The sequence below is a fragment of the Callospermophilus lateralis genome, chromosome 7 (assembly GCF_048772815.1).
Source record: "Callospermophilus lateralis isolate mCalLat2 chromosome 7, mCalLat2.hap1, whole genome shotgun sequence".
NCBI lineage: Eukaryota > Metazoa > Chordata > Mammalia > Rodentia > Sciuridae > Callospermophilus > Callospermophilus lateralis.
Genome location: NC_135311.1, coordinates 66,527,510 through 66,599,598, shown reverse-complemented (window position 1 = coordinate 66,599,598; position 72,089 = coordinate 66,527,510). Strand labels below are relative to the sequence as shown.

General features: G+C 36.3%; 1 protein-coding gene across 1 annotated transcript; it reads left to right on the top strand.

Annotated features, from left to right (window-relative positions):
• Positions 1 to 31,263: 31,263 nt before the first annotated feature.
• Cdc7 (cell division cycle 7) lies at positions 31,264 to 53,963 on the top strand. Its single transcript, XM_076861964.1, has 12 exons — positions 31,264 to 31,340; positions 32,078 to 32,236; positions 40,628 to 40,711; positions 41,023 to 41,158; positions 42,560 to 42,653; positions 42,739 to 42,881; positions 43,697 to 43,946; positions 44,602 to 44,697; positions 45,504 to 45,682; positions 46,475 to 46,557; positions 49,043 to 49,192; positions 53,006 to 53,963. The coding sequence occupies exons 2-12, from the start codon at positions 32,122 to 32,124 to the stop codon at positions 53,395 to 53,397; spliced, it is 1,722 nt and encodes a 573-aa protein (XP_076718079.1). The 5' UTR covers positions 31,264 to 31,340; positions 32,078 to 32,121; the 3' UTR covers positions 53,398 to 53,963.
• The last annotated feature ends 18,126 nt before the right edge of the window (positions 53,964 to 72,089 follow it).

Genomic DNA, 72,089 nt, shown 5'->3' with positions numbered 1-72,089 from the left:
GGAATAAAACTAGCACCATCTCAGGAAAATCCATGTGTGCGCTCCCTCTAGTCCAGTTAGTGCTTTCTCCCATTCCAGCTTTCCATAGACACTTTCCAATTTCAGTCTTGTCCTAAGCCCATGGCACTAAGATGGTATCGAAGAGAGACTCATCTTTCCTTCCTACCTTAATTTTTCCTCTAATTCAAAGAGACTGGCTTTTTCTTGTCTTTGAAAGATTTCTTCACCCATTACATTCAGCCCTGCCTATTCTCAGAATCAATAAGTCAAATGACTATCAAAATTCCATGTCTCATATCTGTCAACTAGGGAAAAGATAAGACTTTCAGAAACAAAATATATTGTAGGTTATTGTCTGATGACTTTCTTTTAAATGTATTTGGATAATGTCTATGAAGTATAATGGATTATTTTTCTTTGACACTTTCCCATTTTTGAGCACATCCCCTCCTTCATTGCCTCAGGGAAGGTAAGTTACTGAAGAAAGAGGATTTTAAAAAGCCTCTTCCTAGCTTTTGAGTTTCAAAACTCAAGGCCTGAGGGGAACTGAACAGACTCAGGGCAGTTAAGCAAAAAGGAAAATAAGTGAAGAAAGAAAAGTAAGAACCTGGCTTAGTCCTGCAGGAGGAAGGGAAAGGAGAATTAAGGGGAAGTAATGGGAGCAGAGATGCTGAGGTCCTTAGAAGAGGCATCTGCACTGCCTTATTCCATCACTCAAGTGGATTGGGATCTGAGGGACTCTATTGAAACCTTGGATGGGTTTAGGATATCCAAGAAAACAGATCCTGCAGGTGGCAAGAAACTGATGAAGAACTTGCACCTTAGACTCACCCACATTCCCAGTGTGTTGCAGAAACCATGCAATGATTACTGTGTAGCCAAGAGAGGACAGAAGTAAGAAATTACTCTGCTATGGTTTGGACACAATACTTATCTCAAGCGTTCATATTTTGGAAGCTTGCATCCACAGTGTGCAATGTTGAGAGGTGGTGGAATCTTTAGAGGGTGGGGGGCCTTGCCTAGCGGGAGGAAATTAGCCTCCAAAACTGTAAGTTAGATAAGTTCTGTTACTTTATAGAAAATGGACTAAAACAGACCCTAACATTCTTAGTTTCCAGCATTTTGTGGTAGAACCTGACCAAGTAGCAGAATGATTGATTGTGGCATGCCCAAGAGAAGGTGTCACACATGAAAAGGCTTAAGGAGTGAGCTTAAAGGTGACAATAGCTTTAATGGATGCTGACCTGGCTGGATGGCATGGAGGAATAGTGTGCAATCCCAATCTCTCACCCTGGCACTTGTAGAACACAGTTTTATGCAATTATGGAAAAAAGGAGGCAAAACTCTAGTAACTGAAATGTGTTTCTGTTACCCAAAGGGAAGGCTTAAAACCCTTAAGTTTATGTTTAGTGGACTACTGTATTTGTAGATGAGATTTAAATCCAGGACATGCAGGATATTAGAATCATAGTGTGACCTACTTAAGAAGAACAACTGAGGAAAATATAAATCAGAGCAGCTTTGAATCCAGACTCTTCCACTCACCCAGTGAATTGAAAGAGCTCCCAGGAACCTCCATTGCTTTTAAACTCACCTTAACTCTGTTACTCAGTCCTTTCAATTCCACTTACTTGACACCTTCCCCCCTTCTCCATCCACAATGCCACTGCCTCAGCCCAGGTCCTTATCATTTCTTTTTTTGCGCTAATATTTTAACAATGTCAACAAGATAGCATTTATTTGATCTCATTATACAGCAGTTATTTTATATTTATTGTATCCTATTAACACTTGTAAATGTCATATCAATCCTGTGAGGTAGGTACTATTTTTATTCTATGTTTAAGAAAACTGGGATGCAAAGAGATTAAGTAAATCATCCATGATAACACTTCCAGAATATGGCAAAGCCAGACCTGGGCTATCTTCACAGGTCTTAACTTTAAACCATTACTCCATACCACCTCATTTCAGTGTCCTAACTCTCCATGCATTAAGTATTGTGTCCCTACTCCTGCCACACTACCACCTAAATAATATTTCTAAGCCATAAATCTGAACAGAGTAAACCTTTAATACAGTCTTCCAATGGCTTCCCCTCACTTAACAAAAATTTAAATTTGTTAGGCATATAAGAGCTGAATTTTAGTCCTGCTTGAATTTATAATATTGATAATATAATAATCAGTACATTCAGTTTTAATACCAAATATTGATATAATTTTTAATGCTAGGGTTAGGGTTATATTTTAATTGTCTTGGGCCTGGAATATAATAGGTACCCTAAACAATTGCCAAATGAAATAACCAATAAAAATATCATTTGTATCCTTATCTTTTCTGCCTGATTCATCAATCATTTCACAAATGTAAATTAGACTCCTGTTAAATAGAAGCATGTTGACATACTTTATTCCACTTTTTCTAGCAATGTTATACATAGACATGATCATTGCAATTTTAATGATAAAATTAAAGCTGAGAGTGCATAAATAATAAGATAATAAGAAATTATCTTTCAGATTTTTTATAGTTAAAGATGAAATAAATAAGTACCAAACGTTCAAATCTTGAACATAGCAGTAACTCAATAACTGGTGATTCTTCCAATTATTGAGCAATGATATACACCAGAGCTTCTTGGTATCTTCTAACTAGATGTCAGGTCCAGATATCACAGCTGCTTCTAATTTTCAATGCATGGCTTGTCTTTTTTTCCTAAGACCATTACCTCCTTTCTTTTAGTGTTCATTTCTAATCCTTAGAGCAGTCCTTTGGTTCCCACAAGATCCACACTTAAATTTCTAGAGATCGTTTCACAAAATGAGATACAGCTCCCCTCTGGGGACTTCCTGACCCCACTTAGGGGAATACATGCTTAAGTTTTTCCCAGCATTTTAAAAGAATTTCTTTCCTGGCCTTAAGGAACTAAATGCTGCCCACTTCTTGTCATTTACAGAGTTGATAGGTTGCAGCCTTGCCCCAGTATAGTCGGGCTAGCACAGATATTGAGGACTGTGAAAGACCAGATGGTTCTACTCAGATGAACCAAGCAAGATTTCCTCAATTTTATGTTCCAGCCTATCTCAACTGTCACCTGGAAATGCTCGTGCTTCACAAATGCTAATGGAGTACCAGAAACTATTTGTTTTCCTCTGTGGGGTGAGGCTCCCCTTCTAGAGATGCCAGTTCCAACTGTGCCCAGCCTGACTACACTATCTCTGTCCTGCCACTAATGACTCTTTAAGAATTTTAGTAAGAAGGAAGAAGAGGAAGAGAGGAAAGCAGAGTGAAAATAAAAGCCACGAGGGGATCCCAGACAAGCCCCTACTCACTCAGAAAAAGAGGTGTAGATCTTAAGACTTTAGTGTTGAAGAAGAGTGTTACAGGAAGTGAACTTCGGAGGCCATCAAGGTCACTAGTGAATACACTTCTTTACTTGTGGGCCATGTCAGGAAAAATGAAAAGGCCTACAGAAATAGCAGGAGCAGATCTTTGCAATTTAATGGACATTTAAAACTTCACATTTATTCAAATGCCTTGGTCTTTCTATTTATTTGGTATAGTAGAAAGAGCTCAAGGTATGCATTGTGCCAAAGAAAAATAAATAACATAACAGAAAACAAATAATTATTCGTGTATGAATTTCAAAAACCTGGGCCTAGGCTTAATCATAATATTGTATCAAACCAAGCATTAATCCTCTTATTTAATTCCTCGCAATAATCCTATTAGATACTATGGTCGATGGAGTAATGCCCCCCCACCCCTGAAAATGTCCATGCCCTAATCCCCCAAATCTGTGGATAGACTACCTTACATAGCAAAAGAGACTTTGTAGAAGTGATTAAGTTACGGTGTTTGAGAAGGGGAATTAGCCTGGACTATCCAGGCTAGGTCCAAGGTAATCACACAAAATCTTGTGTGCAGAGGAGTCAGAGAGAGAGAAAGAAAAAAAAAAATGTGATGACTGATGATGGAAGCAGAGTGTGCATGAGCTCTCTATTTGAAGATGTCATGCTACTGGTTTTGGAGATGGAGAAAGGGTCACAAGGCAAGGAACACAGATGGCCACCAGGATCTGGGAAAGGCAAAAAAAAAAAAAAAAAAAAAAAAGTCTCCTTTACAACATCCAGAAAAAACATAGCCCTGACCACACTCAGGACTTTTGACTTCCAGAACTGTTTGGTGGTAGATTTATGTTGTTTTAAACCATTAAGTTTGTGATAAATTGTTATAGCAGCAATAGAAAACTAATACAGATGGGTACTATTGTACCCACCTGCTAACCCTATTTTACATGTAAAACACTGGGGCACAAATGATGATATAACTTTCCTAAGGCCACATAGCTCGTAAGTACTAGAGGCAGGAGATAAGTATTTTGGGTCTGGTTCCAGAGTCTAGGTACTTGTCCACTACACTGTATTGCTCTTTTGCAAAAGAACCAAGAGATTTAGAGGGATGAGTAAGGAGAAATGTTATCCTGGGAATGAGGAAAAAAAGAAAGTTGGAAGTGAAGAGTTCTAGATACAAGTAGAATCTGAGAAAAGAGTCCAGAAATCTCTCCTCCGAGGCCAAGAAATGGGAAGAGAATGGGGATAAGAGAATCTCAAGCAAACAAATTTCAGGGATCTAGGAGCAAAGTGTCCTTTCTCAAGGAGAACCTAGATTGGTGACCAGCCCTTCTAAGGGCATTGTAGAGGACAGAATCAGCTATAAAGTGCCTAGCCTAGTGATCCTGAGATAAATTTTCTGAGCTTCCCTGTACTACAAGATGTCAGGGGAGCCTAGACTGTTTCTTTATGCCCCAAAGTAACACAGATGTGGGAACAAAGAGTTATTAGATGTACAGAGACCCTGTGGAAGGAAATGAAGAATGACTCACAGGGTCCTGCCTGGGCTGCTGGCCAAGGGCAGGAAGGGAGGCTGGGCCTTTCCGTGGATGCCAAGCATATGTAGAAGATAAGCAGAGACCAGATGTTAGCATGTGTGCTTCTGTAGATAAACAGGCACATCTTGACAACAGGCAAATCTTAGCACATAAAACTTAGATGCAACCATATGCAAGGCAAGTGCATCTACAGAAAAGCAATTGAGGTAGGAGGGAAAGCCATGAATGTACAGACATTAATTGACAAGTCACTTCATTTGTAAACTTTGGATTGCTTATCATTGATCAAGTACAAACTCTAATTTTAAAGACTGAGGAAACTGAGACTCAGAGCCTTTAAGAAACTTAGAGTGTGACCCCAAACAATGGTCAAATTATATGATGAGGAATTAGGTCCACATCTTCTGTTGCCACAAGACTAATGTTCTCTATTTCCTGTCTCCTTCACTTAGCATTTTTTTCGGGGGGGGGGCATTAAGTATAAAAAAGAAGAACCCCTACCCCTTCTTTCTGGATAATAATAATAATAATATAATATCTTCCTGGAGCCCCTACCCCTTCTCCTCAAGGATCTTGACAACAAAAAATAATCTGTATGATCCTGAGGGCTGTTGTCACTACTGAGTAAACATGAGCCACAACAGGTAGGACTCCGACAATACGTTGCTCCCCTCTCACCTTGGGCAGTGATTTCATGGGTCACAGAGGTAGTCCTTGTAGGCCCTGACCTGTCCTCCTCAGAAATTGTTGCCCTAAATAGGTCACCTCTGGTTTCTCTTCAAAGCCTTTCAGTAGGACTGTTGTTTTTAAAAATAACTGTTTGTGTTTGTGTGATTTTAATATAAGAGCAAGTCTTACTTATTGTAAAAAAAAAAAATTGGTAGGGGGGAAAAGGCAAAGATTTTTGAAAAAAAATTATCTTTAATCCCATCCTCTAGAAATACTACTGGTAATATTTTCCTTCAAATCTTTAAAATACATATGCACACAGAATTTTACCTTATTGGAAATTGAAAAGATTATCTAATTTAAACTTCACTCATTCTTTTGCTTAGAAAATATGTGGCAAAAGCAATCCTTAGCAAGAAGAATGAAGCAGAAGGCATCACAATACCAGACCTTAAACTATACTACAAAACTATAGTAACAAAAATAGCATGGTATTGGTGCCAAAATAAACACATATATATAGACCAATGGTACAGAATAGAAGACACAGAGACAAACCCACATAAATACAATTATCTCATACTAGACAAAGTTACCAAAAACATACATTGGAGAAAAGATAGCCTCTTCAACAAATGGTGCCAGAAAAACTGGAAGTCCATATGCAGGAAAATGAAACTGAACCCCTATCTCTCACCATGCACAAAACTCAAAGTGGATAAAGGACCTAAAAATTAGACCAGAGACCCTGTGCCTAACAGAGGAAAAAGTAGGCCCAGATCTTCATCACTTCAGATTAGGCCCCGACTTCCTTAACAAGACTCCTAAAGCACAAGAAAAAAAAAATCAAGAATCAATAAATGGGATAGACTCAAACTAAAAAGCATTTTTCTAGCAAAAGAAACAATTAATGAGGTGAAGAAAGAGCCTACATTTTGGGAGCAAATTTTTGCCACATGCACATCAAACAGAGCACTAATCTCCAGGATATATAAAGAACTCAAAAAACTTAACACCAAAAAATCAAACAACTGAATCAATAATGTGCTAAGGAGCTGAACAGACACTTCTCAGAAGAAGATATACAATCCATCAACAAATATATGAAAAAATGTTCAACATCTCTAGTAATTAGAGAAATGCAAATCAAAACTACTCTAGGATTTCATCTCATGCCAGTCAGAATGGCAGTCATCAAGAATACAGACAATAATAAGTATTGACGAGGGTGTGGGGGAAAAGGCATACTCATACGTTACTGGTGGGACTGCAAATTGGTGCAACCAATCTGGAAAGCAGTATAAATATTCATTAGAACACTTGGAATGGAACCAACAATTGACCCAACTGTCCTACTCCTCAGTCTATACGCAAAGGACTTCAAATCAGCATACTATAGAAATGCAGCCATATCAATGTTTTTAGCAGCTCAATTCACAATAACTAAACTGTGGAAGCAAACTAGATGCCCTTCAATAGATGAATAGATAAAGAAACTGTGGTATATATACACAATGGAATATTACTTAGCATAAAAGAGAATAAAATTATGGCATTTCAGGTAAATGGTTGGAGTTGGAGAATATCATCTTAAGCGAGTAAGCCAATCTCCCCAAACCAAAGAGCAAATGTTATCTCTGATAAGTAGATGTTGATCCATAATGGATGGGTGGGGGGGGGGTGCATGGGGAAAATGGAAGAACTGTGATTGGGTAAAGGGGAGGAAGGGGAAGGGAGGGGGGATGGGGGAAGGAAAGATGGTGGAATGTGATGGACATCATTATCCTAGGTACATGTATGACTACACATATGCTGCAACGCTACATTGTGTAAAACCAGAGAAAAAAGTTCTGCAATTGTGTACAATGAATCAAAATGCCTTCTGCTGTCATACATACCTAATTAGAATAAATAATTGTTTGTTTGTTTTTTAAAGGGCTGGGAATGTGGATCAGGGAAATGGTTCAACCCCAGATACCAAAAGAAAAAGAAAAAAAAAAAAACCACAGAGAGGCTAACTGCATATAACAGACTACCTGGAAATTTACCTTGAAAGAACATATGCCAGCTGAGGTCTCTGATTTTACTTAGATTGTATATTTAAGGTCAATAAAAGTAGATAATTGGAGATAAAAAAGACAATATGTGGCAAAAAATCAAAAGTATATATGACAAAAGGTAAATTTTATCTCAATTGTCTTCTGCCACCCAGTTTTCTCTCCAAAAATAATCCTGTAACAAATTGCTTATATGTCCTACCAATAATATTCTAGTTGTATACAAGATAATGAATATACATGCTCTCTAATTCTTATTTCTACTATTAAATGAAATATCTTGAAATCCACATTAGCACATGAAGATCCGCTTTTGTCAGTCATGTCCAGACAAAGAACCCCTGGAACAAACCAGTATTTAAGCAAGCTGTGTTTAGTGCTAGGTCTTATGATTCCACTAAACATGCAGTGAGACACCCATGGTTTCTCAAGGCATCAATGTTTAAAGGACAGATTTGGACCTCCTATTAAGATGATTTGGGGGAGGGTTTGAGTAAGCAAAGCTTTGCTCTGGATTGGATGCTGTCAGGAAGCAGGGATATTAAAAAGATTGGGTATCATAATACATCTTATCTATAGGAAAGAAGAATGAATCACAGCTAAAGTTATGGTTGGTAACAAATTTCAAGCAATCACCCACATTAGCCAGGATCAGAGAATGCTTGATCACTTTGGGGACTTGGATAAGATTCATGTTTTTTTTTTTAATTTTTAAATTTGTTTTAATTAGTTATATATGACAGTAGAATGCACTTATACACTTTAATATATCATACAAAAATGGGGTATAATTTCTCATTTTTATAATTGTACATGTTGTAGGATCACATCGTCATATAGTCACACATATACATAAGGTAATAATGTCTGTTTCTTTCTACTTATCCTTCCTATCCCCATATCCCTTCCCCTCACTCTCCTCTACTCAAAGTAACTCAATTCTTTCCCAGTGCCTCCCCTTTTGTGAATTAGCACCCACATATCAGAGAAAACATTCAGCCTTTGGTTTTTGATCTGACATAAATCCCAAGTGGTCTTGTTTTTGCCTTGATCCATCCCAGTCACTGAATGGCTTTGCCTGACATTCCTGTTTTGTGAAATTGTTTGACAGTGGAATGATAGGCCCTAGCCAATAGTAACAGGCCAGCTCTCAGATGTCAGGGGCTGCTTCTTATTCCCCCCCCCCACACTTTTTGTATAGCTTGTGTAATAACCCATTTGATGTTTAATTCTTTAACTCTTCATCTTCTGTTTGCACATATAAGCTGTATCCACATTTTCTTCATTATAAATAACATAAACTTAGGCCTTAAACTCTCTTAAACAATGAAGGGGATTTCCTGGCTTTATAACTCATATGTCAAGAAAATGAAGAAGACTGGGGATATAGCTCAGGGATAGAGTGCTTGCCTAGCATGTGTAAGATGCTGGGTTCCGTTCCTAACACTATTAAAAAGCTAGAAGGGAGGTGGAAAGAATATGAAAAGACAAGTCACAAACTGGGAAAAAATATTTGCAAATAAAATATCCGACAAAGACCTGGTAAGTCCAAAATATGTTAAAAAAATACTCTCAAAACTCAAAAAAAAAAAAAAAAGAAGCCAATATTTCAAAGTAAGAAGAAAAATATTTGAGAAGACACTTTATGAAAGAAGCTATATAGTTGTTACAAAAAAGCATAAATATATGATTGGCACCATTTGTATTAGGGAAATGTCCAATGATATATTACTATATATCCATCAGAATGGCCAACATGAAGAAGACTGACAATACCAAGTATTGATGAGAATGTGGAGGAGTTAGAACTCCCATATATTGCTGGTGTACTATAAAATTGTCCAACCACTTTGGAAAAGCTTAGTCATTTCTTAAAAAGTTAAATATACACTGTTATATTATTCAATTGTTCTAAGTATTTACTCAAGATAAAAAGAATATGTCCATTACTTATACACAATGATTATAACAGTTTATTTGTAATTGTCAAAAACCAGAAGCAATCCAAATGTCTGCTACAGGTAAATGGATAAACAAATTGTGTCACACCTATACACTGGAATACTCCTCAATACAAAGAAGTGAATTTTGATACTCATGATGTGAATAAAATTCAGAACAATTATGCTGAGTGAAGGAAGCCAGACCAAAGGGGAAAAAAGCACATTTATCTCACTAACTGCCCACGTTGGCGAGATGAGCTGAGTTCAAAAGAGGTGGCTGCAACATTAAACTAAGAAAACGGCAAAGAAATCACACAACACACAAACATGAGTTTTTCAGGTCAAGGGTAGGATGGCTCTGCGACCTTAAGGGTCAGCTTCCACACTTGGACAGCGCTGGAGAGAGAGCATGCACCCAGAATCTCTATTGTTGTGTGTGTGGGGGGGTACACACACAAAGGAGCTTCAGTGGAATGTTCTTCACCAAATAAGGTAGGGGATAATGTTTCAAAGGTGGAGTCTTGCTTTATGATGTCTTGTGGTCAGCAGATTGATTGACATATTGGCAAGTCACACCCATCTCAGGTGCTATGTGGGATCACAGGCAGAGCAAAAGGAAAGACACACTTATGTCACACAGCCCAATCAGTGTGCAAAGCCAGACTTGTCCCCTCATATTGCTCCAATGCACATAGTTCACACTCACAGCCCACGGATGGCTGGTGACACATTTGTATAATTCTATTTGAAATTCAGGAAAGCCCATGAGGGTGCTGTCCTGGCAAGATATAGTGATGTTGGGTGCTCTGAGTGGGCCAAGGGTGACCAGCACCAGTATTTAAGAGATTTTGTCATTTGAAACTCACAATGTTAAAATTCAAAAATTTTGTAATATTATTAAGGATCATTCCATGGATTTTTCATAGAAAAAAAAATTCTAATTTCACTAAGAACATGAAGGAGGTTAAGAAATCTCCAAGACAATCGACTGCTTACATAAGTAAAACAGTTGGACAACCTGTGAAAGTCCAGATAAACTAAGTTAAGTGATCTATCGAAGAAAGGAAGTCCATCACCCTTTTCCAAATCCTTGTTACAGAAAACAAAACAAAACAAAAGGACAGTCCCCTCTGTGGCATGGCAAATAAAGAAAATGAGCTGGCTTGTGCAGGCCACTTGCCTGAAAAACTACCCTTTGATAGTTGAATGTATTTGATGATTTAAAACAACAATTAAGTGGTTTGTGGAAACCAGAAAACCATTTTATTTTGGTTCCAGGATATAGCCAAGGACGTAGATACTTATTTATTACAGTTTGCACTGAGAGATTTCATCTACTAAAGAACATTTGGTTATTCAAAATATCCTGGACTATATGATTTCAAAAAAATAGGTCTATTTTGAGAACTATAAACTGGAAGAAAAAAAATCATTATTTTTTTCTTTTAAAAAGTCACATAATGAAAACCTAACCATCTGCTTGGAAAAATGTCCAAAAGGAGCAGCTTCCAATTCAATGAGGTGAAAGCACACTAGGAAGATTGTTTCCTTTGGGGTATTTGGGATTTATATGGTTATCTGGTTATATTGTTTAAGAACTACTGGGTCATTGGCTGGGATTGTTGCAGAGTAGTAGAGTGCTTGCCTAACACATGTGAGGCACTGGGTTTGATCCTTGGCACCACATAAGAATGAAATAAAGATATTATGTTCACCTACAGCTAAAAAATAAATATTAAAAAATTAAAAAACTAAAAAATAAATATTAAGAATATTAAAAAGGTTGTAATAAAATCTTGCATAAGAATATAACTTGTTCTATGTGAAAAGTTAGGACTCATTCCTAGGAACCACAAAGATCAATCATCATTAATTTTTTATTGTGTTTTATAAAAAAAACCATTTAAATGTATACAACTATTTCCTTATGTTGAAAGATTTTGAAAATGTAAAACATCATAGTGAATAATAAGTATTAAAATTTTTGCCAACAAATATATGAGAATATGTATACAAATTCCTTAACTATTAGTAAGCCAATGTGCTATGATACCAATATCTGTTCTAAAAAAATTAAAGCCAGCTGGGCATGGTGGCACAAGCCTGTAATCCCAACCTCACAGTCACTCAGGAGACTGAGGCAGAAAGATCACAAGTTCAAGGCCAGTCCAGCAACTTAGTCAAAGTCCTGTCTCAAAATAAAAAGGGCCAAGAATGTAACTCAGTGATAAAGTACCCCTGGGTCCAATCCCTACTATCCTTCCCCAAATTAAAAATTAAAACCAACCATGGTTCTGACATCATAAAATCATGCAATTAAATCAGGAGTTCAAAGTGGATCAAGGACCTAGGAATTAAACCAGAAACCCTATGTCTAACAGAAGAAAAAGTAGGCCTTAATCTCCATCATGTTGGATTAGGCCCCAACTTCCTTAATAAGACTCCTATAGCACAAGAATTAAAATCAAGAATCAATAAATGGGATGGATTCAAAAAAAGTTTCTTCTCAGCAAAAGAAACAATCTGTGAGGTGAATAGAGCACCAAAGAATGGAAGCAAATTTTTACCCCTCACACATCAGATAGAGCACCAATCTCTACGGTATATAAATAACTCAAAAATCTTAACACCAAAAAAACAAATAACCCAATCAATAAATGGGCCAAGGGCCTGAATAGACACTTCTCAGAAGATGATATACAATCAATCAACAACTATATAAAAATGTTTAATATCTCTAGCAACTAGAAAAATGCAAATCAAAACTACTCTAAGATTTCATCCTACTCCAGTCAGAATGGCAACTATTAAGAATACAAAAAACAAGTGTTGGCAAGGATGTGGGGAAAAAGGCACATTTATACACTGCTGGTGGGATTGCAAATTGTGCAGCCAATATGGAAAGCAGTATGGAGATTCCTTGGAAAACTGGGAATGGAACCACCATTTGACCTAGCTATCTCACTCCTCAGTCTATACCCAAAGGACTTAAAAACAGCATACTACAGGGACACAGCCACATCAATGTTTATAGCAGTACAATTTACAATAGCTAAATTATAGAACCAACCTAGGTGTCTTTCAGTAGATGAATGGATTAACAAAATGTGATATATAGACACAATGGAATATTACTCAGCAATAAAAGAGAATGAAATCATTTTCAGGTAAATGTATGGCATTGGAGAAGATCATGCTAAGTGAAGTTAGCCAATCCCAAAAAACCAAATGTCGAATGTTTCCTCTGATATAAGGAGGCTGATTCATAGTTGGGTAGGGAGGGGGAGTATGGGAGAAATACATAAACTCTAGATAGGGCAGAGGGGTGTGAAGGGAAGGGAGGGGGCATGGGGTAAAAATGATAGTGGAATGAGATGGACATCTTATCCAAAGTACATGTATGAGGACATGAATGGTATGAATATACTTTGTATACAAACAGAGATATGAAAAATTATGCTCTATATGTGCAATATGAATTGTAATGCATTCTGCTGTTATATATAACAAATTAAAATTTAAAAAGAATAAATCAGGAGCTTACATTCATGTAATTGTTATGGAAACATATTACATGGTATTTTTAAAACTTGAGAATGTTGTTAATAGCTCTGATTTTTTTTTTGCCAGAATGTTCATATTGTGTATAAAAAGGTAAATATGTATTTGTATGAATGTGTAACTGGAAATATCCATACAATTGACTCATTTATATTAACTTTTTATTGTATATAGATTTCTGATATTTTTCATTTCTGTATCATTTAAATTTCCTTCATTTGAGTAAATTCACTAAATATTTCTAAAAATAAAATTCAGGAAATATAACTAATGTAAAGTGAAAGAGCAGATCAGGTGTTGCCTGGGGAATGAGAAGGGCAAGAAGAAACTTCTGTAGGTAATATGATAGGTTCATCATTTTGTTTGTGGTGATGGTTTTATGGGAAATATATATATATATATATATATATATATATATATATATATATATATATATATATATATCATATATAATTATATATGTCAAATTATATATATGTCAAATTATGTATACATGTCAAATATATATATATATAATTGATCAAATTGTGTACTCTCAATATGCGTGGTTTACACTCTGTATTCTCTGTAATTGAGTATTACACACTCAATAAATCTGTATTAAAAAAGGGAGAAGGAGGTCTGAGGATGAAATCAGAAGTAGAGTGCTTGCCTAATATGCATGTACTCTTGTGTGAACTTGCTAGGCAAGTTCAATTTCCAAAAAAAAAAACAACATATTTTTTATTTATCTGAATCTAATTTAATTTACCTCTGAGCCACTATTCTGCTGAGATGGTAGAAGTTATATTTTCCATATCCCTTCCAATCCTTTCTTTCCAAGATAATGGAAAGATCCACAGAGGTATCTTATACAGTGCCACAACAGGGAGGCCACTCCTTATTGGCAAGGAGGTTGTTGTTCAGTCCCTGGACACTGCTTATCAGAGAAGGAGTAAGGGAATGAAATCTCAGCCTCTCTTCTCCTCCTCTCATCCCTGACAGTTAAGGGACCTCCTCCTCACACAGACTCTAAACAGGAAGGAGGCCTGGATGATGAGGTTCAGAAAGTATATTTTAGCCTTCAAGACACAGAGCAGAATAGAAAAGAGTTGAGAGGGGAGAATATCCAACAGAATACTTATTGTCAAATTGCATTTCATGAAGCTACTGTTTAGAATTTTAATATTCCTTTCTTAATATACTCTTAGGAGGTGAGTATATTAACCTGCTATGAAACAGCCCACTGCCCCACCCCTGACCCATGTTTGCCAAATATGTCTGATGCTGTTCTATGGTTGCAACAAGGCCTTGTGAAGATGTCTCTGCTGCCAGATGAGGAATGGCTTTTTAAAGGAGTATCTTGCCAACTCTCAAAAGCTCAAACCACTTAGGTTGAAACAAAGTCTAAATGACCTCTTTCTCTAGGTATTCTCTCTCTCCTCTCCAAGTTCACAAGCAGAAAATAGTTCAAATTTGATTAAAAAATATAAAACATCATTTCTCTCAATTTATCATGAAAATGGTAAACATGAGTATGTGTGTGGGAGGGGTGCCACTGAATAAAAAAGAGATGGGGAGACATTCTACCTGCAAATAAGACCTATAATAAGAAAGCAACTGAGAAATAATAACGACCTCTTTCTATTGCAAAATGAGGGAGGGATTGCTACCTTGTGTTTTCAAGCTTTTGTATATATTAGAAAGTTATGTTGCTGTTTTAATGGAGTGTCAGGAATCATAGTCTAAGCAGAGACTCCCTTTGCACACCATTCATGTCTGGGATGTCTGCAAATCACTTGGGCCAAATCCTATTAAATGAGGGCTACAGAGCCTTCAGGGAGAGAACAGATCCTATAAGGCAGGGTTTCTCAAACTTCAAATGTTCATAGGAACCATAGAAGTTTAACAATGCAGATTCTGATTCAATAGGTCTGGGGTTGAACATTTCTAACTAAATCCCAGTGATACTAATGCTGCTGATTTAGTATCCCAGAACACACTTTGAAAAACAAGTCTGTAAAGTAGGGGTGCAAACTCAGGATTGAAGCCAGTAGCAAATGTGTGATGTAGGAGGATACATAGTCTTGGGGACTAGTAGGAACTGTAATGAACTGGTGCATGCCTTCAAGCACTCACACAAAAACATTGTGCAAGCCCAACAAAAACATGTCAGCAATTGAATTCTACCCACACTAATTTCAACTGCTGCACAAGGGAAAAGGTAAGCAGGCAGGCTTGGCCTAGTAGCAAAACCTAAATAACTAAAAAAAAAAAAAAAAAACAACAAAAAAAAAAACTCTAAATGATAAAAGGAGGGTTAGTTCTAGTTTGCTCAGAATTTGCTCTTGTTAGCCCTCCATGGACTCATGTAAGTATCGTGGAGGTCAGGGAGTTTTTACATTGTAGTGAGCTGCTACGCTTGAATTGTTCTTAAAAATATTTGGGCCCAGGCAGTACATCTCTGTTTTGTCTAATAGGAAAATCTAAAAATACTAAAACGTAGAGCAACATTCTCCCCTATCTGCAATGAGGTGTAACTTCAGCACCTGGAGGATTCCTCTGAAGCCACAGAGGTAGCAGTATCAGGAAGATAAAATGGTTCCCAGTGGAAGTGGAAGATATGATGTTAGGCAAGGTGTTGCCTACAGGAGAGGTAATAGAGCAGGAGCAGGAAAAACCATGGCTAATTGTCAGGATTTCTTCATAGAACCATGGGAAAATCCAGGAACACTACTAATAGGTGGGCAAAGAATTAGCCAAATACATGTCATGTTAAGATCAGTAGGGCCTTTCATGATCATGTATGTCCATCCTGCTCTATAGTCTATCTTCATTTATAATTTTTGAAATAGGTTAGACCAGCACAACCCAATAGAGATATAATTTGAGCCATATATGTAATTTTAGATATTCTAGCAGCCAAGCTATAAAGAGGTAAAATTGATTTTAATAATATATTTTAATTTAATACAGCAAAAACATTATTTCAACATATATTCAATATTAAAAAGTAATGAGATTTTTTATATCCTTTTGTTTGTACTGTCTTTGAAATATACTGTGTATTTTATTCCTATACCATATCTTCAATTCAGACTAGACTCATTTCTGGTTCTCAAGAGCCATGTATGGATAGTGGCTTCTATTTGGACAGTGCAGAGTTAGACTAGATCACACCTTGTCATGTAATTTAAGAATCTCATTTTATATACATACTCTTATTACATTGAAATGAATTTCATAAGACATAAATATCATATGCTGTGTCCTAAAGTTTATTCTAAAATTCATTACATTATAATTTGTTATTATTAATCTAACTTAATATAAAGTCATTCCAGATAATACATTTATTTGCTCATCTTCTCTACTTTTAATGCTTTAGTGGAGAAAAAAACACTATGGTCTGATCTTGACCAACCATAAATCTATATATTAATAATTTTAGTTAATAAAATGTACTAAGCAGAATTTTTGTCTCAAATATTGATGCTGTATATTTAAGTCTGAAGTTGCACTGAAGACTTAATAAACTGAAATAAAGTGCTATGTAGCTTTAAAGTATTTTGGAAACCAGTTAAACATGTTAAAATTATCTGCCTCTACTTTATGTGAGAAAATACTGACATAATAATTTAAATATGCTAAAACCAGAGTGATCATATGTTCCAGTTTCCCAGGAACAGTGCCAGTTTATGTCTGTTGTCCCAGCATAATTATAATGATTACCCTTCTCAAGATTATCCCAGTTTGAACAATTTTAGATAAAATATATGGTCATTTTAACTGTAGCAAATAATGTGAAAACCTAAACATTAATCTCTAATTACTAACATGTGTGTAACATATACTTAAGTTTTATTTCTCTGAGAAAACAAAACTCTCTTATGTTGAATTTTCCTATGTAAAAATCTTGTGCTCAAAGTAGAGAAAGAATGCAGGGCATTTCTTTTTTTGACTCTTCATTCCAAAACTATTTAATACTCAATTTATATGAATAATTCTAGAAAACTGACTCAGTATAATAGAGTCATCTTATTTTCTGTATCCTGTTCTTAAGATTATTTTGTTCCTATAAGTGCCATAAGTACTCAACATAGTAATGTCCTATAAGTACTCAACATAGTACTCTGACCAATGTTATTATTCAAAGGTTTTTGCAAAGAAAGATGCTGTATGGATATTGTTGTGGTTTACATATGAGATGTCCCCCAAAAGCTCCTGTTTTAATGCAAGACTGTTCAAAGATAAAATGATTGGATTGTGAGAGCTGTAACTTAATCAGTCCATGCTAGTTTTAATGGGGTGTGACTGGAGGAGGTGTCCTGGAAGGGGGTTCGTCTTCCCTGGTCCCCATATGCCCCTTTGGGGGCTGTTGTGAACTGGACAGCTTCCCTCTGCCAAGCTCTTCCACCATGATGTTCTGCCTCACTTTTGTCCTAGAGCAATGCATGGACTAAACCTCTGGAACCATGAGCCAAAATAAACTTTGCTATCTCTAAGGTATTGGTGTCAGGTATTTTGGTGAAAGTTATACAAAGCTGACTAACACGGATAGATTTTACTCTTTCTGCCACTGAGGTAATGTAATTATTTATTTTTAAGGAAAATATTTTAGACAATGTATTTTAAATCACAATAGTTCTCCTAGAATGATCTGGAACCAGGTAGGATATTTCTAATATGCTGGTAAACCAGACTCTCACTGGATTAGGTGGACTGAGCCTGAAGAAGATTTGTCCAAAGGGGCCAACTCAATCACTGGAACAATGTTACCCCCTCCTGTGTGACTGACTTGAGATGAGAACATAGGCTTTTCTAATTTCATGCCAAGCCCCTCACCAGTTATTTTTAAACATCAGACATTATGATATAATGAAAAGAACAAACCTTTGGAATTTGAGGGAATGAGAAGGAAGGCATAAATAGATGTAAATTATTATGATTCTAGTTCTTCACTAGGTAATAGGTTTGTGGGTGGTCATCCACTATTAAAATCAAATTAATAATCATAAAGTATAATAATAAGGTACAACAAACAAATAAATAATAAAGTATGCACGGTCAAATGATACTAGGATTTCCATGAACAAAAGATTATAACTAATTAAATTCTGTACAACTGAGATATAGATTTTTAAAAAATTCTGACACTATATACATGATAGCAAATATTACCTTAGGCAAGACACATGACCTTTCTGATCTGAATATTTGTAAGTTAAAAAAAAAAGCAAAACTGCTTTACTGCCTGTCTAAAATGATTACTAGACTATTACACTGAAAAACTTATGTGTGATAAACATAATCTTATTGGGGAAAAAAGGATTCTTTGAAGATGTAATTAAGCTAAGGATCTCAAGATGAGATCATTCTGGATTATCTGAGTAGGCCTTAAATCCAACCATCAGCATTCTTATAAAAGACACAGAAAGGAAAGACAAGCGAAGAGAAGATCAGGCAGAAGATCAGGCAGAGATGGGAGACCTACCACAAGCCAAGGAATACCTGGAGCTATGAGAAGCTGAAAAAGGCAAGGAAGGATTCCCCCAAGAGTCTTCATAGCCCTGCCAAAGCACTTTGATTTCAAACTTGTGGTCTCCAGAACTGGGAGAAACTACATTTCTGTTCTAACCTACCCAATTTGTCCTAATTTGCTCTGGCAGCCAGAGGAAACTAATATAGGAATTAATATTCATTGCATTTCTCAATGAACATTCCTCTACGAACTTCAAACATGTTGTCTCATTTAGCCCTCAAAAGAACCTACTAAGGCCATTTATGATACCTAGTGTTAGATGGGAAACTTATCCACAGTCACATCACTAATGAGTGGTAGAGCTGAGATTAAATCCAAATTAGTCTGATCATAGGGTTCATACGCTATCCACATACCATGCTACCTACAAAAAAAAGTGTGGCTCTTCACTATTAAAAACAAAAAAGCCAAGGATCTTCTTTTACCCATAAATATATAAAATAGTCTTACCATGCAAATGTTTACAAGTATTTTCTCTTTGTTTGAAGATTGACTGGGGAGGAAGTTTTAAGTAGAAACAAAATAGCAATATCCCTATTAAGTATGACAAGGAATGCTGTATTTCGATATTGTTATTTAGGTTTGTTTTTGTTCTTTTATATTTAGTAATCTTAGTCTTACATTTATCCAACAAATACCTTTTATAGTATCTATTATGTACCAGGTATTATGCTAAGTGTCAGTGATACAAAAATGAATGATATCATTCTGTCCATAACTTACTCCAAAAGGAAATTATTGTGAATATTGTCAGAATGAAAATGGAGTCCCTTATGTCAATCCTAGCAAAATAGAACCAGGAGATTACAAGGGAACAGCCTTCATACATGATTTGCCTGGTAATAAGAACTACCACAAGAGACTCTGAAAACCACAAGCCTGCACAAAGAATACTTCTGCAAGGACATCTGCCCAGCAACTGCCTGCTCAGTCCTGGGGCTAAGCCATTCTTGTTATTGATCCTTTTAGCCAAGAATAATTGTTTTGCAACAACTTGGGTAACCTTTCTCATTTTGGCTTTAAAAACCCTTGTCTTCCTTTGCCCAGGCCAGCTATGCCTATGATGTGTCAGAACACATACTTCAGTTTGTAATCCTCAGCTCGTTCTCAAATAAATCCTCCCCCCTTTTCTTTCTTATTTATTTATTCACGTTTTTCTTTGAGAGCCACTTTCTCTGTTGTTTTTAGGTTGACATTACTTACAGCATATAGGCTGTACAGGATAGGTTGTTCACTTAACCATCAAAATGCAATATTGTTAAAATTTATATGCCCTCTGCTCTTTACTGCTACTCAGATACTGAAGATTTATCATCCTCGTGTAAATCTTCACCTTTATAAATCTCCATAAGCTCAACTGTATGCATTATGCATGGGGCAGATTGGCAATATGACATACAGCATAGGGGAATGGTGGAGTCAATGCAGACTTATAGAACTTCTAAGTTTTTTCACAGCTTAGGATGACTCATATAGTTGTATGAATTTTCCAAACCCAGTCTTTTGTCTCTGAAGCAGCAGCAATCTTATGTGTTCTGCCAGCAGCCATGAAATTGTGACAGACTAATTTGTTAGTTTGCAAGTAGGGTAAAATTCAGACCCATCATAGTTTTTGACAGTGCACCATTTCAAATCCTACCAGGCATACCTTTCACTTTAGCCACTGCAGCTGCAACAAGCTCCTTATAGACCCCAACAATTTTGTGCAGAAGCAATTTGATGGTACTCTTGCTTCAACCTGTGCACTATCCTTCTAGCTATTTTCTCTAGGGGAATCTCTGGCACTCTTTGTGTGCCATAGAAACCCACTTCACATTTTGGTATTTGCAGTCTGAAATGGGAAAGGGAATTGACTAATGGAGAACATAATTTTATGGATAAATACTTGCTTCCCCTTTTAAACCCAGGTGAAAAGTTTTACAGCATATTTCAAAAGCCTGAGGAGACGCTGAAAGATTGTGTACCAATCACCTACCTATAGGAGTAGTAAACTCCTGAACACAACCTTATCTTGGCCTTTTCTCCTTTCTGACTTACATGGAATCACAGTGTTTAACGAATCACAGTGTTTAATGAATTTTACTGGCTTTGAGGGGTACCCAGGTAGAGATGTCATTGTATAAGCCTTGGCTTTAGCAATTGTTATTTCCCCATAAATTAACATTCCAAATGTCTGAAGACTTATTTGTGCATCTGCACTGGGACTAAGCTGTCTAGTGCAAAGAGTGTGGCATCCTAGGTTCTTACAGAATGCTAAAAAGAGTGATTAGTCCCCCTATTAATTTATTTCATAGGAATTCCTAATCTTTTATTGCAAAAGAACAATTACAAAACAATATCCCCAAAAAGGCATGAAAGAGAGAAGTAGGCATATCACATGAACACATTTGTTTCTATAACTGTCTACTCAAGATTTACTTTTTTTAAAAAAAAAAAGGAAAAAGACAGAAAATTTTGAAAAGCTGGCTGTTAGACCTATTTTATTATAACTTTATCATCTTGCTCACTTTGTTCAAGCAAAATGTAAAGTTTAAGGAAACTTACCCTTCATTTTTAATATTCATGGTGACCGTTCATGGGTAAACTGCGGTGGAAATGTGGTGGAAAGAACGCATTGGCCAGGGGTCTTGCTACAAGGAGTTATCTTGTAAAGTTAACTTGTTTTGACAAGTTCCAGATGTGCTTCATATGACCAAAATATTGAGATACTGGAGCCTGGCATAAATCAGAGAGATGTGATTTTTTGCTGTATAGAAGATGAATATTTAGACGTTCATTGCCTGTTTCTAGGATCTAAAAACAGAATATATTTTGTTTTTTATTTTATTTTTTTTAAGACTGATGTTGATTTGGGGTGTTATGCATTATACTTCATATGTGAGAAAGCATTAATCATTCTCATTCCTGAGCCTCTGCTTTTGATCTTTTATTTTGGTCCTCACATTCAGTTAAAATTTTAGCTATGTGATGGCTACAAAAGATGGTAGCTCTATGTTCTTAAGGGTATAACTCACCATCTTCAAGCCTAGCTAGAAGGCAAGGGATCCCCTTTAGTTCCTTATAACACACTCTGATACCACAGTTAGCCTTTTTGAGGGATGGCCACAAGAAGGTATTCCTAGGCGGTGAAAGTGTAACCCTAGTCTTATAACATTCAGAGGAGATTCCAGGTAAAGAGGTCTCATAATCTGAAACATCCTTTTTATGTGGCTAGAAAGAAGAATGTATTAGAATGTATGAGTAACAATACAGAACACACATTGTTAAGGAGGATTAGAATCGCTAACTATTCAAGGATGTTGAAGCAGTTTTGGCTTTACCTTAATGTCTTCCCAGCTACAGAAGCAGCATCAAGGAGAATTCCGGTGGATCTTGGCTTTCACTTCAAATAGAGACACTGAGTATTTGCAAGCTCTTCTTTCCTCTTCACAACAAAATTAAATATCAAAGTCAGTGTCTTCTAGTCATGCTGTTAACAAAGACTTCAGCATATGAATTTATGCCATATTTCCTCCATCTCTGGCTTGTGAAAAATCATGGGATCAGTGTATTTTTTTTTACACAAAGAAGTTGAATTAGAACTTTCTTCTCAAAAAAAAAAAAATACAAAATACAAAAAAAAAAAAAACCTACCATAAGAAAGTATGAATCACAATTATTAATTGTTGTAATTAATTCTGAAGTAAATATTTGTGTCCTTTTTTCTCCATGTTAACTGATTTAAAGTATGTTAAAAATTACACAGTAAAAAAAAATTGTGTAACATTCTTTTAATTTGTATGTTCAAGACACAAAAAAATAAAGAAAAAAAAATGTAGCATGTAAGCCATAATTGTTACACTCCAGAAGTTGGCAAATTTTTTTCAAAAAGGGACAAAGAGTAAATATTTTTTTTATTTTGCAGGTCACACATCTCTGTGAGAACTACTCAACTCTACCATTCATTGTAGGGTGAAAGTAGTCATAGACAATATGTAAACAAATGAGCAGGGCTGTTTTCCAATTAAACCTAATTTATAAACATTGAAATTTGATTTTCATATGTCACAAAATACATTTTAAATTTTTTAAATAATTAAAAAATGTAAAATCCATTCTTAACTTGCAGTACATATAAAAACAGGTGGCAGGTGGGTTTAGTCAATGGGGGATTTGGTCTGTAGTTCTCAGAGCCCTATGATGCTCCAACATCAAACCAAAGAGAGTTGGGGTTTTCACTATATTTAAAGTTTCAAAGAAAATTATGCTTGTGTCTTTACTATTTTGGAAGAGAGGCAGGGATTTATAGCTTAACTGTAAAATTCTTTAGAATAAAAATTAGGGTTTTTTTTCTTCTTCCTCCTTCTCCTCCTCCTCCTTCTCTCTCTCCTTCCTTCTTTCTTTCTTCTTTCCTTCCTTCCTTCTGCTGGGATTCAAACACAGGCTGTTGTACCAGGGAAGTGCTTTACCACTGAGCTATATCCCCAGTCCTGAATTTCTCCTTCTCCTCCTCCTCCTCCTCTTCCTCTTCCTCCTCCTCTCCTTCAGTGGATTGAACCCAGGGGTACTTAACCACTGGGCCACATTCCACTCCTTTTTTATATTTTATTCAAAGACAGGGTCTTGCTAAGTTACTAAGGCTGACTTTGACCTTTTGATTCTTCTGTTTCAGCCTCCAGAGTTGCTGGGATTATAGGCGTGTGCCACCACACCCAGCTCTCCAGCCCTGAATTCATATCTAAATCCTTAAATTGAGAAGATAAGCACTAAGCTCCAATTAATGTTGCTGTATACAACTATCTTAAAAAGTTGTCTTGAATAATAGACATTTACATCTTTTAAGTTTTTAAAATAAAAGTTAACCAATTATAACCTTATCTGAAATTTTAAAACACAGAGAAGTATCAAGAGTTTAATACAATATTAATATATCATTTTAAATGTATTTTCAAGCATATTTCTTTTCAAGGAAACACCCTGAACTGGAATTTCTAGGAATTTTTTCAAAACTTTAAATCATCTTACTTAAAGATAACAAACAATTGGAAGTTAAACCATTATGACTTCATTGTAGTGGCTGGCTTTCCCATTAATGGCTGAACTGAAATTGTTGGCTGTGGTTAAGAGTGTGAGCAGATTTTTGACAAGTTTCAGTCCCTGAAGATGAAATTTGACTTATCATAATAGTACTTGCTATTTGACTTTCTAGTTCTAATAATATTTTACTATATATTGGAGCTATGCAAATATACAAAAATCACAGATTTCTCAAGTTTACATTTAAATATTTAAAATATGAATTTGGTTCTATCAATTTCTGAATTTCATGATAATAATAGCACTTTTTCTCACTGTTTGACGTCTGTATGTTTTAGATGGAAAATATGTTATTTATTTTCTTTGCTGCAATCACCTTCAAATAGAGCATATTTATTTCATCCTATAAATATCTCTTCTCCCTTGGTAGATTTCTAGATATTTCTTACAGATGTTCCCATTCATCATGTTTTTAATTTAGAAACTGGGTTACAACTTGCCACAAGTACCACAAAAAGGGTGGATAAACAGATAAGAAAAAATAGATAGATAACTATTATAAATAACCTGGCTTCCTTTTAAAATTTTGTTTTAAACTTAATCCTGAGAGATTTATATCTCTTTAAACTATGTTACATAATAATAGGGAAAAAATAGTATTTTCTTTCCATTAATAGAGCCTGAGATTATTTGTATGTTCAAATTAATTAAGGCTGAACAATTTGCTAGTAATACTGAAAAACAGTTTCCCAATGTCTACTGGGAAAACAAGATATCCAAAGAATGAAGTTAGGCTCTTATCTAATACCACATATAAGATTTAACTCAAAATGGACCAAAGACCTAAACACAAGCTCTAAAACTACAAAACTTTGATAGGAAAATAAAGGAAAAGTTTCTCAACTTTAAATTTGGCAATGACACCAGAGGCACAGGCAACAACAGAAAAATTAGATAAACTGGACTTGGTGAAAATAACTTTTGTGCATCAAAAATATTATTAACAAAGTAAAAAACAACCTATCTAATGGAAGAAAACACTGGCAAATTATACATATGCTAAAGAATTAATATCCAGAATATAAGAGAACTCTTAAAACTCAACATTAAAAGTCATTCAAAAAATTGGCAAAGGATACAGACATTTCTCCCAAAGATATATAAATGGTCAATGAACATGTCAAAAGAGCTCTGCAAACCAATTATTAAATGTCAATCATTTTGCAAACAGCATACAGGAAGTTTCATGGCATGGCCCCTGCTAATCTCTAGCTTAACTGCTACTGGTCCTTCTCACACTGTTTGTGCCAAGGTAATACTAAAAAACCTACAGTTCCCTGACCACACTTACCTGTTTCAGTCATCCTAGAATGCCTAAGAGAGTGTTTCCTCCTTCTCCTACTTATCTAGTAAACTCCTATTAATTTTTCAAAACCCCAACTTGGACTTTAGTTTTCCCCAGATAAAGCTCCCATCTTCTGGGAACTTATTTTATTTTATTCATTCACGTATTCAACAAATTCAACCACCTTTGACAAATGTTTACTGACCACTTAATATGTGTCAAGTACTATGTTAAAGAATCTCACTATCATTGTTTTCAACATAGCTAACACACAGAATTCAACATGTGTCACAGAATCCAACATGTGTCAGGCACTTTTCCAAATGACCCACATTTATTAATTCATCGACTGAGCAATAATTCTATGGAGCAGATATTCTTATTATCACCATTACATTAATGAGGGAACTGAATCCCAGAGAGGTTAAGTAATTTTTCCATGGTCCCCTGTATAGTATACAGCTTCAGAATGCATACAAAGGACAAGCTTTGTCCCTATGCTAATAAAAGTAACTGACAACAACTTCAGAACAAGGTAGGATTTTTTAAAACAATTGGATAAACATAAGAGGTCTTGGTGCTATGTGGTACCTGGGTCCCAGCTCAAGATGGAGAATAGGTAATTGTACCTCTAATTCATAGGTTTTGTGACATAAAGACTAGAATTTATGTCTGGGGATGTATCCTGTAAATACAATTGCCTAGCATTCATGAGGCTCCAGGTTCAATTACCAGCACTGCAAAACAAACTAGAATTAAAAGTCCCAATGCATTTACTCTGCTTTGAAGGGTGGGGAGGGTACTAAGAATTGAACTCAGAGATAGGGTCTCACTGAGTTGCTTAGAGCCTTGCTATTGCTAAGACTGGCTCTGAACCTGTAATCCTCTGCCTTAGCCTCCTGAGCCACTCGGATTATAGGCATGCACAACCATGCCCAGCATATCTATTCTTGTATGAACTTGCCAAGCAAGTTCGATTCTCAAAAGAACACATATTTCTTTATTTATCTGAAACAAAATTAATTTACCTCTGAGCTACCATTCTGCTGAGATGGTAGGAAATTCATTTTCTATATCCCTTCCAGCCCTTTCCAAGATCATGGAGAGGTCCAGGTGGTATCCCATATAGTGCCACAATAGTAGGGAGGCCACTCATTACTGGCGAGGTGACTGTTACAGACCAGCCCACTGGCCCCTGCTCCTAGGTCAACAGGATTAGGCATCTTGATCAGCATTGCCCAGTCATTCTCCACTCAATTGTTTCTGCTGCCCCTGAATTAGACCTACAACTTCTGTCCTCATCCCAGTTTGAAGTATCCCTATTCCCTTCCCTATCTCCTTTTCCCGCCTCTACATAACATCTAAAATAATCTAAGATTAAAACAGTATCATCTTTTCATTTTGTTAATTCCTTTTTCTTCTACTTTTTTCTTTTCTTATTAATTCCCTTTTCCATTTCCTGCATCTTACCTTTGAAGATGGAGAATTCAAAACCACTAATTTTACATATTCATTGTCTTTTCTCTGACCATTTGAAACCATAGAATGATTTAATAAAGTCCTGTTTTGATATTAATTGCCTCAAATAATTAGAAAGATTTTTCATTCCTTTGAAATAAGATTATCTTCAGATTCCTGTACCAACTAGTTCTGATTCCCTTTCTTGGTAACTCTTAACTATCTCCTATGGAAACAGAAGAAAAAGAAACAAATTACTGGATAAACAAACTCCTTCCTCAAAAAATGAGCTGAACTAAATAAGACCCCAAACTCAATATATGTTAATGAGTGCCAAAAGATACCAAGCATTAATAAAACACCTATTTTGTGGCTATCAACGAACTAAGTACTATGAAAAAGAAATTCTTAAAAAGACAAGGTACTTCTTCTAAGATCATAGTCGAGTTGGAAACCAAAATGTTTAGAAGAACAGCATAATTTAGACAATGTGACTTTATTTAATAAAAAATAAATTGTTCAATGTGGTTAATAAAAAACAAAACAGTATGTGATAAAATTACTTGTGGCCAGTCTATACAGAGCTTAACCATGAGTTAAGAAAGATACAGATCCTGGACTGGGATATCCAGAGAAATGAAACCTTCACTGATTTTGGAAGGTGAGAAGATAGAAACAAAAGATAAAATAAGAAACACACAGAACTGTGCTGTAAAGGAAAAATGGTAAAGGCACTGGTCTGACCTTAAGAAAAATTTTGTGTATGTAATTATCAACATCCCTAAGTAACAATTATTAATGCAACAATCAATCTACCTCCAATCTGCTTATGAGAGACATTGAGTGCAACCAACCATTTAAAACCTAAATTCTCATTTCATTAATTCTATAGCCATTTATTAAGTCCCTACTATGTGGATAGCAATATGCTAGGAATTAAGGATATGATCATAAGGAAAGGGAGAAAAAATACCTATATAAATTAAATGAGCCAACAATGTCAGGGTAAGCACTATGCATATCGAATAATACTAGGCTAAGAACTGTACATATCTTATGTCACTCTGTCTAATTTTTAGACTACAGCAAAACCAAGTAAGCTTTTGACCATTTTACATTTTTAAAATAGAGACTGAATGTCAGAGAGATTAATTTGCCAAGTTTATAAACAATTAGAGACACAAATGCAGTCATTTAAATAAGTGTATTTAATAGAAAAGACAAAAAAGTTGTTAAAGATCCTACAATTAATTAAAACAAACAAGTTGTTAAAGACCCTACAATGATTAACAGAAAAAATAACTTTGGCAAGGATTATAATAGGCTTTGTAGATTAATGTTACCAGCTTCAAAATCCGTGTTTCTCACCCTTGGTTAAGCATTAGAATTGAATGGGGGATCAAATGAAGGAGTTTTAAAGGGTGCTGATGTTTGTATTCCATCCCCCAAAATTCTGATGTAATTAAACTGGGGTTCATCCTGAGCTTCCAGTTTTAATAGTTTCTCAGGTGATGTTGATGTACAAGCAGTTAGTCTGAGTTATTTCCAGCAGTTATTTCACAGTTCATTCAAATTACCAAGGAATTCTGCTGTACTGTAGATTCTGATTTAGTGCTCTGGAGAAGGCCAAATTTTTGCATTTCTTTCCGATGCCTATGGACTGAGATGGAGGCATGCATACAGCATAATGGAGCCCACAGAAAGGCATATTACTTACAGGCTGGGGAGAAAATAGATAAGGCAAAATAACTGATCTCTCTTTGGTCTAAATATGGATTTTGGAGTCAGGATAATCTGAATTTTTCACTCCAGAGCAGATTTTTTCCTCCAGCAACTTTAACGTCTCCAACGGTCTCTGGAATTCCAGTTTTCACCATTCCATGCACCACTTACTACCTTTATTGGCTAGTTTACCCTTCTTCCCTAGTTATACCAATTTGAAGATTACAGAGATTACTAGTCTATTATTCCCAGCACTTTTTGTCTATTTATGGTTGGATGGATTAATCTATACATTACTATCTATTAAGTTCCTAAAAATCTTTCCTTCTGCCTCCCAAAGATTCAATGGGGAATCATTATAATCGCTTCCTTTTAAACTCTCATTTTGGCTCTCTCCATGTGAGATTCATCCTTATTTAAACTCAACTACCCTCTTCTCATTTCATTAATTCCAGTCATTTGTTAATTCTCTACTATGTGGACAGCAATGTGCTGGCATTAAGGATACGTGAAACTGTTTATTTTCAATGAAAGAACACTGACATCTAATTGTGCTTGCCAGGCCAGTTGTAGCAACATCAAGACAAGCTGGCAGTACCAAGTTATCTCCCGGATGGCATGATCTGCTTTTCTCTTTCTCAGTATCCATACTCTTGATTTACTTTAACCATCACTCCAAATAAAACTATCACTTTACAGCTTTCCTTTTCATATGGTACCACCATCCACACATATGCTCACACGAAAACTTAAAATTCATCATTGATACTCCCCTTTTTGTCACCTTGCACACCCAACCACCAAATCCCATTGTCTTCTTTTTTAAAAAAATAGAGAAAGAGAATTTTTAAATATTTACTTTTTAGTTTTTGGTGGACACAACATCTTTATTTTATTTTCATGTGGTGCTGAGGATCGAACCCAGCGCCCCGCACTTGCCAGGCGACTGCGCTACCGCTTGAGCCACATCCCCAACCCCTATTGTCTTCTTTATTTCTTCTGCCAGCATTCTGATCCAAAGCACCCTAAATATGAAGTAGCCTCTTATTCTCTCTGCTTCCATTCTTGTCCCTCTACTGTTGCAATAGACACAAATCAAATCATATTCCCTTGCTTTAAAACCACTTTCCATTGTTCTTAGAATAAAAAACACACTTCCCATTCCCCTTTTTTATTGGTGCATTATAGTTGGATATAGTAGAATTTGTTGTTACATATTTGTATATGCACACAATATAACAATATATTTTGGCCAATATCATAGCCCAGTATTTCCCCATTAGCTCCTCTCTTCCCTCTCCCTGGTCCTTTTCCTCTATTCTACCAAACTCCCATTGATTTTTATAAGACCTTTCCCATCTTTTTTTCCTCTCTAGCTTCCACATACAACAGAAAACATACAACCTCTGACCTTCTGAGTTTGGCTTATTTCACTTAAAAAATCATCTCTAGTTCTATCCAAAGAAAAACATCATTTTTCTTTGTGGAACTCCACTGTACATACATACCGCATTTTCCTTTTTTCATTCATCGATGATGGACACCTAGGCTAGTTCCATAGTTTGACTATTGTGAATTGTGCTGCTGTAAACATGGTTATGCATGTTTCCCCATCATATGATGACTTTAATTCTTTAGGATAAATGCGGAGGAGTGGGCTAACTGGGTGGTTCCATTCCAGGTCTTTTGAGAAACCTCCATACCGATTTCCATAGTGGTGTACCCATTTAAAAACCCCACCAACAGTGTAAAGTGCTCCTTTTTCTCCACATCCTATCCATTATTATTATTATTATTTTGGTACCAGAGAGTGAACCCAGAGGGGCTTAACCACTGAGCCGCCACATTCCCAGCCCTTTTGTTTCTTCTTTTTTTAAAAAAATATTTTTTTAGTTGTCAATGGACCTTTATTTTACTTATTTATATGTAGTGCTGAGAATTGAATCCAGTGCCTCACACATGCTAGGCAAGCACTCTACCACTGAGCCACAACCCCAGCTCATCCCAGCCCTTTTATTTTCTTCTTCTTTTTTTTTTCTTGAGACAGGGTCTCCCTAAATTAGGGCCTTGCTAAATTGCTGAGGCTGCCTTTGAACTTCCCATTCTGCTACTTTAGGCTCTATTGTTCTATTCTTGATGACTGCTATTCTGACTGGAGTGTGAAGTGTGACAGAATCTCAGTGTAGTTTTGATTTGCGTTCCTCTAATTAAAGCCAAACTTCTTACTCTGAGTTTCAAAGACCTACAAGGTCTGTCTGGCTTCTGCCTAACTCTCCAACCTCATCTCATATATTTCCCTCACGCTGACTACCCCTGCCCCAAGCACAGGAAGCTTATTCTTATCTATGCACTAGCCTTGTCTTTTGCTGGTAGTCTCTTTTGGCTCCTCCTTATCCAGGTCCCTTCTCTGAAGGGCCTTCCTTGACAATCTCATCAAGGTGCCACCTTCCTAGTACTATCACCTTCTTCCATCTTACTTCCTTTGGAGTAATACTGAATATCTGAAAGCACATGGCTTACTTGCTTCGCATATTGTCGCTGCCTCATTGCCATTTAACTCTCAAAAGAGATGGCCATTTATCTGCCTTGCTCATCACTGTAAGCTAAGGGCTCAATAAATATAAGCTGTGTGCCACGCTGCTCACTTCTACAATACAACGGCCATAAACAGTTGGCTGTTACATTTTTGTTTTTAATAAAATAGGGCACTCAACGAAAAGTCAAAGCAGGGAGTCAAGAAAGGGCCTTTTACCCATAGTGCCCAATGTCGTGTGTTCACACAGTATGTACGGATGTGCCGGATGTGACAAAACGCCTACACCTGAGGCTCTTTTCCCTCTGAATATCTTCCTTCCTGAAAATACTAGATCTTGGCCTTACGGTTCACTCTATCTTTTACTAAAGAACATCCTGAGTTTTATTTCTGTAACTGCCCTTTCGGCCTTTCCAGGCCTTGGGGAAGGTGCCCAAGGTTCTCGCGCAGGCGCCGAGAGCAGATTCCGCAGCGCCGAGGGCGTTGTAGTGCGCATGAGCAACTCCAAGCAGCGAGGCGGGAAGTGTTGCGCAGGCGCGTTTGGCCGAGCCCTGGGTGGGGACTCTAGACGCCGGCGACCCGGGCATATTGGGAGCTACAGAAGTTGTACTCCCTTAAACCGTGAGTTTCCGACGGTTTGTTCCGCGGCTCGGGATTGCGAGGGATTAGGAGCGAATTCTGGGTCTTGACTTCGGTTCTGTCGCAGTACGGCGCTTCTCTTCTCCCCGACTTCAGATCCCTACGACCTGGGGCGGCAAAGTGACGCGCTTGCGCGCAGAGCATCCGGTTTGGTCTCGGGTTTGAGCGAGGAAGGTCCTTTCCCGCGGCGCTCGCGGCCGGTGCTTTAGAATGCCCATTCATTCCCCTTCTCTTCCTTTGCTTGGCGCCCGCGGCCAGTATTGCATTAATTCTCCATCAATTTGCATGGGACGTTGGACGAGCCTCCTGGGGCTTCTTTTCAGTAGCAAGTCGTTTCCTGCTTCATTCCTTTTCCTTCGGACGAACCGTCCTCCTCTTCGCCCCCCTCACTCACACTCCCCTCAGGCTTGTGCCCAGGCTCGTTTCCTCAGCTTTCCCAAACCCCTTTCCAGCGCTGCCAGCTGCTGCTGAGGCTGCCCCATCTGGGAAATTCTCCCTACGGCCCCCTGCCGGTGTTTCTGGAAGGTGAAAGTAAAGCAAATGGGATTTCCGTAGAAATGGTCACAGTTTCCCTTACTTTGGGGATTTGAACATATGGTGCGCTTTTAAGTGTTTGCCCCTTTGAGGACAGCAGCATTGTTTAGTGCTTGGTTCACTGAGTGATTTAAACTTACCTTCTCCAGCATTCTAATTTTCACAGCTGCTTTGCTCTCCCTAAGGACATGACCCGTTTGCTGACATTTTGCATCCCAGTTGTTTTGTGATGGAGGCATCTTTGGGGATTCAGATGGATGAGCCAATGGCTTTTTCTCCCCTGCGTGACCGGTTTCAGGCAGAAGACTCTTCAAAAAAATATGAGCAGAATTTTAAACTTTCAGGTATGTGTTTGGTTTAGCATTATGTTTAGGATCATGTTTAGGATCTAAACAGTTATAAAGATGCACAGGCATCTGTATTTCTTATAGCTTTTTAAAAAATAACATTGACTCCTAAAGTGAGCTGTATGTTTATATAGGATCATTTTACAAACAAGAGTAGGAAGATCTTGATTTAGTAATAGATTGCCTTTTAAGAGTATTGTAGTCCAGCCTGATCATTTTATAGATGAAGTAGCTAAGGTCTAAATATTAGTGACTAAGAAAACATAAGTGTGGTGGAGTCCAAACTAGAATTTCTCTTCTGGACCAGCTCTTATTTCCCCTTGCCATACATACTGCCTTACACTTATTTTAGAAATTGACACTGAAGAGATCTTCACTTAAATATTCAAAAGCAGGGGTGCAGGCCTGTAATCCTAGCAGCTCCGGAGGCTGAGACATGAGGATCATGAGTCAAAGCCAGCCTCAGCAAAAGCGAGTCACTAAGCAACTCAGTGAAACCCTGTCTCTAAATAAAATACAAAATAGGGCTAGGATGTGGCTCAGTGGTAGAGTGCCCTTGTGGTCAATCCCTGGCACCCCTCCCCCAATTCAAAAGCAGAATTCCTTGACCAAAATGAATGAAATATTTCTAACGCTCACTGAGGTATAATAAGAGGTATGGTAATACAATGAGGTATGATAATGACACCATACCTCATTGTACTTCATGCTATGTTTGACCATAACCCAGACCTTAGGTTAAGAAGCTGGAAGTATCTTCTCATTGTCCCTATTTTTGGTATTTCAGTTTCCTACACTTAAGAGTTGACTTTGTCACTCAAATTTATCAACTTTTTAATATGTATAGCATTGCCTTTTTCCATTGCTATTTCTACCATATTACTTCATTTTCTTATGCTTTGTTTTTGAATTACAGTGAATTTTCTTATCTAAACATTTCTGTTTCATTCTCCCGGCTCATCTTACATTCTGCTACTAGATTTCTTAAAGTACCGCTTTGACCCAGTTTCATGGATGCTGCCCCCTTTCCCTTCCATTTTTCTTGCTATTACCTATTTTTCATAGTTCAGCATTCCCTCATTAGTTATTGAACACATAATACAATTACATAGTTATTGTATTATCCTTGTATTTAGTACTTTTTATTTTACCTCCATAGTTTGGCTTCTGTTAAGTTGTGCATTAAGTAGCATGTATGAATGAATGAATCTGATTTGGTTCTAGCATTATGTTTAGGATCATACTACTTCTCTAGTATTCTGAAAATCAGCTGGGGAATAAAGAATGGGTTGAATTTTATTCCCAATTTCAGAGGTTTTATAGCTTTTACATAACCTAACATTGGAGAACATTTTAAATAGTGCCTGTGATAATTTATAAAACCTTCTGAAACTTTAGCCTTATAGTTCTTTTTTATGACTCTGAATAAAAACTAAGCTTATATCAAAAATGTAACTTCAATAAAGAGTAAGCTGAAGAAGTCCAGGCACATAACTGTCTCTTGATCTAATTAGGAAAGTGATACTGGATCATGACATAGTTATGTGCCTGGACCTCATCAACTTTTATCCCTTATTGAAATTTTTTTTTTGTATAGTAGTGGGGCTTTTAATATGTCTTGTATTCCCAGAACCAGAAAGGTTCTAAATATAATGGATGATTGAAAATACTTGAATGAAAGATTTAATGCAGTGATTTAAAGTAAATTACTTGGTGTAATGGATGAATAGCAAAGCCCTTTGTTTTGGGATATTTGTCAGTTTCTCATAACTTTTTTAATATATATATTTTTAGTTTTAGGTGGATACAATATCTTTATTTTATTTTTATATGGTGCTGAGGATCGAACCCAGTACCTCACACGTGCTGGGCAGCACTCTACCACTTGAGCCACAACCCCAGCCCCAGATTCTTATAACTTTTTCTGATAAAAATTCTACATGCTTATTGAAAAGAATTTATGAACTATAGAAAGCCAAAATAAGAAAATATTATCCCACTACTCAAATATTGCCAATGATTATTGTACTCCTTTAGTCTTAGAGGTATATTTGTAAAAATCCAAAATGGGATCATAATGCGCTTATTTCTAATCTCTCCTTTTTTTTTCCCTCAGTTGAGGTGTTGGAGATTGATCCCAAGGCCTTATGAATGCTAGGCTAGTACTCTACCAATGAACTACATCCCCAACTCCCCTTGTCTCCATTTTTTGCTTAATGTGTGTCTTAAATATTTCTTATGTACTTAAATATTCTACAACTTGGCTTAAATTCCATTGTATGATATTAATTGGCTTTTATTATTGAATTTTTAGATTGTTTTTCAATTAAGAAAAATGCTGCACTGCTTGAAGTACTTGGAATAGTATTGGGTCAAATGTTTGTTCTTTCAGTGTTTCAGCAAGTATTTTAAAGTATCTACTGTATGCCAAGTTTAGTAAGTGAGAAAGATCTGCTCAGTGAAACAATAAAATAAACTTTTCATATACTGAATAACTCTATGCTGTTAAATTATGCTTGCTTTCTGTATATTTTATGGATGCCCATACCTCATGCTCTAAAATGGGTTATAGATACCATCTTGGTTTGCCTGAAACAGATCTAGTTTATGCCTTTTTTCGCAAAGTAATGATTATTGATGTCCCTTTTCACTCTGAAGAGTTTCAATTTGGGCAGAATGATAAATGATCCCCCTATTTGTAGCATAGAGCCCCAGAATAATGGTGTACATTCCTAAAGTGTTAGTTTTACTCCATGGTAAGACATTGGAAGTATTATTTGGTGGAATACTTATTAAGTATCTAATAGGTGCAGACACTTTTTTGGATGGTAGGGGATAAATCTGTGTATAAAACAGAAATTAATGCCCTCAATATAATGGAAAGAGATAAAAGAAATACTGTGTTCAAAAGTGATTAGTACTGCAAAGTAATGTAGAAGGGAAAATAATAGAAAGAACTGGGTGAGGAGATTGATTTTAAGAGTAGATGATCAGAGAAGACTTTGGCAAGGAACATTTGAGCTTAGACTTGAAGGAAGGTGATGGGAGTGAGCTATGCACCTGTTTGGGGAAGAGCATTCCAGGCTGGGGAAATGGCAAGTACAAAGGCTCTGAGATGGAAGTTTGCCTGCCATTCAGGAATAGCAAGGAGATCATTGTGGCTAAAAGAAGAAAGATGATGGGAATGAAATCAAAGAAAAATGTAAAGAGAGTAGTTTTGGTCTTCTATATGGAAGAAGATTTGAAACTATTAGTCTTTAAGTTTTCAAAATAGCAGCCTAGGCCCTCGTGTAAATATGGGCATTTATTTATTTTTATTTTTTTGTCTTTTTTAGGAACTTCCCTAGTCCTCAAAGTCTATTCATTTGTTTCTGTCTGGTAGTATTTTCCAGCTTTTGACATGAATGTGCTTTTCTGCTTGTTTACACTCATCTTCCACTTCAGAATTTGAGGATATTACTTTCACTTTAGTTGTCAGAAGTTTTTAGTGTTGTTTAAAAATGTCAGACTTGTTCTGTAGTGACAGGAATCCTTAATATAAACATTTTGAGTTTTGTGAAGATGGGTATGTACATAATAAGTGAGTAGTGGCATGGAAGTATATTATTCACATGACTTGTATGTTTTAGCATTTTCTTATTAACATCTCTTTTCTTCCTATGATTTTTTAATAGTTAACTAGTATCTCTACTACTGTTTGCCAGCTCTTGCTTATACAAAGAAGAGTTCCAAAGTAGGGAACTTGTAGAAAAACTATAGATTATTATAGTTGGAAGGTAAAAAGTTCATCTGATCCAGCCCCTTTATTTTATAGGTTAAGAAACTAAGAACTAGTATAGTTTGTGACAGGGGTTGAATCCAGATGTTTACATTCCAGCCTTCCTGTATATCAGCACTATCCAATAGAACATTCTGTGATAGTGGAAATGTTTCATTACTGCCACATGTGGTGAGGCAACTGAAGAAAATAATTTTTAATTGTATGTACTTTCAATAAACTTAGTCTTACTGTCCACTAGCTTCATGTGACTATCATCCTACTATAAAGCTTTCAGTAATAGTAATCACAGAACAAAGTATGAAGGCATTGAATACTTGAATATGTTAACAAAATGACTACAAAACACTACAAAACAAGCACTTGAATATGTTTAGTATACAACTGCATAGTTTAAAAATATTTCTTCATATCTAAACACTGTGCTGCCGGTTATACTATGATACAATGTTCTATCACCTAGAAAATTTTTTGTTTTATACTTACTAAAATAATTCTTTTTAGACATAAATAGACAAATAATTGTATATCTGGGTAATTATATAAAAAGGAAAATATTTCAGTTCTCCTAAATTTTTGTATTTGAACTCATATCCTATTTTCCTCTTAGTACTGTTTTGTATACATTAATGGTAACAATTTTTCTCTGAAGAACCACTAAAAATAAGAAACCATCAGGAGGCTGAGGCAGGAGGATTGCAAGTGCAAAGCCAGCCTTAACAACCTAGTGAGACCCTGTCTCCAAAAGGGGTGAGGGGTGCTGGGAATGTGGCTTAGTATTTTAACCCCTGGTATCTAATAATAATATTAATCATGGTTCATTGGCTGTTAAGAAGAGCCCAATATGTCGAATTGGCCTATATTTGATTGCTTCATTTTTACTTCTCCCTACATTGATTTGATTCTTAAGGGTTAAATAAATACTCTGATTTTCTTCAAATCACTGTAAGTTTTGATGCTGTCTGGCAACTGTAAGATGCATCCCAATTCCAGAGTTGCTAAAATTGTGTCTTAAGAATCAAAAGAAATGTAATAGTTGAACATATCATTTTAATACCCATGCAAGTCCTTTTCCTTTGACCCTGTGGAATTTGAAGTTGGTTGGAATGACACTTTTTGGGAAAGAGTATAATTTACTACAGCAACTGTGACTGCTAGAAAGCCATATAGATATTTTCCCCAGGCCTTGTTTTTGGCTTACAGAGTAAAGTAGGGTGGTGTGACTCTTAAACTTTTGGTTTTTGTCCCCCTACAGTTGTCTCTGGATGCCCATAATGATCGTAATTATTCGTTTATTCAGCATATGTTCCTTGCTATGATCTAACCAGGAGGTGAGGTGAATTATAATAACAGGGAACCTATAGTGATGTGGCTTTTGTTCTAGTGGAAGGAGGCAGGCAGAAAATGAATAAACAAACAGGTTAATTTCATTGTGGATAAATAAATAAACAGGGTAATAGGAGAAGTGCTAATTTAAATAAGTGTCACAGGGAACTGTGACAATTGAACTAACCTGGGAAGTTTGAAGAACCTTTTTTTTTTTTTTCCTTGAAGTACTGGAATTTAATCCAGTACCTTGGGCTTGCTTAGCTGAGCTATATATTCCAGACTGTCAGACCAGCACATTTAAAACAGGAGCCAGTAAATACAAAACCTACTTAAAGAAATTAAGGGAATCATCATTGTCATTTAATATTTACTGTGTGCTAGGCAGTGCATAAAAAGGTTCATCTATGTGTGTGTGTCTAAATTTTATTGAATCCTCATAGTATCTAAGTGGCTTGTATACTGTTACCCCTTTTCTGTAGATGTAGAAACTAGGGCTGGGGATGTACCTAAGTGGTGAAACACGTCACTAGCATGTGCCAGGCCTTGGGTTCTATCCTTAGTGCTCCCCAAATAAATAAGAAAACAGGAAAGTAAGGTTCACAGAGAGAAACTATGCTCAAGGAAAGTCATACTGGGTGGTATACAGTGGAGCCCAAATTTTAACTTAGGGCCTCCATTTCTGTACTGTTATATGTAACTGTTATGTAATATTGCCTCTTGTATTGAGAGCCATAAATATTCTCTAGTCCACTTATGATATAGATGGGAAGGTGAGGGTAATTTAAATAAATTCTTACTATTTATTTAAATGGGCTAACATAGTAGAAAAAACACTGGACTAGATCTTCTTGGCCTCTTATTTGGTCTCCAACTCTTCATGTTCTCCTCCCCTTGAAGTTCAAACTACTTGTTATTTTTTCTGCTTAAAAATTTTCCATGACTTTCACTTGCATTCTCTGCTTTTCCCTTCCTCAGTTACTTTGTGTTTCATTATCTCCTCACTCTCCCAGGACCCCAATCCTGAATGCCTTTTCCCTTTTCGGTGTCTTTATATACATAGTTCTTTCTTCCAAAAATGTCTTCTTCCACTTTTGCTACTTGGTGAATGCTTTAGAACACAACTTAGCTATCATCTGAAGGCTTCCTGGTACCTTATGAAGGATTTATCCCCCTTCAGCCACCCAGGTCCCTTCTATCTACTCTCTGGCATTTATCATTGTATGAAAAATAATAATGTCTTTTTCCTATGCTAGACTAAGCTCTGTAGGGGACAGTGAATGTCAGTTTCTTCATTTAAAAATAAATTTCATTGCTGAGCACTTTTAAAAACAGTGTATAGATTATAGTAGTATCTCTGTGAAATTGGGCAAATGATTTAACTTTCCTGAATAGGGTTTTTATTCTGAAAATCAGGATATTAATTTTTGTTCTCCCAAAATCACAATGCTATTATGAAGATCAAAGTACATGTGAGTGCTTTGAATATGTCTTAATCTGTTATATTATGTGGAATATTATTGTGATAACTTAAAAGTATCTCATGTTTAGCTTAGATTTTGCAATAAAATCTGAAGACACTTGTGTAGTTCTTTTTTGTGTCCAGTAGTTTATCAGATTTTGTATTATTTCTGCCACTTATATTAACCACATGTTTTCATAGAGAGCTTATATTTATATTAAAATGAGGATAACTAATGGTATTTGGAACCATTTTTTAAAATATTCTAGAATACTTTAAAATATTTTAAAATGATTTTTAACTAAATATTTAATACATAATATTTTTCCAGGAATAGACTATTTCAATAATATCTTACACAATTTTTCTGCATGGTTTTATAATAAATTATTTTTTTTTAAGAGAAGATGAGGTGGAAAAAAACCAGCATATTATTAAGCTGCTTTCCTGTATTATATCAACAGGTTAATATCACACACTGTCAATTTTTGTTTTCCATTATTCTGTTTTCCCAAACAGTGAAATTTGTTTATTAAATGGTTAAAGGCCTGTGAATATGTTTTCTACACTCAGTGGAATTCTATAGCTTGCTAGTTTGCCAAGGAATTATCATCTCTTCCAAATATTTCATACAGTAAAGTGTATTGTTAATTTGTATGGATGATAACAAAATGAAACAATGCTGAGATTGATTGATTAAAAAAAATAAAGCTTTTCTGAGCCCTTTAAAATTTTATCTTTGGGGAAAGAAATAGTTTTCAAGAACATTGCATTGTGTCCATGTTTTCCATCTAGTGATCACAGCATAAATTGTTTATTCATTTTTTACGTTTATTTATTTATTTTTTATTTAGTTGTCTGTGTTTCTTTTTTAAGAGATAGGGTCTCATTATATGCCCAGGCTCGCTGGTTTCAAACTCCTAGGCTTAAGTGATCCTCCTGCCTCAGCCTCCCAAGTAGGTGAGAGTACAGATGCACACCACAGTGACTTAAAAACAGCATACTACAGGGACACAGTCATATCAATGTTTATAGCAGCACAATTCACAATAGCTAAACTCTGGAACCAACCTAGATGCCCTTCAGTAGATGAATGGATAAATAAAATGTGGCATATATACACAATGGAATATTACTTAGCATTAAAAGAGAATAAAATCATGGCATTTGAAGGTAAATGGATGGAGTTGGAGAATATAATGCTAAGTGAAATTAGCCAATCCCAAAAAACCAAAAGCAGAAGTTTTTTTTTTTTTTTTAAATGAGGATGCTGACTCATAATGGAGATGGGGGAGGGGGAGGGGGAGGGGTTAAAGGGATAGGAATGATGGTGGAATGAGTTAGACATTATTACCCTAAGTACATGTATAAAGACAAGAATGGTGTGAAAATACTTTGTGTATAATCAGTGACTTGAAAAATTGTGCTCTATGTGTATAATATGAAATGAATTGCATTATGCCATCATGTATAACAAATTAGAATAAAGAAATAATTTAATTAAAAAAAAGAAAAAAGAAACCAATAAAAAAATAAGCTTCTTCATTTAAAAGACAAATATGCAATAGCAATGTAGTTATTAGTGTATAGTTCCAGTGTAGTAGAAATTTGCTATTTATAATCTGAGACTATCTTTTTGTCCATTAGCTAAAATAGGTGTATGTGGGTGGTAGTAGTTTGATGGAGTTTTCAATATTCTTACAATTTTAAGATTCATTAAAACATTTGTGATTAATTACATTTTATTTTATTTTTTAAGTTGAGAAACTATAAAAGAGCTCTTGTTAGTTGTATTATTTATACTTTCTCTTTTCCTTGGTAGGTGTTAAAAAAGATATTGAGAAGCTGTATGAAGCTGTACCACAGCTTAGTAATGTGTTTAAAATAAAGGACAAAATTGGAGAAGGTAATTTAGGGATATATTTTGTTACCTTTACAAGTTTTTCCTCCTGTTTTCTTTTCATAATCTAAGTTTTCATTATTATTTGTTGAAAATACCCTATTTTTAAACTATTAAGACCATAATAATATTACAGTAACAGCTTTTCTCTTTCTTTTTTCCCTCCTGTAAAGTGTGAAAACATAAATATTTATAGTAAAATGAACAGTCCTGTTTTAATATATTATGCCATTCAAAGTTTCTTCATCTATAAATAGTATCATTTCATTAACATTTTAAAAAGTGAGATATTTAAAACTTAATAAATTATTTTACAGGCACATTCAGCTCTGTTTATTTGGCCACAGCACAGTTACAAGTAGGACCTGAAGAGAAAATTGCTCTAAAACACTTAATTCCAACAAGTCATCCTGTAAGAATTGCAGCTGAACTACAGTGTTTAACAGTGGCTGGGTAGGCAATTTTAAGATACTTTCATTGATTGGGCTGTATATAATTTATAATATTTTAAGTATATGTTTATTGGGAATTAGAGATTATGCATGAACTGAATGTATTTTTCATTCACTTGTTTGCAGTTTGCAAATATTTTGTCTCTAACCTTACAATGATTGGTTAAATTTATATTCTTTTAGAGTGGATTTCTTGAGGCCCAGCTTGACTTCCTGTTCTTGTACCCCTCATTTTGTTTCGTCTTCCTCATTTTCCTTATCAACTTAGAGGTTTTATTCCAAGACTCAGTTTTCTTTTATGGAAATTTTCACAGAATTAAATAACACTTCTATAGGTACTTTCACTGACTTCTCCCTTGACTTCCCACTTAAATATTTAATCTTTGTATCTAGAAATCTCTATCAAAATGATGAAGTCCTGGTTTTAGATGCTTTCTTGTGTGATTCTCCTTCTCATTTTGTTGCTATGCACATTGTTTTACTCAGGTCCAAAACCATGGAAATCAGCTTTACCTCATTTTCTTTACCTTTTATGAAGCAATATAATAAGTGATTAAGAGCATAAATCCAGAGCAAACTGCTTGATTCAAAGTGTGGCTCTAATCAGTGACTTTGGAGAAGTTCCATAATCTCTCCGTACTCTAGTTACCTCATCAGGAAAAACAAAAAAGGTGTATTGAGGGGAATAATAACACTTTCCTCAGATTGAGTTTACTGATAGGTGTGGAAGTCCTTAGAGCTTGGCATATAGTGAATGTTCAGTAAATGTTCCCTATAGTTACTTTTAAAATCTGATTACTGGGCTGGGGATGTGGCTCAAGCGGTAGCGCACTCGCCTGGCATGCGTGCGGCCCGGGTTCGATCCTCAGCACCACATACAAACAAAGATGTTGTGTCCACCGATAACTAAAAAATAAATATTAAAAAAAATTCTCTCTCTCCCTCCCTCTCTCACTTTCTCTTTAAGAAAAAAAAAAAAAATTCTGATTACTGTTATCATCTTACCTGCTACTCATCTTGTTCATCTTTTCCTTCTCATTCTGCCAATTCGGTTGAAATTAGAGTTATCTCACCCTTGAATTATTATTGAGCACCAGCCTCATAACTGTTACTATTTTTGTTTTAAAAGAAATTTTTCTTTTATATAAGTCAGTTAAAATGTTTGTATTATTTTATATCATGATTTTAAGCCAGTTTCCTGGCAGTGTGTATGCATTGTTAAAATTACATTTTTTAAAAAAGAGAAATAAGACTGAGGATGTAATTCAGTGGTAGAGTCCTTACCTAACATGCACAAACCCCTGGGTTCAATGCCCAGCACCACCAAAAAAATAAAGAAGCATAAAGTTCCAATTTATTTTAACCTTTCCTTTAAAGTCTGTTTTATGCTTTTTTTCACTAGGGGGCAAGACAATGTCATGGGAGTTAAATACTGCTTTAGGAAAAATGATCATGTGGTTATTGCTATGCCATATCTGGAGCATGAGTCCTTTTTGGTAGGTTTTTAATATTTCTTAAATTTTTACTAGCTAAATGTTTAATTGAAAATAATTTTATGATCTCATTTATAACTTATTTTAGGACATTTTGAATTCTCTTTCATTTCAAGAAGTACGGGAATATATGTTTAATCTGTTCAAAGCTTTGAAACGCATTCATCAGTTTGGTATTGTTCACCGTGATGTCAAACCCAGCAATTTTTTATATAATAGGCGCTTGAAAAAGTAAGTATGAAGAATATTTCTGCTTAAGTGAATTTGTGTTATGGAGTCATTCTCTTAGAACATATTGCAACAGCTGAGTGCAAATTATTTCTGTATAAAATTTTTATTGATTGAGGAAAAGAGATGCAATGAAGAAAATAAAATTATATTCTTAAAGCAATGCCCATCATTAGATATACCAACAGAAACAGCACTTAACTAAGACAGACATAGAATTTTAGTGCTTTTTGCCCTTGCACATGTCTGTCATCTTTTGGCTTCATTTTTCTGTGCTACTAAATGAGAGAATTGTATGGCATGATAGTCAGTTTCCTGGTTCAACACCAAAGTTCTGTTTCCATATATATTTTGATTATATACAGAGGCATTATAAGCTGAAAATAACTATATCATATTAAATATAGTAAGGAGATGAAAACTATAATTCTTTCTTGGGCTTTTATGTCCTTGACATTGCTCTTTGATTTCCTTAACTTTCTAATTAAATTATCTGCTATGATGCCATCTTTTCCACTGTCAAAGTGTTTCACTATATTTTGCATTCCTCTTCTGTCTTATCAACATATACCATGGGAAAAAAAGAGAGAAGAATGATTAAAGAATTGAGGGATATCATTCCTTAATTTTTAATCTTAATTAGCTGTTACATCTTTACTTTGTCTGGAAATATTTTTTTTTCTTCTTTTCAGGAATATTGTAAATTCTTAATTGTTACTAAAAAGAACTAGTTTCTATGTGAGTGTGGTTTGAGTATTACAGTGTTACTCAACTTTAATTGTTAAATAAAAGTAAAAGTGCTTAATTTTGTTTCTTAGGTATGCCTTGGTAGACTTTGGTTTGGCTCAAGGAACCCATGATACAAAAATAGAGCTTCTCAAATTTGTCCAGTCTGAAACTCAGCAGGAAAGTTGTTCACAAAACAAATCTCATGTAATCACTTCAAACAAGATTTCATTGAGTGGCTCAGCACCTAAGGAACTGGATCAGCAATCCACTGCAAAAACTTCTGTCAAAAGACCCTACACAAATGCACAAATTCAGTTGAAACAAGGAAAAGATGGAAAGGTTCTACCTTTTTATATTTTTTTTAAGTACTAGCACTATTTTGGAAATGTACTCCTTTATCCAACAGGGGGAGATATAATACTAGTGTCTGCGGTTAAAAAGAAAGCTTTTTTTTTTTTCTTTTAACATTGGTTATGTGTATTCAGTTGGTTAGATTTTTACTAAGGTCTGTACTGAATCATTTTACTTACTATTTTGACACTGAAATTGTTTACTTAGTTGATTTATAGTATCTTTATCATTATATATTACAAATTAAATTATATGATAAAATGGAAAATAATAGATTTTCTTTGCATGTTATAAAGTTCAGTATAATCATTCTTTTTAAAAGAAAGCATTAGTTAGAGGAAAAAAATTCTGAAGTGTCTATCTCCATTTTAGCTGCACAGCAAAATGTGACATGCAGGTGGTTTTTGAGATTTTTAGTTATAATATATATATATTTGTGGGCTATGATAACATTGTATGGGTCTGAAGAGTTTTGTCTAGACTATTTTCTCCTTTCACAGAGTGTTTTGATGTCTGAGAATGTCTTGGATGCAGCTGTTTTTATTTCATGTCACTTAACTCTTTCAAAACTATGGCAGAGTACAGCTGGCAGAAAGTGTTACAGATATAATCCTTATTTTCCTTGTTTTTGTTGGTATTGTAGGAGGGGTCTGTAGGCCTTTCTGTCCAGCGCTCTGTTTTTGGAGAAAGAAATTTCAATATACACAGTTCCATTTCACATGAGAGCCCTGCAGTGAAAGTAAGTAATGTAGCTTAATAGTGCAATGGTCAGTCAGTCATACACTGAGGAAAATTTAGGTAATGACTAGATTAGTGTTTATTACGTAAAGTTTGGCTTTGGCAGAAGTTTTTACTGCTTTGAGCATTCAGTCAAAATTTTATTTTCTCTAATTTTTTTTTCTGAACATTTCTGGTGGAATTTTTTTTATCATTTTTGCTTCTTATTGTTCTTTCCCTATAAAAACATTTGGAACATTGAGACTTTTTCTGTCATAATTGCTAGAATGTGACTTCCAAATGCCTAACAGAGTTCTAACACATAGTTGATAGTGTAAAGAAGGTTATAAAGGCAACAAAATTGTTTTCAGTGGTAGATGATTTTAAATTGATTTGTGATAGCTAAATAGATTGAGCAACAAATTAAAACTCTGATTTTAGCCACAGTAAATGTGCAGTTTACAGTTCTGAAATGGAGTTAGACACTAGAACATAACTGTTATATTTGTGTAATATATTGGGAGAAGTTCTAATAAAGTCAAATGTTTACCAAATTAATTAGTAAACTTAAGTTTATTCAACAGAAAAAGACCTTAAACTTTTATTTATAGTCCAACAGAATTCAGCCATTTTTGAAAGTTCTAATTAGGCTGGAATTGGAGTTATAGCTCAGTGGTAAGGAGCTTGCCTCATTTGTGCAAGGCCCTGTGTTTGATCCCTAGCACCACAAAAATAATTGTGCTTTTGCTGTTGCTTTCTGCCATACTAGCTTATGAAGGCATCATGTTAAATGTCATGAAAATAGAAAATACGACTTTTCTTTTGTAGCTTGTAAAGCAATCAAAGACTATGGATGTAATATCAAGAAAGTTACCAACAAAAAAGAAACCAGTTTCTACAAAAGTTATGAATAGTGGTGTAATAAAGAAAACTGCCAGTTCTTGCCCAGCTAACCTGACCTGTGACTGCTATGCAACAGATAAAGTTTGCAGTATTTGCCTTTCAAGGTAATGCGTTGTGATGGCACTATAAAATCACCAGCATGCTGTCAGACAAGATTAGAAATTGCATTAATTTTGGTGGGCAATTGATTTACTGAGTGAAAGGAATAACACAGATCTATGAACTACACAGGCATTGATGTAGAACAATACCTTGAAGAGTGTTGTCACATATTATTCATTTAACATGCATATGCTCTTTGAGAAACACATTTGCTCTTTTATTGCAAATATGGGGAGATAGAGAGTAACTTTTTTAGAAGTTTGAATTGCACATTTTGCTTGCTAATGTCATCTTTTCTGTTTTCTCTGTTTCTTCTTGTCTGTGTGGTATAATTGGGTACAAATAATAGAGCTCCTTTCTTACTCACACCTGCAGCTCTTTGCTTCATAAATTTCTCCCTTTCCTTTAAGACTTGACTTTTGTAGAGCATTTCCTGATAAACTCAAGTATATAGTTGAGTAAGTATGTTGATAATCATCCCCAAACAAATGAATTTTCAAACAAATTCCTTTTGTGATCTATTTTTCTATTATGGCTTATATCAACTACCATCTTTTCATGCTTGGAAATTACCTTAAGATCCTTCTGGAATAAGGCCAGAGAACTCAGAAAGAGTAGGGGTGACCAGTAGAGGCAAAATATAAGGATGCTCATCACACTAGGTTATCATTTGCTTTTAATAAATATGTCAGTATCAAGGCAAAATTCACTGTGAACTAACAAATTGACAAATACTATTCTTTGTACTTAAATAGCTTAATGTAACTAGAGAAATTTTATTTCTTCATCTTAAGGCGTCAGCAGGTTGCCCCTAGGGCAGGTACACCAGGATTCAGAGCACCAGAGGTATTGACAAAGTGCCCTAATCAAACTACAGGTATGTTGTACTGGAAATACAGGTATGTTCAAATGAATTGTTAAGATATATTTTATGATCTTTCTGTATGACTAATATTGAACTCTCCTGCTTTAATTAAATTATTAAGTAGTTCTAGCAATGGGACATTCCCATTTTTATTTTATTTTATTTTATTTTTATTACTTTTTTTTTATTTATTGGTTGTTCAAAACATTATAAAGCTCTTGACATATGGGACATTCCCATTTTTGAGATAATGCCATTCTTATGAAAGTTTCTCATCCTAATGTTGCTTTAAAAAAAGAAAACATACAGTATATTTTGTCACTCTTGGGGGAGAATTGTTTTGAATTTTTTGCCAACTTTAGATTTGCAGCACTTCATCTGCTTACTTAATACCTCAAAAGTTTTCTGTGGTGCAGGTAAAATTGTGTTTGATTAAAATGATTTTTTGTTATTATGAAAACAATAATAATAACTGTTAAAATTTTTTAAAAGGAATAAAGAAAATCTAAATTTGGCATGTAAAAGTAGAAGGGGGACTGACTACTGGGGAGGGAGAGGGTGATTAGGGGGATGGGGAAAGAGGGTAATAGAGTGGATGCGATCAAAGTATCTTATATACATATTTGAAATTGTTACAGTGAAACCCATTATTTGGTGCAGTTAATAAGTGCTAATAATTATAATTTTTTTAAAAAATGTTGTTATGGAGCTAGAAACCAGGAAACATTTTGTTGAATGAATAGATGAACCCTGTTATTCACTTGGATTATAGGCTTTGAAATAATGCATTCATTCATTGTATGTCTGTTCTGTGCTTGCTAATGATGCAAAAATGAATGAGACTGCTTACCCTCTGGTTAGTACACATTCTCAAATAATTATAAAATAATGTGTTGAGCATGATGATAATGTGTTGAGCATGATGATAAGCCCTTATTCAAAGTATTTCAGAGGTATTTATTTTAACTCAAAGGGATTATGAAAGGAAGTTAATGGAAGAGATGACCTCTGAGATAAGACTCTGAATTGGGGTAGAGGATTAGCGTTGAGGTGTGAACTGAGGAACTGAAACAGCATAGTCTAGCCATAAAGGTAACTGTAAAAGTTTAGTATTGCTAGAATATAAGATACAAGATGAGAAATAGTTAGAAATAAACCTATAAAGAGGTATACAAGGTCAGATCACACTTTTAAACAGCTTGGGCTTTATACTATAGAAAGCTGTTCAAGGGAAAGAGATGGTAATATTGTATTCTACATGCATCATTCAGGCAGGTGTACAGAGAAGTAGATTTTAGAGGCTCTTCAGTAAAAGATGATGAAAATATGAAAGGGAAACTTGGTACAAGAAAAGAAAAATGAAGGATTGGAAAGACCAGACTTGAGAGGAAATTGAATGTTGAATTTGGTGTGGGGAGGTGAGCTGTCGGGGGTTGGGGGGGCGGGAGGCATTCAGGATGTTTACTAGATTACTAACTTGAAGACTTGGGTATTGTCAGTAACCAATTTGGAGAATAAAGGAAAGGTAACTGGTTTATAAAGGAAGGTAAAGTTGGAATGCAGCATAATTTGGTTTGAGATTTTTGTGGCATTTCCAGACATCTAGCAGAATAAAAGTTAAGTCTGAAGTTCAGGGAAGGAGCTGGGCTGGAAATACAGTGTATCATCATTAAATAAGTGGTAGTTGAAGCTGTATGATGGATGAAACAATAAGGGAGAATATAACAGAGGAATAGATTGGAATTCTGAGGAACCTTGGCCCTGAAGCCTTGGCACAAACATTGAAGGAGTAGTTAAAGATATAAATAGAACTAAGAAAGGCAAATGATCAGTGGCCAAGGGAACAGAGAGCAATAAGTTGATAATACTAAAAATTGAACAGTTCAGAGAAAAATGAGCTTTTTAACATGAAGCTGAGCTGGATGTGTTTTGTTTTGTTTTAGGTGGTGCTGTGTATTGAACCTATGGCTAAAGCTGAACTAGTCTTAATCTTAACTGCCAGAATTCCAGAGATGAAAGTTTCTATAGTAGTTGATGTTAACATCTGGCTGAAGAAGAGCTTCTAATGTTCAGTACTTTTCACTAGAATGAAAAAACATTACTGTAGTATAGGTTTTTGAGAGGCATCCCAGATTTTTTTCCACAGAGCTATTTTTGGTTTCTTTTGATCTTATACAATGTATGTTTACTTAAGAATTTTCTAATGATGAAATATCCTTTTAACTTACCAACATATTGTTCCAGAAAGAAAACATTGTATTTTTTAGCAAGGATGTTGAGTCAGGGATCCTGGGTATACATTACAGTCACCTGGGGGGTCTTTTTAAAAATACCTAACTCCAGACTGATCAAAATCTCTGAGGAATTGAGCCTTGGCATCTGAATTTTTTAAGGCTCCCAAGATGATTTTAATGAACAGTAAAGGTTGAGAACTATTTTGTATAAATGATGAAATTATAGGTTTGGAATTTATTTTAAAATTTGTTTTCTGTTACAGCAATTGACATGTGGTCTGCAGGTGTCATATTCCTTTCTTTGCTCAGTGGACGATATCCATTTTATAAAGCAAGTGATGACTTAACTGCACTGGCTCAAATTATGACAATTCGGGGATCCAGGGAAACTATCCAGGCTGCAGAAACTTTTGGTAAGCAGTTTTATATTATAGAACAAAACAGATGCCTTTAATTATTTGCTGCAAACATAAAATTCTCTTTACAAATAAACATATTCAATGTTTATAAATATATCTATTCATAGGTAGGAAATTCTTAATTGCTTGGAAATACATTGCATTTACGTAAGAAAATAATTTATCATCTCTTCTCCTCATTACATGTAATCATTTACTCTTACTAATTATAGAGTACTAAACTACTCCAGTATTTAGAGCTCAGCTTTATAATCTTAAACAAGAGAATAAGGAATAAAAACTACTTTAGTGACTTTTATTACATAAATATTTACCAGATGTTCTACATGGTACTAAGAATGTTCTCTCCTTAATTGATTTTAGAATAATAACTAAAGAATTATAATACAGCCTAATAAGGACTATAGTTTGGAAGAGAAGAGAAATGTGTGTTAGTATTCAGGTTTTGAGGGGTAGGGTAGCAGAGAAGTGAAATGAATAGAACACCTTTTCAGATGGAGTATTTTTGTAAGCGTGTATCGGACATAGGACATAGGAAGTCATTTCCACACAGGTTCTTCTTCAAGACTGGGATATACAGTTTACTTTATAGAACACATGAGAATTCTCTCAGCTTCTCTCTGTCCAACAACATGAATTCAAATGCCCAGCTTGAATTTATTCTCTAAGCACAATTAGACTTGATACTTTCCAAGGAGAGGGTCTGATTAAGTCAGCTTGCACCAGACAGTATGGAACACTCCTATGGACAATGTTTTAATCAGCCTACATCAAGAGTAACTGGGCTGCCATGTGCTCAGTCCCAGGATCGGTGGGTCTTAACCAACAATTCAAATCAGAATTATCTGAGAAGTTTCAAGAAATTCCTATGCCCCAAATGCTGTGCCATTCTGAGAATATAATTCAGAAAAATATACTGAAAAAGGCTCCAGGCTTATTAGTTTGAAAACAAATGATTTTGACTGTAAATCACTTCTGGTCAACCACCATAAAAATCATTGCCTCTTGCTTAGGCACCAGTGCTATGGTCTAGTCCATAAAGAAAACTTAGTGGTGAATTTTAGGAAAGCTTCATAATAAAGGCTTGCCAAAAATTATCTCTGCCTCCAAGTCAATTTACATGTTGTACCTTTCTTCTACCTATTATAAGAAAAATTTATTTGAAGATAATAAGGTGAAATAATGCATACATATAAGGAAAAAATGACTGTGAATGTAAAATAAGATAATTATCTTGAAACTGGTATTACATTATAATAAACATGAGTATGTTTATGCTTAACTAGTTAAGAAAACATTTATCTACTATTAAATAACTTTAAAAGAAGTTTATGAACATAAAGTTTATCAGCCAGCACTAAACCATTTTGTTGAGCTTGACTCTTCCCCCATTGATAGTCAAAGATGTAATGAGAGCCACTAATTAAAGTACATCTGACACAAAAATGCTTCAGAGCAAATATCCGATATCACACAAGGGCTTCTTAGAAATTTATATTGTTCTCATTTTAAAAAATAGTAGTGCTCTATGGTACTTGTCTTTTTTTTTAAGCATAACTTTTTAGTTTTTAGAGCATTTTATAACTTTGAGCTGACTAATAAAGCTCAAAATTTAAATACACAAAACTATGTTCTCCTTTAGAACATAAAGAGATGACTTGCCTGAGATAGCAGTGAGTGTACCTCTGCTTCTCTTATATATAACCTACCCCATTATCCTCAGCTTTAGACCTGGCTCCATTTTAAGTCATCATTAAATACTCATTGAATTCTATTGAATAATTTCAAAAGAAAACTTTGAGCTAAAACAAATGCCTGACAGATAGCAGTCTGTAACAAAATGCATTTTGATTGAATGTACTAGTGTAAATTATTTTCCCTGAATAGTTTAAATGTACTCTTTAGTCATGTACAAAAATAATTTAAGCATATTGTACTGCTTGGGATGTGCTATATACTATTTTTATTTCTTGACTTCAGAGCAAGCTAATAAATCAAAACTATATGACTATTCTCCTCTGGCTAGAATTTTCTAGAGATAATGATAGAAATGATAGATTTAAAAGTAAAGAAGAATTGGCCTGTGGTGTCCTCACCACACTTAGCTGGTAGTCATTTGTTTCCTTTTGTTTTTCCTTGGGGTCATCCTCCCCACTTTTTCCTCCCCTATTACATCAGTCTCAGAATATGTAAAGGTAACTTCATCCAAATTGCTTTGTTTATAATCTGCATACTCCAGAAAGAGATCTAAATATTATGCTAATCATTTAGAGCCATATTTCTGTTTAATAAGGAAATTAGCAATTAACATACAGTTACCTATTTGTGTGTGTAACTTATGTTTCCCTGTGTCTGATAATAAGCTGATGGTAAATTATTTTATAAATACATTTATGTTTTAGAAACTTGAGATCTAATTTGCTTATTAATTCATTGAGAAACATTATTTGGACTTTATATGCCAGGTACTGTTGTGAGTTTCTGCTTTTATAGAGCTTAAATACCCTCTCTAATGAGGGCAAGAAAGTAAATATTTACTAACAAGTGAATGGTACTGAAAAAGATGAGGAGAAAGGGAGAGAGCTCAGCCATTTAGGATAGGTTGAATAAAACCAGTACCTCTAAGAGTGTGACATTTGAATACAGATGTTCAAATGAACAATGCCTTTTTGTTCAGTCTAACAGACATTAACTGAGCAACTAGCAGGTACCAGGCATTGTATAGGTTTTGGGGGTTCAAAAATAAATAGGACATTCCCTATCTTGAAAGAATACATTATCTAGTAGGTAAGACATACATACATTTTATCAGTTACAATGTAATGTAGCCAGGGAAGAGGGATGTGAGGGAAAGGGAGAGAGAAGGGGAATTGCATGGATGGTGGAAGGAGAGAGACCCTCATTGTTGTATAAAATACATGTATGAAGATGTGAATTTGGTGTCAACATATCTTGTATACAGTGGTATGATAAATTGTGGTATAAAGGTGTATTAAGAATTATAATGCAAAAAAAAATAATAATAAGAGCGCATGTAAAAAATATATAAATAAATAAATAAGTAGAGCAGGTGGAGCCAGCCCAAAAAAAAAAAAAAAAAAAAGTAATAATAGAACTCTTCCCAGGAAATGACAGAAGTTTAACATGATCAGTTACATCTGAGTGTCATCACAGAGGGGCTTCTTGAGCAAGGTGAAGATGTATATGGGAGCCTCGTGGGCACACGAGGGTGTGGAGTGCTTAAAAGCATAGAGGATGGGAGGTAGGATGGAGGGTGGAGCTGCAGCTAAAGATTACAAAAGAATAAAGGAAAGCTGGAGAAGTGGGCAGAGTCAAGTGAGTACCTGGCATAGCTCAGTAAGTTGCTGCTTTCTACTTACTATTTCCCACTTTGTGGTTTGGCCTTCAATTATGTAGTTCAAATACAACTTAAAAATAGGATGTTGTAGCTAGACACCTTATTGCATGCTCTTAATCCCAGTGGCTCAGAAGGCTGAGGCAGGAGGATTGCAAGTTTGAGGGCAGCCTTAGCAATTTAGCAGTACCCTTTCTCAAAATAAAAAACAAAAAGGGCTGGGGATATAGCTCGGTGATAAAGCACCCCTGGGTTCAATTTCCACTACCCCCACCAGAAAAAAAAAAAAAATGCATGTGGTGCTCTGTGTTAATATTCTGTGTGTATGCATATATATGTATATACTCATAAAGCACATGGCTGGACTTGCCTCTTTCCCATGACAGATGCTTTTGATATATGCAAACAATATAATGAAATATGTGTGTATGTATTTTTGTTTTTTCTTTTAGGCAAATCAATATTATGTAGCAAAGAAGTCCCAGCACAAGACTTAAGGAAACTCTGTGAGAGACTCAGGGGTCGAGATTCTAACACTTCCAGATTAACAAGTGATAGTCAAGGATGTACGTATGACCCATCCTTTTCAGAGAAGACTGACCAGAAAGCTTCTTACATCATACAAACATCCCAGGCACAACACTTAGGGAATTCATTATGTAAAGGGGATAGTAATGGCTGTGGCAGTAGTTGTGATGAATGTAGTACCAATTTAGAAGGCTGGGATGAGGTACCTGATGAAGCTTATGACCTGCTTGATAAACTTCTAGACTTAAATCCAGCTTCCAGAATAACAGCAGAAGAAGCTTTGATACATCCATTTTTTAAAGATATGAGCTTGTGATGGTGGTATTTCATTTAATGTTACTATTGTGTATTGTGAGGTGAAGAGTTTTTGTAATAGCTGTATGTTCTTGTTGATACCAGAATAGGGTAAATAATTTATTTTAAAATGTTATTATCTGCTCTCATGACAGGTTACAAAATAGAGATTAAGATTACTCTAACATATCTGGGAGAATTTTTTGGACAGATAGCATAATCTTTGAGTTAAATCAATACAAGTAAAATCAGACCTTTAGTTTCTCTAAAATTTTTCACTGCCATATACAAAAAAAAGAGTAGTTTAGCCTAGCACATGCGTTCAAGGTGAAAGTATTAAAATTAATGGGTGTGATGGGGATCAAATGAGTCAAAAAACTTAGTTTACTGATTCCTTAAGAGTATAAGCTCTGTCCTTTTGAAAAGTTCAAAATGGTGCTAGAACTCTTAACAGTTTTATAGATAAAGATTTCCTTTCCTAGAGGATATCTTTTATGAACAGTATGACAGTAAGGAAGTGTTGGTCGTGGGGCAAAATATCACTTAAAATTGAATTTATCCATTTAAAAAAAGTATTTCATGAACACATTTTTGTGTAAATTGTCTTATTTATTTTTCTTTCTTTGTCCTCACCTAACATAGTCACTTTGGAAATCATATGGCATTTACCATAAAGTTTCTGGGTGTTGTATTAAATGTTTTATGTTTACAGTTGGGAACTTAAAAGTAATAATATACACATTGGTTGATAAGGGAAAGCCTTTAGGACTAAGGTGAGTTTAATAGTCTAAAATGCTTATCCTTTTCTCTTTTGAATGTGTATGTTTTTCTTTTTCTTTCTTTCTTTTTTTTTTTTTTTTTTTACATCATCTTAATATTATTAGGTAGCTGCCCAAAGGAAAAATGAATACAGAATTGAAAATATTACTGGAGATTTTTCCTCTATCTAGAGCCCTCCAGATTTCTATACCCTGTTTTAACTAAGTTGGTCTTATTTAGTGAAGAATGATTATTGGAGTTTTAGGTGGAAAAGAGATAATGAAAGAGGCAAAGTAGGAAGGGACCTAAGATAGAAGTTTATATATTATTTACATTCCAAAATGATACGTAGAGCATGTAGCATGATGTGTACAGCATCACAAACTTCCTATGCGAAATAAGTCCGGAGGAGTAGATCCGAGATTAATAAATTATAAAAACAGATTGGGGACAGATATTTACTTCATTATTTTGAGCATTGACAGGTCGGTATAGCTACCTAATCTGATAAGTGTAGTATAATATTTGGTAAATGTAGATAATTGTGTGTGTGCGTGTGTGTGTTTGTGTGTGTACACTATTTATATATATATATACACACACACATACATACATACCATGGCTTTTGATCTGCTGTCTTATGCTGTAATCCTTTTTGAATTTGAATGTTTAATAAAGTTATTCTTTTGTATTTTTATGTCAGACTGATTTTAAAAATGATTGTTTAAGCCAGTCTTGTATGGCATGTGCCTACTTTGGGGACAAGGCAATAGGATCACTTTAGTCCAAGAATTTGGGCCATCATGAATAATATAGCAATATCCCTTCTCTTAGAAGAAAGGGAGGAAAATGCCAAAAAAATTTGACTACTGGGAGTAATTTTATTCTTTTAAGCAAATAGTGGATTGTAGGTAAACAAATACTGACCTGGCTCAAATGTAATATATGATTTATTGATTTTTTAATTAAAAAGCTGCTAATTGACTTAATTTGTAGGATATTTATCACAAATTATAAAACAGTAAACCTCAGTAACCAAAGTGAAATCTTAGCTAAGATTTTTGACTCACATATCCTCAGAAAATTAAGAGGAAGAAAAAATTAACTACCCAGAAGAACAAGGGAGGAAGAAATTTTTTAAGAAAATTTAGAATTCAGAGCTGTTGTTTTAATTTTCTGTTGGTACAGACTTTGTTGATATTCAAGGAGGGAGGTAAAAGATCTTTTTAAAAATATCTAATATTACAAATTTGCTCCTGGTATATTTCAGTTCCACTGGAGAATGTTGCCTCAGTTTGTCAAACACATTCCCAACGTGCTGGATAAAACTAATAAGGGACTTTCGTATACCTATTCTTGCAGTTTCCAAGCTTTCCGGATACTATTTTATAATGGCAGTTACTTCCCTCGTATATTTTAATCAGTCAAAATAGTCATTTCTGGAGAAAGTTTAAGAAGGTAATGAGTTAATGCAATTTCCTATTATTATAGAAGTTCCTGGAATATTCAGCTATTTTTCATTGTCAGCCTTTTAAAATTCTTACTAGTCAGACTCTTGAGATAAAACTGTTAAGGGTGTTTTCATTTATAATGGTTAGACATTGGAACTGTTAGTATAACAAGCTACAAGTATTGGTTTTTGAAACAGGCTGCAGCTCTCTAGCATTTTTAATGAAACTTTTCCTTATAAGGAGATGATTATGGTTGTCTTAATGATCTAAATAAAAATGTGGCTTAAGATGGTTGTTCCAAAGAATTAAATTTAGTTTATTTCAAAATCTGAACAAAAGTCAACAAGTAATGTTAATATTTTAGTTTCTGGCATCAGTATTTTAGGGACAGAAATGTGGTACAGATGTCAGGGTATTGATTGCATAAAAGCTTAAAACACAAAACTTGCTGGCTTAGGCTTAGTAATTTCTGTTGTTTATGTAATTTCAGCCCTGCACATCACCAAAAAGTTATTTATCTTAAGAAACTGGCCAAATTCGGCGGGTAATGCTGTCTGCCAGTGTCTGCAGATGTATTGTTTCCGCCTACATTGGTGCATGTTGTCTGTGGTCTTTAAAGAACACGGTATCTAACACCAGACATTGTCAACTCTCCTCAAATTCTTTTTTCTATATTCTTAGAACTGATGCTGTCATTTCCTAATTTTGTCAAATAATGTGTTAAACTCCTTCCTTGAAAGGTCAACATTATCCACCATGTACCAAATAAGTAATCAGAATTAGTTAATGCTGGGTCAAATTACAGCAAGGTTTTCAACAGTGTAACCTCAAAAGTCAGTAGTAAGGCAAGCATTTAATAAATAATGATGTTTTAGATATATAATCTAAAGTTAAAAAGCATGATCTTAGAAGAGCAATTTGAATTGGGTGAGAAAATTCTAAAAATAAAGTCCAGAGAAGAAATTGCAACTTAATTTAAGATCTTTAATTTGACCTACTAATTTTTTTTCATAGAAGAGAATGAACTAAAAGGATAAAATTATCCTTGACCTCTGTTTTGAGTACTTAAAACATTTAACAATTTATAGAAAAGAATTCAAAAGGATGAGTTTTAAAAAAAAAAAACAGTCAAAAGGTGGTATGTGTGGGGCTGGGGAGTAGCTCAGTGCTAGGGCACTTGCCTAGTATGCATGAGGCCCTGGGTTCAGTTCCCAGCACCACAAAAAAAGAACACAAAGAAACAACAACAACAACAACAAAAGTTGTTGTTTTTAAATAAGGCAAGAAAGATGACTAGAAAACAGATGTGAATGGTTTAGAATTTCTATTTAAGTATGCCCCAAGTGCAAATATGTTTTTTAGTTTAACACTGGAGGTCCTTGCCATTAAGCAGATTCCATCTTGGACCTTACTGAAGCAATTCTTTAAGAAAAGTACCAGGTTTAGAACTAGGAAATTTAATTCTATCACAAAGGAAAATAAGGAATAAGTAACTTGTAGATTCATCTCTAGTTCCAAACTTCCAAAATGCCAGTGCCAGTCTAGTAGGAAACTAAGAAGATGGATCAAGGGATGGATTTCTGACATCCTGATATCAGTAAATACTAAACACTTGGGCTAGTTGCACAAATCAGAAAATTAAAGAACCATCGGATGATTTCATCCTAATCAGAAGTTCTGCATATGTTCCTTATCTACATTCTATTGATGGTGTGTTTTTGTATGTGTATTTAATTATGTATTTGCCCTTTGTGTGAATTCCTTCTGTAACTTTTCTGAGACTGTAGCATATGATCTAGAAATTACTTCCAACTAGGACAAGACAAAGAAATCAGAAACAGATGTATGCCTCTGTGGCCTCACATTGTTGTTATTTTATCTCTGTCCTTAAGAAAGAGGAGCAGGGGCCTGGGGAATCCAGTTACTTCTTAAGCTCTCTAGACACTCATTTTTTTACCATGTAGAAATTTCTGCATTTCTTCTGGCATGTTGCTGATCACTATCTTCCTGTACCCAAAAGCTCTGATTAAAAACAAAACCAGTCACACTATGCATATGAGTAACTTTTAGCAAGCACAACCATAGCTCCTTTATTTTTTAAATTATTTTACTGAAGTAAAATGGAATCCACTGGCACTCTAATTATGAGCTACATGTCAGTCCTCTTTATTTTATTTGGACACAGAGTCTCACTAAGTTACTGAGGCAGCCCTCAAACTTTTGATTTTGCCGCCTCAGTCACTGGTATTATAGGCATGTGCCACCAACCTCAGCACCACATACACTTTCCATTAAATGAATATCTGGAGTTCTGTGAGTACCTTTCTTTGATCTTGATTTATTTTAAAACTCCACAGGTAAATGATCACATAAAAATTTTAAACTTAACAAAAAGTAAACATTACTTTTTAAAAATTTTTTATTAGTTATTGATGGACCTTTATTCATTTATTTTTTATATGTGGTGCTGAGAATTGAACCCAGTGCCTCACACATGCTAGGCAAGTGTGCTGCCACTGAGCCACAACCCCAGCCTGTAAACATGAGTTTTATGTTTAAAAAAATTAAAAACAACAGCGTACATCTCTGTTATATATTATGAGAAAATATCTTTGTTGTTCTCCCGTATAAGTTGTGACTAGTGCCTGGCATTTATTGAGTTGGGTGCTCAATAAATATTAGTCAAGTGAATGCTTTTAAGTTACGTTTAATTAATTTGCTTTCTTGGCAAAATACTAAGCCAAAGTGGTCTTTGAACTTTGTAGTTGCCATTATCTCTAATGTTTGTCCTTCCAATCTGTGTATCCCAAATGCTTTCATTCTTATCGGGCCACTAGAAATTCACTGCCTTCTACAAAACCTTCCCTGATCAGTCCAAATATCATTTCCTTGACTTCCTGTACATAAATTATAAGAAGTTAAGGTCTCTAACAACACTTTAAAGTCTCCTATTCAGTCAAAACTTTTGGGTTAACTAGGAACCTGACCCCCTAGTTCCAAGAATACTACCAGTCTAAAAATAGACCCTTCCGAAGGCTTAGCCTGTTTCCCTTGGTGATCCCTCCTAAGGCTTCTCAGCTGCCCCATCCCCATCCTATCTATCTAGTAATTCCTCTGTTCCATCTTGGTGCTCTTTCCATTGGGTCGACCTCAATGGAAAAAGAACAGCTGGTGGACATTTTATCTATAACCCTTCACATCCTTGTACAAGAGGCAAGTAAGCAAAAAATTTCATGATTATTATAGTCATGTTCTTCACTCCTATTTCTGTGCCAAACACTATAGCAATAAAAAATTTGTTTTAAGGACTCACAAATAAGTTATATCATAGGAAAGCATAATGTGCACACTTGATTATGCTGTTATAATTCATCTTCATACATATGGGATCCTATTTATCCTGGATTTTTCCGAAATAGTTTTAATTCCAAAAACTCACTTATGTGTTCTGGGAATTCCAGCATTTCTACTTCCAAATTGCATTTCTGACATTAAACCAAAAGTACTATAAAATTGTTAGAAATGCATTCCAGTTTTTTAGCTTTGAAAATATGTCCCTTGTAATGTGGCCTCTGAGGCTAACTCTGCTTTGGGGGACTAACTGACATGTTTATTTCTAAGATTTTTCCAATGTCTTTGAGCATCACATGGGGTCTTCAGTAATTTCTCTGAGGTATACATTTAAAAGTATAAATGTATTTTAAAGTATAAATGTCACACACAACTGAGGAGCATTTTCATGCCTCCTGCTTCACCTTTTAATGATTAAAAAATAAACCCTGACTGCAGGTAGTATAACATGAAGCACTCAGCCAAGACTGGCTCTTTCTTAAACTGAATCTCAGTTTCTTCAGCTGCAAAATGGGGTACATGCACCTGCTGTTTGTAGGATTGTATGAGACTATGCTCCCCGAGTGTAGTGTTGGTACAAGTACATAACTGTTTCCCTTCCCCTAGCTTCCTTCATCTTTTCATACAGGAGAGCATTGCCTGAGAATGTAGTTGCATACGTCAGGGCTTTTATACCATTGGGTGGAAATGTCACCATCTGAGATAACATGATCCTAAAAACTATAGTAGTGATTTTCTGTGCATTGTGATGTTCTCTCTGCCCACCAGATGGCAGGAATTACTTTGGCATGTTTTGCAAAGTATGTACCCAGACATCTTTCGACTGGTGTATCAATAAGGCTTCTAAAAGAAAAAAAAAAAAAAATGAATAAACTGGCCCCTGCACATTTGAAACAAATGTTTTCAGGCATAGGGGTAGCTAGTGGTTATTGACTACTCCCTCATCTTTTCCAAACTTTTAATCTCTTTTGTTCCTTCTCTTCTAGTCCTTTGTATGTCCTGTTTTGCTCTGCCTAGAGCACTTTCCCCTTAGTTGCAGACTTCCTCACTTGGCTGACTACTCCATCCTTAAGATCTTAATTCAGGCATCAGTGCAATCAGTAAGACTTCCCTGACCTCTCATTCTGAGTCCAGGTGACTGTCTCTGTCCTGCTCCTTAGCATCCTGTTCCTCGTTAAATAAGTACCCTGCTCAAATGAGCCTCCCAGTTCTCTCTTCTTCTGGCACCTAAATAGTGCTTGGCACAGGTAGACACAACCCTGTGGTATGCATGGCTGCTTTCATAGGACCTTAGTCACCCTTGATCCTTCCTATTATGACACTTAACATATTATCATTCCCTCTTGTCTGTATTACCCACTAGATTGTGAGCTCCGTGACAAGACTTGTCTAGTTCATGCACATTGTATCTCCAGTGCCTGACACATCATCAGGCTTCCATGAATATTTATTTAAAATTAAGTACGTATATAGCTATGCTATATGCATATACACAGCATACCTGCAACAAACATAATCTTTGTTGGAGATAAGTGAGGAGAAATGATAGCAGGACTCTATACCTGTTATCAGTCTGTCTTTGCTACAGCAGCATCTATATGCAGAGTCATCCAGAGAAACTTCTGATAGCAATTTCACTAAGTTTTATGTTGGCCTAAATTTTCAGTGAGTGAATTTAGAATTCATGTCAAACTTTGTAGGAGGTTAAATATAGTTTGCAGAGCAAGTTTGGAGAAGCCATTGAACATTTAAAGAGAGAGAAGATATGTTTGCAGTCTGGTGGCCAAACAGATGCAGTGACATAAAAAATATGCAGTAGGACAGCCTTTATTCATTTAGGTAGTTAACTAGAAATGAAGCTGAAGCTGGGCACAGCAACGTGTTTCTGTAATACCAGCTACTCCAAATGCTGAGGCAGGTGGATCCAATTTCAAGTCCAGCCTCAGCAACTCAGTGAGACCCTCTCTCAAAATAAAAATTTAAAAGGAGTAGGATGTAACTTAAATACCCAGTATCACAAAAAGGAAAAAAAAAAAGTGAGGTGGAGGTGCAACATTTAAGGAAAAAAAAAAAAGACTTGCTACATGGGAAGTGCTCTTGGTGTTGAGCATCAGATGATTCTCATGAGGCCTTCTCTGCTCTGTGAAGGCTTCAGGATAAAGGTAGAAACTAGCTCTAGCCAAGAAGGGCCTTGGTCACTTCCATTTATTTTTTTTTTAAGGATCTCAGTGTGAGATATATAGATAAATATTTTTAATGACAAGATGACAAAGCAAGTTCACAATTTTTAATATTTTTATTTAACAGTACACTTAACATAATTTACAGTGAATTTATGTATCAAGTTGAGCCACGTGAAATTGTTTCCATTCAACTATTTTTCAGTTCAGCAGTGGAGGCTGAACATTAGGCTAAAAGAAACTAAGTTCTAAAGATGAGACATACATACATATTAAGAGTGAGGAGATGTCTGCCATACCTTTTAAGTTGTAATTTACAAGTACAAATACTGGAAGCTTCCCTATCTGTAGGTTCACAAGTCAAAGAAAATGAAGCAGTAACTGAAGCATAGTGGACCTGTAGAAAGATTAACTGATTTTCTCCCTTAATCAACAGATTATCTTTCTGCTGTTAAAAGTGAGAGGGTTCTGTTGCCCTCACTTTCCCCCACTTCAACAGTAGAAATAATGCAGATAATGTACCTCTTCCCTGCATAATTTCCTTCTTCAGCTTTCCCTCTCCCTATATTCTTCATGGCCCATCTCCTCTTGTGCCTCTGGAGTAAGTGAAGAAGCTTTTGCATTTTTCCACCCCCATATCAAATTTTTAACTTGATCTTTGACTTTGAGAAGTTGTGAGATATACCTTGCTGCTTTCAATAAAGAAGATCATTTTGATAATACCAATGAGTCTAAGATTGTTAAATTCTTCATGCTCTCTGATCACTACAGTGTGAGATGGATTCAAATATGTTGCAACAACGTGGCCTTGGGCCTGCACTTGAGTTATGAAATGTTGTGGCAAACTCTCCTTGTATAGTAATGTTATTGGCTAAGAACTCTATGCTTAACCCTATCATCAAGCATTCTAAAGTACTTTATCCTTGCTGTGCTCAAAGACTTTCAGAAATTTCTCCTTGATGGAGCATCTGAAATCTTCATAGAAGTATAGGCAAGACTTTTGGTAATTTCTTTTTTTCTCCAGATACAGTGTTTATTTAGTCATCTGAGTAGGGGCTGACCCCAGAGCTTCCCTAATTGCAGTCAAGGGGTGGCAGATGTTTAAATTGGCATCTGGGCTGCAGTAGGTGGAAAGAAGAACATTGAGTTCCTTTCCACATAGAGTCATGTATAGTTTTTCAGCATAAGATGAAGTTTCAATAAGAAGGAAAATCTGGACTTTAGCTTTTCAGTTTTTCTCTGGATGTAGATTTTAGGGAATTTGTTCATATTGTAAAACCTCATAGCATTCTTTTAGGAGCATGACTTTTACCTTTTAGTAACATCACTTCCTTTACCCTGCCTGCCTTTATCCTGGTTTGCATACCTATCTTATCTTTGAACAGTTGCCAGGAGGTCTTAACTAATTTTCAGAGCCCAATTTCATCACTTTCTCCACGCAGTATCTAGCTAGTTTTTTGTATAGAATTGTGTCCAGTGACTATTTATTCAACTGTTAAAATTGCTTTGCTTTGGAGCCGTTTTAATCTGTCTACTGCCCAACTGGGTGTAGAAGACTTAAGTGTTTGCTACATTAGGAAGTTGTAAGAGACTTGAATTGGTGTGTAAGCCCAGGTGTCAACCATTCCATTTTCTTTGGGAAATTCTAATACATAAGCACAGTACTCCACTGATCACATCTGTGTTCTGGGACCCTCCCCTACCTCTCAAACACATCCTACCATAGCTCATTGATCTAGGGATTACATCTAATTGGCTGGATGCCTCAAAATGTCACTTCCAGATATTTGAAACTTAAAGAGTAGGTTTGATTTGAGTCCTATTTAAGACAGATCATGAAGAGAAATTCAGAGACTCATCACTTGTTCCCACTTCACCTGAGGTCCATTCCTTCAGCTCTTTTGCAATTCTGTGAGCTTCCCCGTCATCCTTCCAGGAAATCCCTTTTGTGCTCAAGTTGATTAATGTCTATTTCTGTTGCACACATTCAGAGGATCTGAGCCAATGCAATGATTGAGAAGGTTGCAAAGAAAGCCTGTGAGGCTCCAAGGCCTGACATTGCCTTCAACTTGCCATGTGGCATACAATAGTCACTAACTTGTAATTCACACACTCATCTTCATTACCAGAGTTTTAAGACAATGCTTGTGAGAATACACTGAAGGATGGATAGAATTATGAAGTGCAGTAGTCGCAAAGGAAGTTTATTTGAAAATGAGGAAATATGGACATAGGAAAGCAGGGTCCTGTTTGGGGAACAGAGGACTACTTCTGGAGGATAGAGTTCCTTATATTAAAATATAGGTATTTATAATATTATATAACAAGGTCAACAGAGAGATGACTGTTAATTTATACTCACAGATCCCAAGAGGAGGCATGATATATTGCAAGGGGCCACAGAGGGAAGCACTAATGAGACAAAAGGAGCAAAAGAAAATAAGGGCAGAAGCCTTGATGGTGGTTTCTATGGGAAGGATCAGACAAAGAGGAGGTAACAGTTCAGGATTGGCTAGTTTTGATGACTTCAACCAATTTAGGGGAATAGGGATTATCCCTAGTTATCTGTTAACTGGCCCTTGGATGATTCGAGCAGGGGACTAGTGACCATGGGTGCAAAGGACCCATAGATTAGGTGTTGGAGAAATTGGGGTGGGTTGTTCTGCATTTGAAAGGTATGTCCAGGGCTAGCAGTTTACTATCTCTAAGCATTGGCTAGTCCTGGATGGGTGTGTGTCAGGGGGTTCCCTCCAGAGTCAATTCAGATGTCAAAATATCAAAACAAAAAGTTAAAATCATGGTTAATAAATCACATAAGATAGTTTCAGGAAAGAAGGAAGGAATTGGATATAGATCATAAGGAGCTTGTGTTTCATTATGCAAATGATATTTTGCAGCAACCCAAAGGATTTTGAGCAGGGGAATGGTAAGAGTTATATATTAGGAATACTACCCTGATGTCTTTAGTCAGGAAAAGGTAGAATTTAAGGATCAGATCAGTGGGACCTATAATTAACTGGATATGGGGTTGATGGAAGTGTGGGAATAAAAACTAACTTGAATGTTTTAAGCCTTTGTGACTGGAGGATGATACTGCTATTAATGTATGCAGGTGTCTGAGGAGAAGGCACTTCCAATATGAGTCTAAGGAGATAACTGGGCAGAAATGATGAACTGGGTTTCAGAAATGTTGATATGATCATATCTAACAGGCAGTTCTTGTTAATTGTTGCCTTGTGTGATATCTGGCATTTTTGTGTTTTTGAATTCCCCAACTATGTCAGAAGAACCCTAAAGTACTTGTGTCTCTTCTTTGTCCCTTCCCAATATCTAACACAGACCCTCATTCCTCTGGTTCTTGTCCTTTTGGAGCTTAACCCAGGCTTTTATCATAGGGCACAGCCACCAGGACTTGACCATATGATGATGAAATAGTCTAGGCTCTCTTACTGCTTTAGCAGAGATCTAAAAGTACACAGGAGTACACACCCAGGACATACATAAGAGATTTAATAAGCCATGATTACCTTATCAGTAAATAAAGGGATGAGTGGGCTGGATTTCCTTCCTTCCTTCCTTCCTTCCTTCCTTCCTCCCTCCCTCCCCCCTCCCCCCTCCTCCCTCCCCCCCTCCTTCCCTCCCTTCCCCCCCAGGGGCACTTTACCCCTAAGCTACATCTCCAGACCTATTCTTATTATTTTGTACCAGGAATAGAACCCAGAGGCACTTAATTACTGAGCTATATCCCCAAACCTTTTTAAAAAAAAAATTTAAATTTTAAGACAGGGCCTTGCTAAGTTGCTGAGACTGGCTTTGAAATTGTGATGCTCCTGCTTCAGCCTCCTGAGTTGTTGGAATTACAGGTATGTGCCACTTCACCTGGCAATAAAGGGTCTTTCTAAATGTTCTCTAAGAACATTTTCTGGTGCTAAGTTCTGTGAATCATTTTTGAGACTTTGTTATGTTAAAAAGCTACCTAGTGGATCAGGGATAGTGTTTATCCTTGTTTTGTCAATCAACTTTAGGTCAGCCTCTTTGTCATAACTCCTACTAGACCTTGTTAATCTGAGAAGCAGTCAATTCTAAAGGTGTTAGAGCCTCCCTATTGCTTTCCCTGTTCTCTTATTCTTGGCTTCTCTTTATGCCCAAGGTAAGGACACTCCTCACACACACATAGTTGGTTCATCTGTAGGGGTGAAAGTGTTCTAATACATGCTTTAAATATAATGTGGATGTCAGTCGACCAATGAACCAAATCTGGATTTCTCTGGAGTATTCTAATTCTACTACAAGAACATGGATAAGTGGGGTATCAGTGGTAAAAAAAAAGTAAACATGCATGCAAAATGCAAAAGATCATGATGAAAAAGAAAACAGCCAGGAGAAAAGGAAGTCATAATTATTAAAGGTATTTCATACATGGCTCTCTACTGGATTCCTTCAGTCCTCCCACAGGGCTTTAAACTTGCAAAAAGCAAAAGATTTATATTATCTGAATAGAAACTAGAGTATGTGCCTTTTGAACTTGTAAATACATATACCATATGCCTCTTCCCATTAGATTGTATGCCCCCATGAAGACTGGGATTATACAATGTCTTTTTTTTTTAAGAGAGAGAATTTTAATATTTATTTTTTAGTTTTCGGCAGACACAACATCTTTCTTTGTATGTGGTGCTGAGGATCGAACCCAGGCTGCACACATGTCAGGCAAGCGCGCTACCGCTTGAGCCACATCCCCAGCCCATACAATGTCTTTCTTGTTCATATTTCTATTCCGGTTCCTCACAGAGTTCTAGGCAAATAGTGGCTGCTGGGCAAATATTACATGAATGAGTGAATAAATACATTTAAACTTGATAGTGATGAAAAGTAATACTGTCTCCATTTTACAGATGTTGAGGCATAGAGGGACTTAGTGACTCACCCCTGATCACATAGCTAAAAAGTTGAGGAATCTGAAGATTGAGGGTGGGTGCCTGAAGTTAGGCTCTTTCTATTTCCCTGAGCATGTCCCTCCTGAAAACTGCCCCAAGCAAGTGTCACAACCACATTTTACGTCTTTGTAACAGAAATGGACCACACCCTACTTGAAATAGTATCAGGGAATCATAGAATGGAACAACAACTAAGAAACTGGGGAAGATCTTGGGTTCAAGTAGTAGAAGTAAAAGTTGAGCAAAGCCCATAAAACCAGGTCATCAACTGAGTTTTTTTCTCATTCTTACCCACCCATCACTCTGAAAACTCAGAATCCAAGAGAAAATTTAACTGGCCAGAGGAGGGCAGCATGCCTGCGCTGACAGCCCAAGATTGTACAATAGGGGAAAGGAAATTTCTCCCCAAATAATCCAAGTGATTTTAAAAGAAAAAATAGGAGCATATACTGGGCATCCAAAAAGGAAAAGAAAAGCAAATGTCCATTGCAAGTTGTTACATGGAGGACTGTGGCATCCTAAGCCAGAAATGAGTCATCCCCTCAAGAGGCTATGCCCCTCTCCTCCCCCAGGAGGTCTTAATGGAGAAGAGGGGCAGATGAAGGAATCTATCACAATGCCATCTTTGAATGCCAGATGGACTTTTCTTTAGAAGTTTCTTGAGTGTTGAAAGTGAGAACTCACATGTCTCCCAATCCACCCCACACACTCCACCAGTCTGGTTGTTATTTTTATTTTTTTCTGTTGCTTCTGTTGTTGTTCACACCTTCCTGTAGGGTCATTTCAAATTCCTATTTCCTGGTGACACAACATCCTTCTGTAATCAGCTGGCAGTGGGTAGAGCCTGCCAAAACCTCAGGTAGCAGCCCTGCCTGGCACCATTTTCAGCAGCATCCTATTCACAACTTTCCAGTTTGACTCCAAATGCCAATTTTGGTTTGTGAAAATTTCCATGACCTCCTGCTAGGCTACTCTCTACATATTCCAGCTTATAGCACAGTGATCTCTTGGGCTGGGCCCCAGCCCCCACCCTGTGCTCTGTGCTATCATTACTTCACAGAGAACATTTTTTTTTTTTTTTTTTTTTTTTGTACTGGGGATTGAACTCGGGGGCACTGGACCACTGAGTCACATCTCCAGCCCTATTTTTTATTTTATTTAGAGACGGGGTCTTGCTGAGTTGCGTAGCACCTCACTTTTGCTGAGGTTGGCTTTGAACTTGCAATCCTCCTGCCTCAACCTCCTGAGCCGCTGGGATTACAGGCATGCACCACCAAGCCCAGCCTGACACTTTTAATATTGGTAATGAGCAGTGACTTCAGACATAGCCCAACAACCCCACTTGGGAGGAGGGACATACTGGAGGAACCCAGAGAGGGTAGGGAACTCTGTTATAGTTATATGTTCCAATTGTGACAGAACCAGGACTTGGAAACCAAGGCTTTAAGTCCACTACCCCAGGCTTCTTCATGAAAAAAGGCTGCTAAATTAGGAAGGTGAGGGTCTTGCAATTCTGCTACAGTATGCCAAAGAGTCTACAATTCTAGAGTTAGGAGGCCCTGCATTTTCTGTTCGAATTATTGATTCAGGATTTTCCCTTAGCAGCCTCCTCTGTTGTCAGGCTCTGGGCTAAGCATTTACTGATCTTCAATGCTCCCTACTACTTCAAAGTTTACTATTAGCCTTATTACACAACTATAGGTCAATTTATGAATAATTGCATTTCAAATCTTAACAATATTGAATCTTCCAATCCATGAACTTGGCATAATACTCCATTTTTAAAAGATCTTTCAATTCTCTTTCAATGTGTTGGTCTTGTACTTCTTTTGTTAAAATTATTCATATCTTTTTCTTGTTATTATGCGTGGAAATATTTTCATAGCTTAGTCTTCCCATTGTTTTTTAATAGTGTATTCTGAAACTTTTCTAAACTTATCACTTCTAGTATATTCTCTCAGATTCCTTAGGCTTTTCTACATATAAGATCATGTTGCCAGCAAAGTAAGGAAAAGGATTACTTCTTCCCCTCCAATGTGCATGTCTTCAATGTCTTTTTCTTGCCCTGTTGTACTGGTTAGGATCTTATATGTAAAGCTGAATAGCAGCAGTGAGAGTGAACATTCTTGTCCTTTTGACAGATCCTGGTTGCTGTCTTTTCAAAAGGAATCTTGGTGTCTCTTCCAGAAAGGAGGTAGTAAAGCCTTTCTGCTGAATTAAGGAGTATCTTCATCATCTCCTCCTGCCTTCTTGCCTTGAAGATATATGAAATGTGGATTTCTCATAAAAGACAAATGACATCCATATTTCTTTCTCAAAGGTCCCTCTGGAACAGCCTCATCCTTTCAGCAGCAGAGGTTTAATATGTGAAAGGAGTTTAACACCTTTCTTCTTTGGCCCCTCCAGGGATTCAGTGAGTATGTTAGTCAGCTTTCCATCACTATGACAAAATACATGAGAAAAATCAACTTAAAAGATAATGATTTTTTTTTTTTTTTGACTCATGGTTTCAGGAGTTTCAGTCCAAGGTCACTTGGCTGTGTTGTTTTGGGGTCTCTGGTAAGGCAGAACATGATGGTGGAAGGGCCTGGTAAAGGAAAGCTGTCATCTCATGGCAGCCAGACAACAAAAAGAAAAGGGATCCAGGGACAAGATATAGCCTTCAAGGGCAGGCCCCTCAGTGACCTACTTCCTCCAACTAGGCCCCTCCTCCTGAAGTTCCCACTACTTCCCAATAGTGCCACCAGCTGGGTATGAAGCCTTTAACATATGAGCCTTTGGGGACATTCCAGATTCAAACTGTAACAGTGAAGGAAAAATAAAAATTATGGTGCTTAGAACTCTGATGCAAGATCTCGCTAAATTCCAGAAGGAGCTGGGATGATGCTCACAAGAACCTGACAGCTGAGAGCCTCCTAGGCACTGCGGGATCCTGTGATGCGCTCCCTGCTGTATTCCAGCTGCCTGTGCTCTCTCCTCACCCAGAGCACCTGCTAACTCCAAACAGACTGATCCCGCCAAAGCCCCTAAGCCCCATGCTCATCTTAGGGTCTCTGGTTATGCTATCCCTTCCCTCTTGGAATGCCTTCCCACTTTCTTCTGCTTGTCCCTTTTTCAGCACCTATCTTGAATCTTCTTCTAAAATCTGATCAATCTGGACCCCAGAAATTTCTTCATCTCTCCACATCTGTAGTCTGACTGCCACTCAACTTAGTACATGATTACAGCAGGTTTGTGCTGTGTAGCTCATAAAGTTTTTCCTAACCACTTGGATATAGGAAATTTCACATTTATTTTTGTCTAAATCATGATCTCTAGCTCCACCCACCAACACTGATGAGAAATCTAGAATCAGCAACTAAAAGGAATGTCTCCTTCTTTCTGAGGTTCTTGCAGTGGCTGTGGGGGCAGGTCTTCAGTATCCTTTATCGCTGATAAGTTAACTATTCACTATGTCCCAAGCCTCTTAGGCAGGTTTTGAGAGCACAGTGCGACCTTTCAGTAAATCCTTGTCAAGTTACTACCTCTAACTTGTTTTTGTGTACCCCACCCCCACCTGACTCTGGCACAGAGAAGTCTCCCTGATCCCCTCAACACTCTACAGAAAACCTGAAGGTGACCACACAAGAGGACTAGCCTTGCCCACACAATCACAGACATGGGTGGACCCATCACAGCTGGAGAGAGCAGGTGTGAAGTGAGTGAGTAAGGGGGTGCAGCTGGAACATGTGGTCCCTAGGCCATGGGGGGCAGCCAGACCCCATTTAGGCACTTCCTCCCTTCCTGAGGTGGCCCTGAGGTCCTGGGCAACCCTACCCCTGACCCTGGAGCCTGTCATTGTCTCATGGTTCAAGTTCTTTCTGCCTGGAGAGTACGTGCCTGTTTGGCCACTTTGCCAGGGTTTCCATCACATGCTAAGGATGGTGAATTATAAAAGTCGCTTTTCTCCAGTCAATTTAAGCCAGTCTGGCATGAGTCCCTTATTCTCCTTTGTCAACGAGGCAAAGACTCAGTTGTTCATCCAGCTTTGTGTCTTGCAATGAAGCAGCCCTTTCCCTGCCCTTCCTTTCTCCCTTAGAAGCCCTGATTCTGGCTTTTTCTTGACCCTGCTCTGAAGTGTGTGGAAAATCTGCTTCAGTGCAGTTCCCCAGTAGTTGGTTTCTCCTTACTTCCACCTTTTCCTCCTGTCTGTGTGGGACCATCCAGGGATGAGAGTAGGAATAGGGTTTGTAACTGGCAGCTCATTGACGGGTGTTATTTTGATGCTGAGCAAGAATGACTAAACTAATACTCCATGGAGAGGCCTCTGTAGCCAGGGGCAAGACATGTAGCTGGTGCAGGACTTACAGCAGGAGGGCAGGATGAGGTTTGGTCTCTGCCCCCAGCAGCTCAGCATCTAAGCTGTTAGAGGAGGATCCCCTGTGGGACTTTGACAAATAGAGGTATTTCTTTCCTATTTTTAAAACCAGAAGTCTTTTCATGGAGGCCCTTTTTAGAGCTTGTACCTGTCTATTTGTACTTCCACCTTTTAGTGTACAACCTCCTCCATCCACTTCTACTTATCCCTCTAAATTATCTCCTGCAGTGTGAGATTAATGTTTACAGTGTGAGATTAATTTTTACTCGGAGACTTCTCCTTTCTAACCAGTTTAGTTCCACCAGTTTTTTCACCACCTTGATGCTTTGTTTGATTTCTTTTGCATGTGTTTAGTAGTGGCTTTGAAATAATCCAAATCTTGTATCTTACTTTCAGAATCTCTAAAGCCAGAGTGCATCTTTTCCCGCTCAGTGCTTAGTTCAATTTTTGGCCCACAAGACACTGACCACCTTCCGCAAAGCCTCACACATGCCTTACAGCTAAACCCCAGGGTGCCTGAAGTTAAAGCTCTACTGGCTCTTTGAATCAGACAGAGCTGCTACCCTTCTAGTACCTGCTAACTAAACACTGTCAGGTGCCCTAATGGTTGCTTCCTCCTGCATGTAGACTTACTGAGAGGTGTGTTTATTGAGGTTAGCAGGTTATTTTTCTGTTTACATCCCCTTAACCCAAGAAAAGGTTTGGTGGAAACGGCAAATTGAAATTTCTGAAGGGATGCTATTTCAGATCATGTCTTTCTGAGCCCTTGTAGCCAGATGCTCAGGTGATTAGCTCATACCCTGAAGTATAAGAACTCCTGATTTATTAGTGATTGCCCTGGGGCATGAGCTTTAACTAGGGCAACTTATTATGGTCACTCTTCCTATCATGGAGATAATATGTGGGAGCCGAAGAAAGGACAGAGAAGAAATTTGGGCAGCCACAACTCTAGGATCCTCTTACTCCGAAACTGGGATAGAGTCTCAGGGCGTATCTTTCTGGACTCTTTTTTTTCACAGTAGGTAACTAATAATTGAATTGTTTGTTTTCCTCGTTAGTTGTGTTTGCTATTATTACAGCATAAGTTGTTGCTGGAAGTAGAGAAGAGTGTTGGGGCAGCAGAGAAGAGTGTTAATGAGCTTATGGGGAGAGATCTCCAGAACTGTCATAACCCTGTATCTTTATCCGATGCTAATCCACACACCTGCTACTCCTCCTCTCACCTCCTCTTAGAGTAACCTTAGTTGCTATGACTGTTCTCTCCCTACATCCTGTTTCTGCCTTTTCTAGTTCTTGACTAGAAAATTTTGTCTTTTATCCTGTTCCAGACTTTTAGCTTGCTTCCTACCTCCATTAACTTTCTGATCTTCAACAGATAATTCTTTTAACACCTTCTGTTACGCCAGTGAACACTGAGGATTCAAAGTGAATGCAAGATGCAATTCCTGCCTCCAAGGGTCTGCACCATTGTGTTCATTAGCCCTCACTGTGCTAAATGCTTAATTTAGGTAATCTTATTTAGTTTTCAACAATATAACTGTGAGGTTGTCCCCACGTTATAGGTACAAGAAGCTGGGCTCAAATCCTTAAATAATTTCCCTAGGGCCATAGCTAATTTAGAAGCATAGGTAGGATTTAGGCCTAAGTATGATTATCTCAAGTCTGTTAGTGAAGATCCA

Coding starts and splice junctions, on each gene's coding strand:
- Cdc7 (XM_076861964.1), top strand. CDS start 32,122: ATGGAGGCATCTTTGGGGATTCAGATGGATGAGCCAATGGCTTTTTCT. Junction 45,683..46,474: donor TGCAGTATTTGCCTTTCAAG/GTAATGCGTTGT, acceptor CTTCATCTTAAG/GCGTCAGCAGGTTGCCCCTA. Junction 49,193..53,005: donor CCAGGCTGCAGAAACTTTTG/GTAAGCAGTTTT, acceptor TTTTTCTTTTAG/GCAAATCAATATTATGTAGC.